Source organism: Prosopis cineraria, unplaced genomic scaffold (assembly GCF_029017545.1).
Source record: "Prosopis cineraria cultivar Desert tree isolate PC_DT_omini unplaced genomic scaffold, ASM2901754v1 PC2, whole genome shotgun sequence".
Lineage (NCBI taxonomy): Eukaryota > Viridiplantae > Streptophyta > Magnoliopsida > Fabales > Fabaceae > Prosopis > Prosopis cineraria.
The window spans coordinates 16182977-16243731 of record NW_026555333.1 but is presented as its reverse complement, the minus strand read 5'-3'; the positions used below and the strand labels follow the sequence as shown (position 1 = coordinate 16243731).

The 60755-nt window shown below is 32.1% G+C and overlaps 4 protein-coding genes across 13 annotated transcripts; all 4 read left to right on the top strand.

Annotated features, from left to right (window-relative positions):
- The first annotated feature begins 6631 nt into the window (after window positions 1-6631).
- Window positions 6632-13175, top strand: LOC129303772 (UTP--glucose-1-phosphate uridylyltransferase-like). Of its 2 annotated transcripts, XM_054943291.1 has the most exons (22): window positions 6633-6890; window positions 7051-7098; window positions 7189-7280; window positions 7380-7470; window positions 8016-8076; window positions 8160-8237; window positions 8323-8373; window positions 8489-8562; window positions 8753-8825; window positions 8941-8998; window positions 9117-9163; window positions 9256-9321; window positions 9658-9690; window positions 10738-10790; window positions 10859-10934; window positions 11078-11134; window positions 11220-11303; window positions 11389-11487; window positions 11562-11666; window position 11946; window positions 12774-12844; window positions 12936-13175. In XM_054943291.1, the coding sequence occupies exons 1-22, from the start codon at window positions 6808-6810 to the stop codon at window positions 12960-12962; spliced, it is 1428 nt and encodes a 475-aa protein (XP_054799266.1). In that variant the 5' UTR covers window positions 6633-6807; the 3' UTR covers window positions 12963-13175. The 2 variants fall into 2 exon arrangements, with proteins under 2 accessions (XP_054799265.1, XP_054799266.1); XM_054943290.1 differs by lacking the exons at window position 11946; window positions 12774-12844; window positions 12936-13175 and having other exon boundaries at window positions 6632-6890; window positions 11562-11927.
- Window positions 13176-14943: 1768 nt separating this feature from the next.
- Window positions 14944-18364, top strand: LOC129303487 (uncharacterized). 7 transcript variants are annotated; one of them, XM_054942835.1, is made up of 7 exons: window positions 14944-15096; window positions 15945-15984; window positions 16321-16506; window positions 16893-16966; window positions 17075-17168; window positions 17258-17340; window positions 18064-18364. In XM_054942835.1, exons 3-7 carry the CDS (start codon window positions 16383-16385, stop codon window positions 18241-18243), a joined length of 555 nt encoding a protein of 184 aa, XP_054798810.1. In that variant the 5' UTR covers window positions 14944-15096; window positions 15945-15984; window positions 16321-16382; the 3' UTR covers window positions 18244-18364. The 7 variants fall into 7 exon arrangements, with proteins under 7 accessions (XP_054798810.1, XP_054798812.1, XP_054798815.1 ...); XM_054942837.1 differs by lacking the exon at window positions 16321-16506 and adding an exon at window positions 15630-15719 and having other exon boundaries at window positions 15945-15981; XM_054942836.1 differs by having other exon boundaries at window positions 14960-15113.
- A 16555-nt stretch (window positions 18365-34919) lies between these two features.
- Window positions 34920-40970, top strand: LOC129302958 (isocitrate dehydrogenase [NADP]-like). The gene is given in 16 exon segments (XM_054941905.1): window positions 34920-35327; window positions 37426-37469; window positions 37758-37867; window positions 38143-38180; window positions 38370-38447; window positions 38605-38658; window positions 38725-38776; window positions 38778-38824; window positions 39145-39236; window positions 39335-39438; window positions 39574-39642; window positions 39719-39834; window positions 39939-39973; window positions 40284-40426; window positions 40537-40659; window positions 40752-40970. Coding segments are annotated over 16 exon segments (1236 nt in total). The 5' UTR covers window positions 34920-35278; the 3' UTR covers window positions 40834-40970.
- A 2630-nt stretch (window positions 40971-43600) lies between these two features.
- On the top strand, window positions 43601-54914 carry LOC129303803 (uncharacterized). 3 transcript variants are annotated; one of them, XR_008591537.1, is made up of 16 exons: window positions 43601-43878; window positions 43967-44050; window positions 44378-44518; window positions 44932-45002; window positions 46403-46496; window positions 47340-47417; window positions 48809-48875; window positions 50251-50336; window positions 50432-50482; window positions 51222-51269; window positions 51493-51613; window positions 51727-51907; window positions 53078-53215; window positions 53298-53410; window positions 54488-54606; window positions 54688-54914. XR_008591537.1 is itself a non-coding variant. In XM_054943329.1 (16 exons), exons 1-16 carry the CDS (start codon window positions 43696-43698, stop codon window positions 54834-54836), a joined length of 1683 nt encoding a protein of 560 aa, XP_054799304.1. In that variant the 5' UTR covers window positions 43601-43695; the 3' UTR covers window positions 54837-54914. The 3 variants fall into 3 exon arrangements, 2 of the variants coding, with proteins under 2 accessions (XP_054799304.1, XP_054799305.1); XM_054943329.1 differs by having other exon boundaries at window positions 54529-54606; XM_054943330.1 differs by lacking the exon at window positions 47340-47417 and having other exon boundaries at window positions 54529-54606.
- The last annotated feature ends 5841 nt before the right edge of the window (window positions 54915-60755 follow it).

Below are 60755 nucleotides of genomic sequence, written 5' to 3'. Positions count from 1 at the left end.
GTTTCTCCATATTTGGAAAGAAAGATTAAAGATAAAAACATCTAGTCCTATGTTTTTTCCTTTCACTTTATTTCCATTGCCAAGCATATTTTTTTTGAGTAAAAGACTGATACCATTGTCCAAAAGAGATTACATAGTAGTCCCTACATTAATCCATCTTTTATCATCATCCACCACCTCCCCATAATAAGGTGGAGTTGATCATAAAAACAAAAAGAACATGTCAAACTAACAGCTTCAGGCTAAATTACGAGCACACACATTGGCTTCTCTAAAAGCCAAATCTAAAGAAACATGTTTTTCTAACTAGCATAGCATTAAGGTTTTCTAAATTATAGTGAAATTTATTAAAAATAATTTATAAATAGAATTAGTTGTAATAACATTTGTAGTCAACTTATTTTCAAAATTATTATCCTTCTTCAAATATACAAATGTACATGATTCTAAAATAGTAATTTTTTTATATACAGATAAGGAGTAATCACTTAAGATGGAGACTATTTAGCGTAGTGAGATTTTTTTTTTAAAAAAAAAACTTTTCTCATTCTCAACTTGATTTATTCTATGTGAAAAAAAATTCTAAAAATTGAACTGTCAAATACCAACTACTTATTTAAGAAATAAAAACATCTACTTCTCATATCAGATTGAGTCACTTAATCACATTGTTTATAGTTTATTAACAGTGTAGCTTAATACAAACTTATATTTTCATTGATGGTTGATGATTATTGATTAGATAACTATAAATAGTTTAATTTAATTTTCGTATGATTACATAAATAAGAATAATATAATTCATACTTCAAATAAATATAAAAAAACACACTTAAATAATGACAATAGAAATATAAACGACATTACGTATTTCACTCTATATGTTAAAATAAATTATATTTTATAATTATTATTTTTAAATTTTTATGACTTGTTTGGTACATAAAATATGCCATGGCGCTAAAATGTGAAAAATAGAATATGAAATAAAAAATTTAAACTTAAAAAAAAATTTTGCATTGAAAAGCGCTTTAAAAGCTTTGAATTTCAAATGTAATGTTTTTTTTTTTTTTTTGGTGGTGAACTTTCAAGTGCAGGTCATTACAGAATGACATCGACGTAACGCGAATAGAATAAAGGTGGGGGAAAAGAATCCTAATTAACATGCTAAGATAACAATGTTATGTCATGTCGACCCATGATGAACGTACGCCCACAGATATGCCACTATATCCGTTGTTTTGTAATATTCTATGTTCTGATTCCAATGTCATTTTTCATCAATTTTTCAAAAGAAATAAGAAAAAGTTTTTTTAGTATAAGGCCATGAAAAATCCATGCAAAGAAACACAATCTGTTCATGTAATGATGTAATTAAGAACATATAAGATTTCTATACCCATGTAGCATATGGTTAAAAATTATAACATCTCATTGTCACAGGATGTCTAGCAGGTAAATAGATTGGCACATTTATTAATTTATCCAAACACTTAAATGGTAGTTATCCAGTCTTTTTTTAAAAAAAAAATCTAATTTTTATGATATAATTTGAGAGGTGATGTCTTACAGAAAAATTGTGCTAGATGAGTGGAGTTTTGTTACTCATCTGAACTATAATCTTTGCTTAATTCAGCAAGAAGGTCTGAAGAAGAGGCTCAAAAAATCAAGATAGAAACTTTGTTTTTTCTTACACCCATGAGATAATCAATAACTCCAGTTAAAAAACAATCAACCACTTGACCAAAGGAGCTATATATAAACTATATGGAGTTCTTTAAAACTAGAATATGTTAGACTTGAGATTGATGATTCAATTAGCATTGATGGGATGATGGGATTATTGTTCGTGGAGGTCTCATTCAAGAAAATAAAGGAAATTGAATTAAAAAATTCTTCAAATAAGTTACTACATCAGTACAATAGAAGATAGTTTGAAGGGCCTTAGGCTGCCATGTATCTTTGATCTTTCCAAATGATCTAACAGAGATGAGCAAAAGGCTTCAACCAAGGTGTTCTTTTTTCTCATTTTTAATGTTTCAAATTAAATTATCCAATCTTGCATACAAAAAGAGGGAAAAAAAATAAACTTAGAAGGTTTAACTATTTTTTTCTGAACATCCTAAGCTTCCTTATTTTGAGGGCAGTTCATTTAAGTTTTTTCTTTCATGAAAAAGAAAATTATTTTTTTAAAAAAATATTTTGTAAATTTTTAAGATGTTTGTTTAATTTTTTTAAAAATAAGCTAAATTAAAAAAAGTAAATTCATGATTATTTTGAGACTTTTGAAAATAACCTAATATGATATATAAAAGAGAGTGCATAGAAATATAAAAATATACGAAGATATCATGAAATTTTAAAATAATTAAATAATAAATTATTTTTATTAATAGAGATCTACAAAAATATCATAAAATTTAAATATGATTAAATTATAATAACTTTTTATTATTATAATCAAGTATAAAATAATTTTTATTTTCTATAAATTATGTATAAAAATAACTCTCTTTCTATAAAAAATTTAAATTATCTAAAAATTATTTATTTTTTAACCCGCTTTTAATTTCATTTCATCAGCATCTCATTCCAGAGTCTTGTGTGTTTTTTTGGGCCGGAGCACTTGCGAATATTTCTATAAAGCACTCTGTAAAGTAATTAAGTGAATCCTGACCAAAAAGAAAAAAGTAATTAAGTGAATCTTTATCCAAAACAAAAGAAAAATTTAAGTGAATCAAGCTATTTGGATTAAGGTGTTATCGATCGGATAGCTAGTAGCTGTTCCCGGATTCCATTTGGATTGGGTTAGATCATGTTAAAATGATCTCTTTAAAAATTATAATTTTTCTTCTATAAATTTCATTTTTTTCACTTTTAAAATGTATATACAATTATATTACTATCTTTTTTATAATTATTTATATTCCTTTTCTACTTTAAAGTAGAGCTTCAAATGAATTTTTTTTTAAAAATAAACCCCACAAAATCTAATCAAATTTGTCTGTCTTAAGGATAAGAACTACAACCTGAATCAAACCAATTGATAAGGTAAAATTTAAAACCAAACTAACTATATGAATTTGGTTTGATTGGCATCGAATGCCTTTAAAAGTAATTAAAGGGTGAAAATATGTTAAACTAGCCTAACCTTTGCCAAATAAGACTGAGCTTGTATCAAAGGCTTTAAATCTGAGTTCAGGTTTAAATTGGTGAGAAAGTTTTTTAAATTCAAGTTGTTTAGTTTTGAAGTTTTTTTAAATGCCTACTTAATATGTGCCTTTAAAAATGCTATCTTAATTAGGCCTTAAAGGTTCTAAATGAATTTGAGCCTATCAAAACTCACATAAACGACGGAAAAAGAAAAATGTATTCTAACCAAAATTGTCTTTTAAAATATAACAGTTACACTAGGAAAATTTAGGAGTCGCACCTCCAAGTTTAGCACTCCATCAATTTATCAACTTATACTATATCTTTCTCCAAAAAAATTAATAGTCACGTAAAGAAAATTTTGAAGTATCATTTCTAAATTTAGCACTCAATTTCAAGCATCAATTCAAAAGTTTAATAGTCACATGAGAAAAATTTAGGACTATCATTTGATGCTTCAATTCTAAACAAAAGACCAAGGTCTTTAGAAATACAGAAATAGGAATTTATGGATAACTAATTTCATTAATTGGTTCCTACTTATACTTCTCCCTAAATAATACAGCTTAATCAAATTCTGCACATGGCATGTCTATTTCCTTTAGGCAAAATCACTTCCATGTCCCATACGAGAAATTTATTTGAAAAAATTTTCATAAAATCACAAAATTACTTTGTCCTTGCTTGATATGATTAAAAAGTTTTTGATAAAATGAAAATTAAAATTGAAATCAAAATTAAAATTGAAAATAAAATAGAATTAGGTTAAAAAAGTTTGTTTGGTATGACGATAAAATTTTGATGTAATTTTAATAATTATATGTATTTCAAATAAAAAAATACCAAAATGCCTTTTGCAAGAAAGAAAGAATGAAAGAAAGAAAGGAGGAAGCTCCAACACTCCCACCACTCATGACTTCGACACTCCCTCCCACTACACACGACTTCCTACAGTTCAGCATGCCTATGTTTTGATATATTTGCAAGAATTTCAGATTTAATCAACACGCACAAGATTTGCGAGATTTTATATTTGCAATATTTCCAAATTCAATCAACATAAACAATATATGCTAGATTCTCCAAATAAATTAGGGTTAAAATATATCTCCCTGCACAGTTGAAGAAAGAAGAGTGAAGCCCATCACTATGCCCCTCCACACCAAAATCCTCCAATCGACCACTACAGGGCAAAATTTCAAGCCAAAAGGGGAATTCCAGGCAAGACACATCGTCAAATGGGTCGCTCAAGGTCTTGAACGACTGCGTGGTCCACTATGATGGCCACACTATCCACTGACGAAGTTCCTTTAACATTACTATCTCCATTGATTTGTTTTTGACAGAGGTAGAGAAACAAGAACTAGGAATAAAGAACTTGGTAAAACTGAGGAATATGAGAGTATAATGGACACACATTTCAATTCTTCGAAAACCAGCGAGATTCCTTGAGGTTCACTAAAGAATCCAATTCTCGTCATTTTTGTTGAACTAGATTCTATGGGAATCACAAATCATACATACCAAACACTGATGTGTGATTTCAGTTTCAATTTCATTTCTCAAGTTTTGATTCCTTATACAAACATAGCCTAAAGTTTTATATTGTTTACTTAAATTGTTAATTTCCTAAATTGAAGTGGTAAATTATTGATAACTAATTATTACTGGAGTTATTCGATTAGCAACTAAGTATCAATAATTAACACACACACAATCACACACTAAGCCCACATACAATCATGTTAGCGTTCGGTATAAACATGAAAGAACATAAAACTTCAAAGTAATTTTGTGATTTCATATGATTTTTTAAGAATTATTTTTTAAATATATCATTAGTAGTATGAATTATTTTTTTAAAAAATATCATTCAAGGACCATGAGGCAATTTAATATTAAATAAGAATCAAAAGAATTTAAATATACCACAACAGGACTGCAGAATTGATTTAAAAATAATTTTAGATAGAACAAGACTATAATACCCCTATTTCTCTTTTTTCTTTTTTAAACTTATCAATTTGTGAATGATTTCTTGTTAAAATGACAATTAGTACTTGTTAATTAATAAATGATTGCTTGTTGTCATATTGAAATATGATATACACATGTCCCTTCCTACAACAAAGCTCTTTTATATTCTTAAACTTGTCAATTAATTATGACTTATTGTTAAATGTAAATAGGTACTTGTTAATTAATGAATAATTACTTGTTAAAATATAATTTACATTCTTTCTTTTTTACAATAAAGTTCTTTCATATTTTTGAACTTGTAAATTAATGAATGACTTTTTATTAAATGTGAACAGGTACTTACTCCTTCGATCCAGTATATAAGTCACTTTCTAGAAACATAATATGGTCCACTTTATAATTCATTTATTGATGGGATTGTTTTGTTTCAAATTAAAATTTCCAAATTACCCTTAAAAAGTAAGAGAGAGAAAGATAAAAAAATAATATTATATGATTGACTTACTTTTTATTTTTTTACTTGAGGATTATGTTTGAAATTTTACTTATTTTTATTCCTTATACTTTTATTGTATTGATATTGATGAGATTATAGAAATGACTTATAATTGGGACTGAAGAGAGTACTTATTAATTGATAAATAACTACTTGTTGTCATATTGAAATATGATCTACACATGTCCCTTCCTACAACAAAGCTCTTTTATATTTTTAAACTTGTTAATTAATGTATGACTTATTGATAAATATAAATAGGTACTTGTTAATTAATGAATAATTATTTGTTAAAATATAATTTACACTCTTTCTTTTCACAATAAAGTTCTTTCATATTTTTGAACTTGTAAATTAATGAATGACTTTTTATTAAATGTCAACAAGTACTTACTCCTTCGATCCAGTATATAAGTCACTTTCTAAAACATAATATGGTTCACTTTATAATTCATTTGTTGATGGAATTGTTTTGTTTCAAATTAAAATTTTTAAATTACTCTTAAAAAATAAGAGAGAGAAAGACAAAAAAATATTATATGATTGACTTATTTTTTATTTTTTACTTGATGGTTATATTTGAAATTTTATTTACTTTTATTTCTTGTATTTTTATTGTATTGATATTAATGAGATTGATAAAAATGACTTATAAATAGGATTAAAGGGAGTACTTGTTAATTAATAAATAATTAATTGTCAATTAAAAAAGAAAAGCAGATGTATTATGGTTTTTTTAATCTAACATTATTTTTAAATCAATTTTCTGATCCTATAATGATATTTCAGAATCTTTTAATTTTATTTAATATTAAATTGTCACAACAATTCTTAAATGATATTTTCTCTTATTTTTATTGATGAGGCTTCTGACATTGACACTTAACAGAAAGCCCATCGAATACGTTGAAAGGCCCAATTATGAAACCCCGTTAGCCCAGATGGGTCGACGCGATGCCGGTGGAACGTTAAATTCGGCGGCATCTTCTGTCCGAAACCGCGCGGGCCTTCTGTTCTAACGTCAACTTCCTATTTCACTACGATCTCTCTCACTCTCTCTTCACATTTCGCAATAATCTTCGTACACATTATTTCTTCGCCACATTTTCAGATTCTCGATCGTCCTGCAGAGGAGCATTGTATCGTTCTTTCCTCTGCAAGTTTCCATTCCCATTGCAATGGCTGCTGCTACTCTCAGTCCAGCCGATACCGAGAAACTGTCCAACCTCAAATCTGCTGTTGCTCAATTGAGCCAAATCAGGTATCGATAACATTTTAGGATTTGAATTAGTTTCCGATCATTCTTTCTATTTTCTTGATATGAATCTATTTGATCGATTTCTTATTGTGCATGGAAGCGCTTGGATCTCAGATCAGGATCTTATTTTCTATTCTGGATTTTGAATGTAAATTGTTTGTAGTGAGAATGAGAAGAACGGATTCATCAACCTTGTAGCCCGCTCTCTCAGGTGAATCTTTCATGAGGGAGCTCAATCTTTATGCTTTCAGTTTGCTGATCTTTACCTGTAGGTGAGTTCTGATGATGAGATTCGTTACAGTGGCGAAGCGCAGCACGTTGAATGGAGTAAAATTGAGACCCCTACTGATGAAGTGGTGGTGCCTTATGACAGTTTGGCACCATCTCCTGAAGGTAATAACTAATAATCATCATGTATTGTTTTTTCCTTTTCAATTCAATACATTTTCGGTAGATCAGTGTTATCATGGACGAGTACCGTAATCTGTGCAGATTCTTCAGAGATAAAGAAGCTCTTGGACAAGCTTGTGGTGCTGAAGCTTAATGGAGGCCTGGGCACAACCATGGGCTGTACTGGTCCAAAGTATCAAGTTTGATAATATTTTTTTTCCATTATGAATGTTTTTGATAGCTGGACGTTTTAGGTTACTATTTGTTGTGTCAGTTTATTGGTCTTTTTCTTTTCTTTTTTTTTTTTGGATCAGGCTTATCCGATTTTAAAATTTTTGATAGTGCTTACTCTCTCACTATATTTGACCAGTGTTGCATACAACTCTGTCATGCATTGTGTTTATTTCTTTAGATTCCTTGTTTATCAAAAATGAAGAGAAAGAAAACCACAGCCGTAAACGCTTTAAATTCACAACCTGGTTATTTGCACTGCCCTATAGCCTGTAGGAAAGCATACAGCCTGCACTCTGCAGGGCTTCAGGAAAAAAAAAATTGTTGAAGTATTTATGAGCATATGTATCACAGAGACTTTGGACAATAGGACATACAATCAATATCTTGGACTTAAGGAGAATTCTTCATGCAAGATATATTAGTTTGGCAGGATATGGTTTCTATCCAGTTGTCATTTGAGATGGTCTGTATATGAGTCATAACTTCCATATAAATGTATTGCAGATCTGTCATTGAAGTTCGGGATGGATTGACATTTCTTGATTTGATTGTCAAACAAATTGAGGTTATCTTGTCCCCTTCTGTGCTCGACGTTTTCTGTGTTTCCCTTATGCCAACTTTCAACTGATAACTCGGGTGATGTTGTAGAATCTGAATTCCAAATACGGAAGCAACGTTCCATTGCTTTTAATGAACTCTTTCAACACTCATGACGATACGCTAAAGGTACATGATTTCATTCTTAATCCTCTTTACGAGGTAGAGTTATAAGCCGAGTTCACTTGTAAACTAACAATTTGCCTATTTGTAGATTGTTGGAAAATATAAAAGCTCAAATATCGAAATCCATACTTTTAACCAGGTCCGTAATAATAATTCCTTTTTTTTTTTTTGGGGTAACTCTCAATTGTAGTATCTTCTGGAGTTTCTGGACTTTGAGCTCTTATTTCTTTGCTGCGTTTCTCAAACTTATGCAGAGCCAATATCCTCGATTGGTTGTTGATGACTACTTGCCATTGCCATCGAAAGGGAAGACTGGCAAGGATGGATGGTATGACTTCATTTGAATATTGCCTCCACGGCAAACTGCATTTAATTTAACTACTACAGCGCTACTAGAAGTTTATCTGTTTCGCCTTTTCTGAAGTACCATAAATCAAAGAACAGATGTGTGATTTAACACATCCATCTGAAAGGAATTCACTTCCTAGTTTTCTTATGAGCAACACCATCGTGCGTAGGTACCCTCCTGGCCATGGGGATGTCTTCCTGTCATTATTGAACAGTGGAAAACTTGATGCATTGTTATCACAGGTAGGCACCAGAACCCTATTTATAATTGGACTATGCCTTTAGCTATTTTATAGTCATCATGGTCACTACCGTTTCATGGATCCTTCATTTCCTCCTTTGCCCCCTCCTGTTATAGGGCAAGGAGTACGTGTTTATTGCCAATTCAGACAACTTGGGTGCTATTGTCGACTTGAGTATCCTCAATTAGGTTTTCATTGATTCCTTATTTTGCTATTATCTGTGGCTATACTTGTTATCTACACATAAAGTGTTTCTGTCATTTCTATTAGTATCTTTGACTGGGTAATTTAGAAATCTTGAGTCATTTGGTCCAGAAAAAGAACGAGTACTGTATGGAGGTAAGAAAAAGTGGTTGTTATCACATAACTACTTGCTTTAAATATTTAGCCTCTTCGTCATTTCTACATTTTTTGTGCTTGTTATTGTACAGGTGACTCCCAAAACATTGGCTGATGTGAAGGGTGGCACTTTAATCTCTTACGAAGGAAGGGTTCAGGCATGAATCTGCTGTTTAGATTTCATATCTCTACATTCTTAGCTGGTCCAAAAAAAAAAAAAAAACTCTACAGTCTTTTTCTGTTTCATTAGTTCACAATTCTTGACTCAGCAAAATTTGTCTTAACCTTTCTATGACCTTATACTCTGATGTACTATACGCCATATACAATTATCACCCAAATATACATATGCCGTCTACAATTTGACAACTGGTCTGTTACTCCTCTATTTGATTTCTGTATCGTGGAAGAAACTACGAGAAAGTTAGGATCAATTAAAATCCTGAGAAGAATGTTGGCATTAAGTGACGGTTATGTTTGAATGTTTAATGCAGCTCCTGGAAATTGCACAAGTCCCAAATGATCATGTAAGCTACTCAATCTCTCTTGTTCTCCCTTGGATCTTTTCTAACGTAGCCTACCCCCTTTATAAGTGTAGCCAGTAGTTCTAATTGAACTATGATAAACTTATGAAGATCATGATAATTACACTGGCTTGATTTAATTAATTATATCCTTTTGCACTGTCATTTACTTTAGCTTTAACTGGTGCTATGGTTTATTCCATAAGTACTTGAAGGGAGGGCATCTTATCCTACATCATTGTATATTTCCTTCTTTTTTGATAAAACGTTTTCATTTAAAATCAAATGCATATTTGAGAGGAAAGATCACATTCATGATTACACTATAATGATTCAAAATAAGAGAATAAAATATTATTAAGCATGATTCCTCACCATTTTAATCAAAAACACAATACTTCTTCATCGACAAATTTTTACTATTGAAAATTTTACATACCATAAAAGGAACTTGTAGGAATTGATTATTTGCTAGACCTATATGCTATGTTAGTTTTTTTGTAACTAATATTTTATCTACCAGCAAAACCCTTTACATATACAAGAGGAATTTCCTCATCTAACTTAAGCATAATCCCTAGCCACATTTCCTTATAAAAGCAGTTGCTAAACATTGGCAATACAAACTGTTAAATTCCTTTAATTAAAACGTGCCTGGTTTCTCATTGATGATATAAAATTTAGCCTATACTGCTAGATTATGATTTTTACAATAGGAATGAGAGTGGAAAATCTGGAAAGTGAACGTATCTTTATTAGAAAAAGAGATTTTGCAATTCTTTGTTTAGTTGTCAGACCTCACCAGCTATTATCATAAAGTTTCATATTAGGAGAATAAGATGAACAAATGGAGAAGCTTTTCTATTTTCCCATTTTCTTCTTTCTATCTAAATTGCCTTGTCCTAGTTGATGCTTCGTATAAGCCTGAAAATATCAATATTTGACAAAAATTATAGTAGCTAGAACACGTCTGTAAATAAAAGACAGACCTTGATGTTGAGATGTAGAGTATGATTATGCCATTGAGTCATTTTGCTGGCTTTTGCACAGGTGAATGAATTCAAGTCGATAGAGAAGTTCAAAATTTTCAACACAAATAATTTGTAAGTTTTACTGGCTATTACCCAAAGTGTTGTTGGTTATAGGTCCCAACTAACGAGGTGTTCTGCAGGTGGGTGAACTTAAATGCAATTAAAAGGCTTGTTGAAGCTAATGCTCTCAAGATGGAAATTATTCCTAACCCAAAGGTGAGGATTGTTCTTCTACAATAGTTGCATTTCTTTTCTTTCTATTCTGTTTTGGGGTTGGGAGGCTGTGCTGTATCTTGGATTGCATGCTAGACTCTTGGAACTCTGTTGGAAAATTGCTGACAAAGTTGTGAGGATTTTAGGAGGTTGATGGAGTAAAAGTTCTTCAGCTGGAAACTGCAGCTGGTGCAGCAATAAGGGTACTCAATGTTTTTTTGACATGTTAAAATGTTCTTGATGATGAAGGTTATCTTCTTGTCTCTTATCTTCATCTCTTTTTACCAGTTCTTTGACAATGCTATAGGGATCAATGTGCCTCGATCCCGGTTCCTTCCAGTGAAGGCAACTTCTGATTTGCTTCTAGTCCAGGTTATAAACTTTTCTGATACGTAGCATAAAATTTGGATATGGGTTTGATGTATTGTCAGGCATAACCAGTTCCCTTGTTTTGCAGTCGGACCTTTACACTTTGCAAGACGGCTCTGTCATCCGTAACCCAGCAAGATCAAATCCTGCAAACCCTGCTATTGAATTGGGGCCAGAATTTAAAAAGGTAGAGACTTACATTATTGATTATTTTGCATCATATGGTGATAATAACACTGATTTACCCACCATCCTTAATAGGTTAGCGACTTCTTGAGTCGTTTCAAGTCAATTCCTGGCATTGCCGAGCTTGACAGTCTTAAAGTGGCCGGTGATGTATGGTTTGGAGCTGGTATTACCCTCAAGGTATGGAATTTAATCCTATTATTAATCTTTGAATCTCTCTTTTATAAGGCAGCGCAGAACATTTTTGACGATAATTCCAATGATTACAGTTTAGGACTCTTTTCTATTTATTTATTGAAAGGTAAAAATTACACTGCCAAAAAGATAACAAATAAGATTGTGCGGGAGGTCAAAAAATTTATGTCATGCCTGATTCTGTTCAAACCCGTGGCACTATTTGCATTCCACTTTCAATTTCAGTTTTAATTGCTTCTCAACAAAACCCAATTGGTACATGAGGGTGGCTATGTGAATGGTAACGTGTGCTAACTGCTAAGGTCTGACAAATACTATTATAGTCATTAACCTGTACTGGAGCAAGTAAATGTGAAAAATGATCATACGAACCCATCATCATTAACCCAAGTACCTTCATTTGTTTTATCGGAGGGACAGTGGTTCTTCTTGTGTTTTTTTCCTTTTTCTTTTTGTTAACTAGACCATGAAAGTAATTACTATGTCCATTTTCATCCACCTGCCAGATTTGACAATTTTTTTTATGCCACATAGCATTTCCTTGTAATCATGTCAAAATTCCAAATCCTTCCTAAGATTTTTCGCCTACCTGGTCCATAGCATTGGTGACCAAGGAAATAGGAACCTCCTGTAATTGCTCCTCAAGGTGTATAATTTTTCCTCCCCTTTTGTCATAAAGATAAAAAGAATTAGCCTCCCACTGATTCCATAGAGTGAAAAAAAAAAAAAAAAGCTTGTCCCTAAGCTGTGTTTGAGGTTCTGGAGACAAGCACTGGCATCAAGGAAGTGGGTTTGATATGACTTTTGTTAGTTTTTGGTGTGAGAAATGCTAGTTATAGTTTCTCCTTGTAATTTGCATTCACTTTTTTAATAATAAAAGCAAGAAACTTTAGCATATCATTATATTTAGGGGCTACAAACAAATTCATAGGGAATCTCACCAACCAAGTGGATTGACTAGGGTGATCATGCGGATTATTATTCTGATTACCGAGATGCTATCTCATATTTTCATGAGATTTTGCATCTTTCTTTTCTTGAATTTGTTTTCTATTTGCTTTCTGATGCTTTTTGTTCGGTTGGTGGTTGAAGGCAAAAGTAGTATTGTTGCAAAAGCTGGCGTGAAGCTGGAATTACCTGATGGAGCCAAAATTGAAAACAAGGTATTCCTTTAATCATGCGGAGCTTGCTTGTTACATGTTTCCATAAGCTTGTCATTTTTAGCACCTCTAAAAGATAACTTATCACGTGCAGGAAATTAATGGCTCTGAGGACCTTTGAAAAATCTTTTATATCAAAGATGAACGGATCATATCAAATGGACAATGTTATGGCCTCGTAATGTTGTATTTTCTTGACTCCTGAGTGTGATAGAAAAAGAAAATAAGAGCCACTTTTTTTTTTTTGGGTCGCGGATATTTAAATACTTGGCTTTGCTCATTGGTTTTGTTATACTAAGCTCACGAGAGAGTTTAAAATGGGTTACATTGTTCATGATTTATGAATAATGCAGCTTCAATTTTACTTTATATATTGACGATAAAATGATTTTGATATGAAAAAAAGTTGTATTTATGCATTACCCCATTTAATTAGCATAATATTTAACACCACGAATATATCATTTTTTCTCATTAAATGAGATCAGTTACATCAATCGCCTTATGTTACTATGCTCCATTAACAACTTAAATTTTCATTTGTCCTTATTTGTAAATAATTAATAATTACAATTCTTTAGGTTGGCAACATTTTCTCTCATTAATTAGTAATTACTATTAATATATAATTTTTTGTGTACTGTTACATGAAGTTTTAAGGAATGAATCACTAACGGTCATTGTTGTTAAATAATGCGAATGTTAAATAATTTATATTTATATTGGCGATATGCATAGGATTGTCAGGGTCTTTTTTATATGCTTTCACCATTGAATTTTCATTGAAAAAATATTGGGAAGTAGTATTATAGATGCTTTATCTTAATTTCAACTAAAAATTATAGTTTTATTTAATCTAATTGAAATTAAATTTGAAGAAATTTAACAATATATACAATGATTTTGATTTATTTACTTATTTATTTTAATTATTTTAATAATGGTTGACCTTTTGCTTAAAATAATATTAATGTTGTTATTTGGTTAAGGAGAAAAGGTGTTTCCAGGTGTTCATTTTGCAATAGCAACCTAATATGTAAATGATGGATTTATCCTCCTGCAAAACATAAATCCTAAATTCAAATTGAAGTTTGTAAATTTGAATTTAAGACATTTACTTTTCTCCAACAAACAATGTGCAGTGTCAATTCATTATAAGCCCCCAGCAATCTTTGAAGATTAACATTATTCCAAAGGGCACATCCAAACTAAGGACCCGTTTACTTTCTAGATTAAAAATTGAAATGTAATAGATTAAAAAAATTAAAGATAAAAAAATATAATAATCAAGATGTGAATAAGTGATAAGTTAATTATATTTATAAGAATAGGTAATTTCATATAGTTGGAATTCATGATTTTTAGAACCTGTGGTGGGTGTAGTGTTTCTCACATTGAAGTACGTGGTATTAATTTTTTTTTTATGTTTATCATGAGAATTAAATAATTTAATTCATTTTTGTTCTCATGTTTTAATCCATTCTATCTCTTTTTTTTTTTAACAAACAAAAGGCTTAGGGTGACTTTTAAAAATCTTAGTAAATAATGTGAATCACCAAGATTTTATACTTACATTGATATTAATGATAACATAGATTGCCAGTTTGCAACATTTCACTGTATTAGTGATAGTAGTTTGTAAATACTATAATTAGATATGAATTTTATTTTATATGAAGATCATGAATATTAATATTTTTAGTAACATATTAATTAATATAACCAACATGCCTTGGTAAGTTATATAAAAATATAATCAGGTGTATCACATTATTTATGATTTATTAATTAAAACATGATATTTAAATAAATTTACATATAAATTAATTTTTTTAATGATAATAAAGAGAGAAAAAATAAAAAATTAAATATACATTTTATTATAAAAATAAAATTAATTAAAAAATATTATATAAAATTTTATTTAAATGATTTAAAATATTTTAATTGAATATATTATAAAATATAATGTCTTGAGTTTATATAAATGGAAGAAACAAATTTAGGACAGCTATTTTTAATTAAAAAAAAAAGATAAAGCTTGAATTTGATGATGCACAGAATCTCATAAAAAAATAATATATTAATATCGACTCTGGTGAAGGGGCTGTCCGTTTGGTGACGGAAGGCCTCCTCCTCGCGCCGGTCAAATTCGTTGAGGCTCAGCTTCTTCCTCTTCCCTCGCTCAACCTGCAAGTACGAGCTTCGACGAGTACCCACTACTCTGCATTTCAGCACATCGTAAACTCTTCAGGGTAACAGGACGCTCTGAGTATTTCCATCTCCCTCTTTCTGGATTTGCATTTCATTATCTTTCACTCTCATGGTTGAAATAGAATAACATTTTCATCAATTGGAAGAAGTGCATGATTTTTCACCTCAAACGATGGAATGTCAGTTTCATATTTTTAGAACTTCCTCACTTGAATGTGTACAACGGTTTTAATTTCTACCATCCCTTTTGACAAGAATCTCCTGTTGGAGCTGGGAAATCTTGTATCAAAACCATGGACGGAGCTTTTCAAACCCTTGGCAAGAAAATTCTTGATCGCGTGTTAACGTTGTTTCAACTTTGGGTCCTTGAGTTATAGGTGCTGATACTTGAGACTATTTTTCATTTAATCGAGAAGAAATGTGGCTTTTCAATTGGGAAAAAATCTAGTTTATATTTATCTCCTTCCCTGTGTCACATGTTGTAAAGAGCAAGCTTCTTTAATTTTCTTCTCTTGTGTTTAAGGTTTTTTCTACATATTTTGCCAAAGTAAAATAAGATTCCATTGTTTCTTAGACTAGAAGAAAAGCGAACATGTTCACCAATGACCAGAGGCAAGAAGAGCGAACGGGAAAATATGGAACCCCAAGACTGCAATACCTTCAGGCACTTGCCCTTCTTTCTTTCCAGTTAATCATAAAACATTTCTTTTCATCCAATATACCGTGATTTTTTATTTTATATATATATATATATATATATGGATATTGAATCATCGACTCCTTCATTTCTTAAACATACGCTCTATGTTCTATCTCCTTCAGGAATGACCAACTATTTAAATTTATTGCTCTGATGTTTGGAACCTGAGAGTGGTAAACTTTGTTTCAGGAATTGGTGACCCAGTTTCAGAGCGCAACTGAAGATGGTACAGAGTACTCTATAATTTTATTTTGTTTAAATTATATAGTCTGAATCCAAGATATAATTTGACCAGATATATTTTTGAAATTTCAAGCTTCTCATGCCCAGAATGCTTTATCCTCTTAGATATTTTGGCATAGGGCAGGAATGAAGTACCCTCTTTATAGTTTGACACGATTGTGAGTGAAACGGTTGTCTTTACACCGTAACAAAGAAATAGGAAATAATGCAGAAAGATAGAAAACTTCTCTGGACCATTTGATGCACTAGAATTCTCTGAGAGCCATTCCATAATTAAATTCCTTGACAATTGGTCTCTCAGATCTTCTTTATGCCCCAAGTATCTCTAATCAAGTCTCATTAGCCTCCTCTGTCAGTCCTCCATGTGTCCAAGCCTAGCTTTTCATGTTACTGACACAACCATCCTCTCTGTCTTTCCGTTTGACATATGCCCAAGTCATTTATAATATACAGGAGGACTATCACGGTGATTCACTGAAATCTGATGAGTGCGCTTGCCCTATTTCCAGTAATTTCTTTTGTCTTCATCTTTTTATACAGTTCGTTACATGCATTTGAAATATTCTCACTTTGCGCTGAAAAGATTACACTTAAAATGTTATTCTTACAAATTTTATTCTTGCTTTTTAATAGGAATCGTACCTGTTAATGTCTCATTTTAAGCTAAGCAGCTTGCAAGAGTCCAACAAGGCTATAGTGTGTAATATTAATTTATTCAATTCTAATCCTAAAATTGAGGTGTAGAACCACTAGTGAACTAGTGGGGAGAGAAATTCTCTCTTCCTCTATTATCTGAATTGATAAATTCTTCATGTTTTTGTAAATTGTAGTATTCTTCTTAACGAGGTTCATGACACACTACTCCCAGCATATCAATGTTTCTTGTATTTGCAGAGACTAGAGAGAAAATAGTGGCAAATTTGGCGAACTTTGCCTATGATCCTTACAATTATAACTTCTTGCGTCAGGTTTGGCACAACCCTATTTTCTTGCTAGAAATCTTCATGTTATAAGCTAAAACATTATTTCACACTATGGCTGGTTTTGTAACATTCTTTTATGTGATATGTAAGCAGCTCAATGTTTTGGAACTTTTTCTGGACTGCATAACTGAAACCAATGAGAAGCTTGTGGAATTTGGAATTGGAGGGATATGCAATGCTTGTGCAGGTAAGCCCGTTTCACCCTTTGTGATGTCAACATCTACACCTGATAATTTGTTTATTTAGTTGACTAAATGTAATGGCAATTTTCTGCAGATCCGACCAATTCTAATATTGTAACTCAATGTGGTGGGATTCCTCTTGTCATCCAGTGTTTATCAAGCCCAGTTAGGAACACCGTAAGGGTGATAACTTAGTTGTTGACTATGTTTCAAGATGTTGGCTCATGGTTATAAACTATTCACCCTGCAGCAGAGATGAAATAATAAGCTAGGCTTGGTTAGATTGCTTAATTGCTGTGTGATGCAATTTCCTCTTACATTTAAATTACATTCAAGCGTGTTGCATATAATTTACTGTGTCATAACTTAAAATTCATTTTTTAAAAAAGAATTAATCTATATGCAGAATATTATTTTAATTTATTTTTCATTCTTCTGAGATATTAGGAAACAGATGACGAACCTGTTTGTTTACTGTTTTTAAAGAACTCTCAAAGACTTAAAACAAAAGAATCTTTCTGTTACCTCTTTTTCTCATTCAGAGTTTTTAGTGACTCCTCTACTATCTGCATCTTACAGTAGAATGTACAGATAGCAACTTTGAAAACTGTTTCATAAAATTGAAACTCAAAATAAAAATGAATTAAAAGAGCACGACCAAAAAGATCCAATTGTTCATTTTCTTTTTCTTTTTTTTAAAATGTTAGAAGATGCTCGTTATGTAAATTTGTAGCCACCAAAATGTCACCACTTTATTATATTAGTTTTTCATTCTTAAAATTGGTTGTGGGAATTACCAGTAAGTTCTTTGGTGGTGCTGAAAAATCACAATTTAATTTTATACAATTTCCAAATATTACCTGTGATGGTTAACCAAAAGTATTTACCACCTGATACCAGGTAAATTATGCACTTGGGGCTCTTTACTATCTATGTAATGAATCTAACAAGGAAGAGGTTTTGAAGCCAGAAGTTATCGATGTTATCCAGAGATATGCTGCTGCTGAAACTGTCAGTGTGAGCTTCAGTAATCTAGCTAAAGCTTTTCTTGACAAACATCTATCAAACAACTTGCACTAGTTCAGGGCTTACAATACTCGTTCCTGTGATGAAACGAGAGTATTCAGAGTTTGTGAATAGTATATTTTGTTATAGACATCATATTCATTTTCATATTGATGAGACTACTTTACAAGGCTGCTCTTGACTCCTGATTACTTTCTCCTCCCTTATTTCAGCAACTAATTTCTTTTATTTAAATTTGAAAAATTAATAGATCACATATTTCCACTTAGGCCATATGTTCCTCAAGAGTGCATTTGTTTGTACTCCTTTAAGAGTATCTAAATAGTTCTTGTGAATTATGGAAGTCTCAAAGCAGTTCTTGACCCAAATTCACTGCATCTGCATTTTGTTAGTATAGTTTTCTCCCATGGTTAGAGAATCATGGAGAACAGTATATAAGTTCGATGCATAACCTTCTTTTAGCTAATGGCATCAATGATTTTATTCTTTAATTTCTTGAGTGCACTACGAGGTTTGGACCTTTCAAATATCGACTGTGTCCATGGCAGTAGTCTGCTTATTGGCATATGCATGGTGAACAATTCAGGACGTTGTAGTGGAAGGCACTTTATTTAAAGCAGATGCGCCCATTTTAGAATTTGGCATGTTGTGACCATGTCATGGCAATGACCTTTACCGACCTGAAAGCCGAAAGGGAATTAATTATAATCAAAGATGGTGAAATTTTAGAAATTTGGAAGAAGGACCGAGAATTTTGGTTGACATAAATAAAAAAAAATTATGGGGAAACAAAAATATTCTTTGCCTGGCCGATGGCAGGAAAGCTGCCACCAATGGTCATCCAACTACTAGAGGGCCATCGTCAGCTACATATCCAGATTTGGTGAGCGTTTCAATTCTTTTCATTGAGGAAGTGTCTCACGCGGCATTATTGAAAATCCTTGATTCAACCAAACATTTATGGGTAGGAGATGTTAGCAAAAGATGTAGAGAGCAGTATATCACAGGCCTGCCTTTTTCTTTGCTCTAGAAATGATTTAAATGCATCAGTATAAAACTGTCTTTTTAACTCACTTTATTTCCAGTCAAACACGAATTTTCAAGTGTCCATAAAATTTTACAATTAATAGTGTGAATACATTGGATGAGAGGATTTGTGATATTTACAGAATCCAAATTCGTGATGGAAAAACTTATTGATGGTAGGGGTATTCACGGAGCCCAGTTACCTGACACGCCTGCTCGAACCATGTGAAATTTTGCCCAACCCAACTAAAAAAAATAGCCCAACATGATTTGGGCATGTTTGGGTTGGGCTGTCTTTTCGGGCACAGTTGGGCAATGAGCAAGGTATACTATCCTGCCTGTTTGGCCCAACCCAAAATATGTGTTTATTTTTTTTATATTTTTAAGGTGCCCTACATTTGCCCAGTAAGGAGAACCGAAAGAGAGCCGAAATATATCTCTTGTTCTCTATTGTCTTAAACTCTAACCTTAGCCGTCGCCCGTCAACATCTCAACGTCCCACAAGCACAGACCCATACATCTCAATCTCCATTCTCCATTCTCCACTCTCGTCTCTCGTTGTGTTCGTGCGCTTGTGCCTCTCGCTTTCCCATCTTCACTCTACTCTCCAATCTCCAGTAGCAATTCTGGCTTTAGCCTTTGCTTGCCGTCATTCTCCTCTCACACAATCTCCATGGTCGCCGTCATTCTCCTCTCTCCCCTGTCCTTGTACGAGTGTTTCTCACAGTCATTCTCTTTGCTCGTTCGCTATCAGTCTCTGTTAGCTCTCTTTGCCCATTTGTTGACTCTACTTGTGCGTGTTGCTCAATTGTGCGTTCTTTGACTCTACGCGTGCTGTTCGTGTTTACCTATTCACTTATCTCTATCTCTACTCTTAAATTGTGTTTAATTCGCGTCTACCCAGGTTTTTCAATTTGTTCTTCTTTATTCTTTTAGTGCATTTCCATATTTTTCTATTTGATTTGATTTGTTTATGTTTGAAAAAAATGCTCTGTTTGTTGAAAATTCTGATACGAGATTGTTATAGATTATTTAGGGAAATTCAATTTGATGCATGCTTGTGAGGGCAATTATGAGTTCTGACTTTATTGTTATAGATTATATTATAATGTATTAATGTTACATGCATAGTGCATTATGCACACTTTATCTGATTGGTTATTGCAAAATAAGGGGGTTATTTATCTGATTGCTACATGATTTGATAAACGAACTTTATCCCAATTACTATATAGAAAGAAAGCAGTTGCAAATGGAAAATCTCTCATTTCCTAACCCACAATCATTGCTTTTACATGACTGTTCTACATCTCTACAACAACAACAACAACAACAACAAGCCTTTATCCCACTAGGTGGGGTCGGCTATATGGATTGCAAGACGCCATTGTGCTCTATCATTTATTAAGCTTTTAGAAATATTATTAATTAAGAGATCACGTTCAATAACTTCCAAGAGTGTTCTCTTAGGCCTTCCTCTACCTCTCTTAGTCGGACTCAAAGTTATATGTTCCACTCTTCTCACTGGTGCCTCCCTTGGTCTTCTTTGTACATGCCCAAACCATCTCAACCGATTTTCTACCATTTTTTCCTCAATAGGTGCCACCCTCACTTTTTCACATATGTGCTCATTTCGAATTTTATCTTTACGTGTATGTCCGCACATCCATCGTAACATTCTCATCTCTGCTACTCCAACTTTATGCTCTTGCTGTCCTGTTAGAGCCCAGCATTCACTACTATATAACATTGCCAGTCTGATAGCAGTACGATAAAACTTTCCTTTAAGTTTATTAGGCACCTTACGGTCACAAATAACTCCTTTAGCTTTTCTCCAATTAAACCACCCAGCTTGAATTCTATGTGAAATATCTCCACTGATTTCGCCATCATTTTGAATAATGGCTCCCAAATATCTAAACTTTTCCACTTGAGGTATAATTTGATCTCTCAATTTTACTTCCAAATTATTTTTGAATAGTCCTTTACCAAATTTACAATATAAATATTCCGTCTTACTTCTACTCAGACGAAAACCTTTCGACCCCAATGTCCTCCTCCATAACTCAAGTTTGCAATTAACCTCTTCTCTTGTCTCTGCTATAAGAACTATATCATCCGCGAAGAGCATACATTTTGGGATTTCCTCTTGAATATGTTCCGTCAAAACATTTAAAATCAAGTTGAACAAATAAGGACTCAGAGATGATCCCTGATGTAGTCCAATCTTTATAGGAAAATCCTTTGTTTGACCACTAGGCGTTCTTATACTAGTTTTTACCCCCTCATACATATCTTGTATGGCTTTAATATAAGCAATCCGTACTCCCTTTTTTTCCAACGCTTTCCAAAGCACTTCTCTTGGTATGCGGTCATAAGCTTTTTCCAAATCAATAAAAACCATGTGTAGATCTTTATCTTTACAACGATACTTTTCCATTAATCCCCTTAGTAGATAAATCGCCTCTGTAGTTGATCTACCTGGCATAAAACCAAATTGATTCTCAGAAATACTTGTCTCCAATCTCAACCTGTGCTCAATTACTTTCTCCCACAATTTCATTGTGTGGCTCATGAGTTTAATCCCTCTATAGTTAGTACAATTCTGAATATCTCCTTTATTTTTATAAATAGGAATTAATGTACTTCTCCTCCACTCATCAAGCATTTTCTTGGACCGTAAAATTACATTAAATAACTTAGTTAACCATCTCACCCCTTCTTCACCTAAACATTTCCACGCTTCGATAGATATACAATCAGGTCCGTTAGCTCTACCATTTGCCATTTTCTTAAGAGCTTCCTTTACCTCCTTATCACATATTTTTCGATAGAATGACAAATTTTTTTCTCCTTCACCAGTTACTAAATCCTCCAAGTTACTAGATGAATCCTCTCCATCATTGAAAAGTTTAGAAAAATAAGTCTCCCATCTATTTTTAATTTCATCATCTGTAACTAAAATTCTTCCCTCTTCATCCTTAATACACCTTACCTGTTCTAGATCTCTTGATTTTCTTTCCCTACTCTTGGCAATCTTATAAATATTTTGCTCTCCTTCCTTCGTCTCAAGGTTCTTATAAAATTCTTCAAAAGCTTTGGAACGAGCTTCACCCACAGCTCTCTTAGTTTCCTTCTTAGCCATACGGTACCTCTCCCAATTTTCCTCATTGTTACACAAATGTATGGCTTTAAAACAGTTCTTCTTATACTTGATTTTGTCCTGTACACTATTATTCCACCACCAAGACTCTTTATCTCTCGGACCAGAACCTTTCGATTCTCCCAAAACTACTTTTGCAACCTCCCGTATCTTTTTAGCCATATCCTCCCATATGATGTTAGCACTTCCCTGAGAATCCCAAATTCCTTTATCCAAAAGATTTCGCTTGAAAATATCTTGCTTCTCACCTTTTAATTGCCACCACCTAATCCTTGGTGTTACTACTTGTCGACGTTTTTGGATTTTACTCATAATACACACATCAAGGACTAGGACCCTATGTTGTATCGTTACAGCATCTTCAGGGATCACCTTACAATTTTTACAAAGTTTTCTATCTGTGTTCCTAACCAAAATAAAATCAATCTGCGACCTTGAGGCTCCACTTTTGTAAGTGATGAGATGCTCATCTCTCTTCTTGAAACAAGTGTTGGCAATCTTAAAATCATACGCCAATGAGAAATCAAGAAGAGTTTGCCCTTCATTGTTTATCTCTCCAAAACCAAAACCACCATGCACCCTTGCATACTGACCAGCTTCCCTCCCGACATGCCCATTAAAGTCTCCTCCAATAAAAATCTTTTCACTCTGTGGTATGTGTCGAATCAACCCTTCCAGATCCTCCCAAAATAATTCCTTAAGACTGGCTTCTGTCCCGACTTGCGGCGTATAAGCGCTAACAATATTAACAATCTCACGTTCAATTATCATTTTTAAAGAAATAATTCTGTCTCCAATTCTGCTAACTTCTACAACGTTTTTCTTCCACTCCTTATCTATAATGATGCCTACTCCATTGTGTGCACTTACTTTTCCTGTATACCAAAGTTTGAAACCTTGAATATCCTTAGCTCCTTCTCCATGCCATTTTGTTTCTTGCAAGCAAAGGATATTGATTTTTCTTTGAATCATAACCCCTACAACCTCTACAGATTTACAATTTAATGTCCCAACATTCCAAGTACCAAATCTAATTTTGCTATGTGTATTTATATGTGACTGTTATATGATTGCATAACTAGCTTGATTTTGTCTTTTTATGAAATTTGTGGTTCTATAATTTTATTATGCTAGCATGGAGGATCAAGTTTTAGTTGTATCGCCCTTTGAAACATCTCAAACACTAATCTCTACTGGGCCTTCCTATTCACTAACCCTTTTTAGACCTACACAAACCCCAACCCATACTCCTCCTACACAAATAGCAACCTCTCCCCCTCCCCCTCCCCCCCCCCCGCACCTCCTTCTCTCCTCGGTGCTCCTCCTACCCAAACACTCACAGAACATGTCACACAAGTGACAGAGGTTGAGAGAAGGGGTCAAAAAAGAAAAGAAAAGGAACCCTACATGATTAAAGTCATGAGAGTAATAGCCTTATAACTTGTTATTGTTTTATGTTTTTCTTTTTTTTGAGGAAAAAAAATAAGGATACCCGAAAAATGAAATGACTGTTAACCTATAAGAGATCAAAATCCCTATATGATTAAAGTCATAAGAGTAATAGCCTTATAATTTGTTTTTTTTTTAAAAAATAAGGATAGTAAGTTTTCAGACATTTATGTACAAAAGCCAACTAATTCTTATTAAATAAAGCTTAATTTATCATTTGGGAATGAGAAGTTTCCAATTTCTTCCAGGTGCTTATTGCATTATAGGGAGAAAGGATTAACAATTAGCCTATGAATAGTCAAAACTTATACATGGCTAATGTTTTACTTTCAAAATAAAATGTGTTATTTTACCCTACAACAAGAGAAGTTGTTTAATGAGAATTAGCTAACAAAATGCATCAATTCTTCAATGTTATGAATTTATAGTCACTGGGGTCAAAGACCCATGGGCAAAGCTTAGTTATTTAATGTTAGTGCCATCCTTGTAACACATTAACATTGACTAGTGTAATGACATTTAATATCCGCTCTAGCATAAGGTACCCAACAGCTGTTTTCCTTAAGGTAGTATGCATAAATGATATGTCATGATGATGAACATGCTCTCATTTTATATCCTATTTAAGGAAGCTTAAGTCTGTTTATCTTCGTAATCATCAGGTATGAGCTAAAATGATTGGCTACTAGCTTTCATCTAAAACGTGTAGCTCCAGGGTACATTTATAGTCCTAATAGATAGAAGGTTCCCAAGATGCCCTCACCGTATGGTGAAGACCTTAGTTAGTAATTTTGACCCTTCGAGAACATAATCTCTATAGGACCGAATTTACTGAGTAAGTAACAGCTTGGGTGAGGTATTCATGGTAACCTCCGAGAGTTCAAAAACTCCACAGGGAAACCACTACTAACCTCTACTAACCTATGGTACTCACAGACCTGGGTATAAGGTCCAAAATATGTGTGTGTCAAATTGTGTAAGTGCATAGTGTGTGATAAGAGCAAGCAAGCATGTTATCTTATTCCCATATGCTACCCAACCTTCAACTGTTAATCAGGTCAAACACAGAGACAGATATATGTACAAATAAAAGTCTTCTATCCTAGGATTTGTTTCCCATGTTATCTATCCTAAGACATGTTATAAAAAAATGAAAAGAGAGAGAGAAGAGAAAAAAAGGGAAAAAGCACACACAAATTAAAAGGAATAATAATAACAAAAAGAAAAACCATATCATATTTTTAAGCACAACAAACTTATATAGGCTTGACTCTCTAACCTATCCCCAGTGGAGTCGCCAACTATCGCACCTGAAAAAATGTGACGCGGACGTCGTACCAGCAAAGGTCCCGGCCTTCTCAACGGGAACCAGATTGAACGAGGAGTCGCCACTAAGATTTTGAGGTAAATATCAGAAAACCGATAAAAGGGAGGATAAGGGTGATCTGCAAAATTAGAGAATAAGTTTGGGAGTTAGTTGAGTGTGGGGAAGATGTTAGGCACCCCACAACACCCGTTCATCAGAACGGTTACCTGAAGTTTATTGTGCTCTATTAATATGGTTTTATAATTATTTTAATTGTCCCTTTTATATTTATGTGTTTGGTAAAAATGATAAGAACTAGGTGAGAAATATTTATTTATTTATGAGGAAAGACGGACTTGACTCAGAATCTGACTCTGAGGCCTACATATCCTGTGATAAGGATCAAAGTTCACGTAGTTCGGGTTTAAAAGTTTGTTGGTGAAAATATTTTTTGAATAGAAATTAATTAGAAATAATTCACCATTTTGCAAATAAAATAATTTCTAAAATTTTGATAGTGTGTTTTAAATTACAAAAGGTAATTTAATTTTAATTATTTTCTCCATTTTTGAAATTTTAGAATAAAGAAAGAAAAGGGCTTAAAATTATTATTATTTTTTTATGTTTTATGATTGAGAATTTTAACTGCTATACCTGCAGAGCCTTATTGGTTTATACGTAATGCAATTATTCTAAGTATCTATAGAGATTTCGAAACCTCACACGATAAAAGAATTTAGCAATTTAATTTATTTATTTTTAAGTGTTAATAATAGTTTGCTTAAGTATGTATATATGTTTTTAAAAAATTTTAATCATCATACCTGCAAAGCTTTATTAGCTTATACGGTAATATGATTTATCCTAAATATCTGTGGAGATTTCAAAATCTCCATGATAAAGAAATTAAATTTAATTAATTAATTTAATATATAACTTATATATATATATATATTTTAAAACTTAATCGTTATATCTGCAGAGTCTTATTGACTCATACGATAATACGATTATCTTATAAGTCTATGGAGATTTAAAAATCTCACATGACTAAAAGATATAATTAGTGAATATGATTACAATTTAAATATGTTAATTTGATTAATTAATTTTTCTAAATTATGTATTATATCATTATTTATAAAAATTATTTATTTATTATAAAAATTGATAATCAATACATCTATGAGGACTTATTATCTCCACGAGGATGTGATTAATTTAAGTCTCTATGAAGATTCTTGAAATCTCTCATAAAACTTAAATAAATTATTAATTTAGATTATAAAAGGACAGTTAATTTTAATATATAAGTTTTGTTCTCATATCTGCGAAATCTTATTGATTTACACGACATGAGCTTATCCTAAATATCTGCAGAGATTTAAAGTCGCACACGATAAAAGGATTAAATAATATTTACTTTGAGTATATTTTAATGTGTAATTATATAACACATATTTTTTTAATATAGAAATCTTAATCGTTATACCTGTGAAACCTTATTGACTCACGCAGTAGTACGATTATCCTAAAGGTCCACGGAGTTTTTAAAAAATCTCACATGACCAAAAGATATAATGGGTAAATATAATTATAATTTAAATTCATTAATTTAATTAGTTAATAGTATAAAAATGTTTATTATTTTATTTACAAAATTCATTCATTTATTTACCATATAAATTGTGAATCATGATATCTGTGAGGATTTATTATCTTACACGATAATGTGATTAATTTAAGTCTCTACAAAGATTCTTGAAATCTCACATGAGATTTAAATATTTAGTATAAAGAGAGAATTAACTTTAATAATAGGCCTTTGAAACTCATATAAATACCTACAAAATTGATCCTCATACTTATAAAATCTTATTGACTTACACGGTATGAAATAATTCTAAATGCCTATTGAGATTCTTAAAATCTCATATGACAAATAGGTAATTAAGATATTTGCACTTGTAGTCAGTGCATGATATGAGTTTAGCATTCGAAGGAATAGAGAAAGAAATCATTTTGACACTTCACTCCTCTTTTGACTTGAAGATATGTTCCTCAAGATTTTTTAAATTGGTTTAATGCTCAGATATGACTCTTGAAAGAAAATAATGATAATCATGGTTATAGCATCTGACAATTAGAATAAACATGATTCACATATCATCACCATCATTAATCACCCAATTTATTTCCCATCAAAATTAAGTTTGTGTCTTAAAATTATTTGTGGATAAACAATAATCCCATATTAGTCATATGCATATTCTTCCAAAATAATATGATCATTTGAATGAATGAAACAAGCATGCAAAATTTTTGAAAGAACTATAAAATTTTAAACAAGAAAGAGCTAAATCAAAGCCATGACCAAGTTGTGCGTGTAAAAGATGACTATAAAGAATGGAATAAAATTATACCTGACATTGTACATGATCCCACTCTTCTTGTACTCAACATATAGATATTTTAAAAACTGATTGATGCACGTTTTTGTACCTTAATCAGATTCTTCAAGAGCTCGTCGGATGACAAGTCATTGTTTTTCTTTGGTGAGAGATCCCTTCTCGATGCCAGGCTTGAGGTAGTTTTTCTACTGTTTGACATAAGCACAAAATAATGTGTCCTTCTCAGCTCTTCAACATTTCCTCTCCTTCATTTCTAGGTGTGAATCCTATTGCCCATTTTCTCTAACAACTTGATAACAACTAAGCTCGTCTCCGATGCAACTCCTGCTCTGTTTTTCTTTCCATTATCTCGTCTGGTTTCTCTCTTCTCTTCCTTGGTCTCTCCCTTCTTGTGTGTTGCTTCCTCTCTCTCCTCGTGTTCTTTCCTTCCTCTCACGATCTGTCTCTTTTTTCAGTTTTTGGATCAGTGCTCTGTTTTTTTTTTCATTTTTTCATCCAGCTGTGTTGTGCTCCTCTCAGTTTTTCTCTTCCTTTTCTTCTACACCTCTCCTCTCTTGTTTTCCTCATCTATTCTCAGTCTCTCCAACCCATTTACATGATAATCACGATCACGAGAACTTCTTTCATGTCTATCATAGTCCGACCGTGACCGACAGAGAGATGGGAGATGTGTGCACGCATGCTCTGTTTCTGCGTTCTCTTCTTTTCTATGAGTGTGCTCTTTTTTCTTCTGTTTTTCTCTCCTCCTCCCAGCAAAAATCTGGTCTCTCTCTCGTTCAGTTTTTTTTCTCCGTTTCCTCCTCCTTTGTGTTTCTACTGTCCATGCTCTATCTTTTTCTCATTTTTCTGTCTCCTCTCGGACTGCTTCTTGTCTCTAGTGTTTCTTCTCCATATTCTCCAGTTTTTTTCTTCTCTTTCTCTGTGCCTCAGTTTTCCTCTCAGCTTTGTTTTTCTTGGTTTTTCGGATCTGTCTCTCTTCTGTGTTCTTGGTTTTCTTTTTAAAGCAGAAAAGGTTTTTTTTTCAGAGTTTGCGTGTAGCTCTTCAAGTGTGTCACCTTTCTGCTATGTTTTTCTCACTTTTTCTCTGCTGTTTTGTCTACTTTCTTTGCTGTTTTGTCTGCTGTCTTCGTGCACGTCTGGCTCTGTTTCTTTTGTTCTGCATTTGCTGTGCTTGCATCTGTTCTCTGCACTTTTTTTGCTCATGCATCTCTAGCTCTGTTTCTTTTCTTTTCTTCTGCTACTTGCATGCGTTTCTGCTCTGCTTCCTTTGCTTTTTTGCAACGTGCATGCATCTTTACTCTCCTTTCTATTTTTTGTTTTTTTTTTCACTCGTGGGTTTGAGTTTTCAGCTCTCCTCTGTCCCTCTTCTTTCTTTTTTTTGTTTCTCTCCCTTCAAAATTGTTGGTGGTGGCAACAAATGGTGACTTTAGCAGTGATAGCATCGGACGAACAAGCTAGACGTTAACGAGGTTGAGCAGTCTGTGACGTGAAACAAGGGAGAGGAAGCACTCACGAGCTGGATTCTTAAAAGGATGGAAGAAGCTCCAACACTGCCCATATCGTTGACAATAAACAGGATGAATGCCGGAAAAATGAGGAGAGAGAAGTTTGATCTCCTTGGCTCTTTGAACATTTGAATTTCAGAAGGAAGAGAAGAAAAGAATGGGGTGCATGTGTTTTCTCTGTTAGCCGCAATCTTGGGTTGAATGCCCCATTTCTATTTTCTTGATTTTAATTCTCCTTTTTTTTGTTAATCAAAAATTATGGGAGAGGAAAAAAAATATAATTTTAAAAAATATATATATATATTAAATAAAAAACATTAGATTTAAAGAGAGAAATTTAAAAATATTTAATCTTTAAAAATTGATTCCCAATATTTTTTGAATGGTGAGATGATTTAGGAGAGATTTTAAAAGACTTAAACAAGATTTTTTAATTTTATTAAAATTTAATCTTAAAAAGGATTAAATTTTATTTTTGTATTTTTATATTTTTTAATTATTTTAATGAACTAAAAGAAATAAAATCCTAACCAAAAAAGATAAAATTAAGCCCTATCAATTAAATTAAATTTTTTTGTTTTGAAAATATAATCCTAAAAGGATTAAATTTTATTTTTGCATTTTTATTTTTTTTTGGTTACTTATTTTTGTTTTTGTTAAATTTAGAAAATGCTTGGACAAAATACGGTGTTTACAAAACTAATAGGGAGTATAGAGCAGCATGCAAATATTGCCACTATGCTTCTGATCCATCATGCCATGGGACACATTCTTTATTAAGGCACATTCCAAAGTGTTCAAATAATCCTCACAAGGCCACCAAAGATAAGAAATAAGCAATGATAAATATGTTACGTGGTAGGATATGTGGGCAAGGAAAATCTTTGATCACTCACTTATATGATGAGAAAAGGTGTAGAAGAGCTCTTGTTGAATTTATTATTTGTGATGAGCAGCCGCTCAAACTTGTTGAGAAGCTTGCATTTAAGAAATTGTTAAATGAGTTTAAACCTCACTTTCCAATTCTTTCAAGAACAACAATTGCGAGTGATATGTGGCAGCTATATCTTGGTGAAGTAAAAGTGTTAAAGAAGTTCTTAAAGTAATGTTCTAAAAGTGTTTGTCTCATGCCAGATTGTTGGATGTCAAACTAAAATTTCAATTACTTGTGTTTGACGACACATTTTATTGACAATGAATGGAAGCTTCACAAGAGGATCCTAAGTTTTGTTATGATTGAAAATCATAAAGGTGAGACTATAGGAAAGACTATTGAGCAATGCTTGTTAGATTGGGGTATTGGTAAGGTGTTTAGCATAACTATGGATAATGCTTCATCTAATGACACATCTTTGGAATATCTTAAAAGGAGGTTGAAAAGTTAGAAGGGCTTAATTTGTATAAGGGAATATTTACAATTAAGATGTTATGCACATGTTCTTAATTTGGTGGTTAATGAAGGTATCAAATGCATGAAAGATAGTTTTGAAGCCATTCGAAATGCTGTGAGATATGTTCACTCTTCTCCTTCACGATTTCTAAAGTTTAAAAATTAGGTTGAGTCTGAAAAAATAGAAACCAAAAGCCTTGTCTGCCTTGATGTTAGTGCTCGATAGAATTTAACATATTTGATGTTTGAAGCTCTAATGAAGTTTCAAAAGGTGTTTGAGCGGATGCGTGATAAAGATGATGATTATATTGCATTCTTCAACTATAGGCAAGAAGGAAGTGTTTTCTTTAGTCCAATTCTTGATGATTGGAAAAATGCTAGAGTCTTTATCAAATTCTTGAAAGTCTTTTATGACATAACTTTAAAATTTTCAAGCTCCCTTGTTATAACATCAAATGATTGTTTCCACCAAATTGCTCATGTTTAGCAAATGTTGCAAAAGTATATTGCAAACAATAATAATACTTTTTTGGGAGAGATGAGCTTTAAGATGCAGTTGAAGTTTGAGAGTACAGGGGTCAGGACGATAATATGAATCTATTGTTGACTGTGGCTGTAATTTTGGATCCTCAATATAAATTAGTTTATGTCAATCACATGTTTGAACTCCTTTTTAGTAATATTGAAGAATGTGTAATTATGATGGAAAGGGTCAAAACTTGTTTATATTGATTGTTTGAAGAGTATTCTATTGGGATTTCTACTGAATTAGGGCCTACCCATGCAAGTTCTGCATCTACTAGTTCATTGCCATCTCTTGATAATGATAATGATGACATTGAGGATCCAGGTGTGATGTGGTTAGAGTCTTTGAAACAAAGAATTTCAATGGATCCACAAAGCGAGCTAGATAGATATCTTGCAACTGATTCTAGAGTTGAAATCTTATCATCTAATTTTGAATTTGTCATACTATCATGGTGAAAAGAAAATTTTGAAAAATATAAAATTCTCTCCCATATGGCACGAGATGTATTGGCTATGCCAGTCTCTACAGTGGCTTCTGAGTCTGCATTTAGTACTGGTGGACGTGTAATTGATTATTATAGGAGTTCTCTTTTTCCTAAAATGATAGAAGCATCGATTTGTGATCAAAATTGGTTGCAAAGTGGGCAATCTCTCTATGAGTTTGTTGAGAAGCTTCAAGAGCTTCATAACTTTAATGAAACAAAACATATCATTTAGCTTGCAAGTAATATTTTTTTTAAAGTTTAATAATTCATACATGCACACACACACCCCTTACTTTGTTTCTTATACAAATATAATTGTTTTGTTGTCTTCAGATGCAACACTTGGAAGGGAGAATGTAGCTATTAGTACTAATTGAAGGATTTTCTTTACAAGTATATTTTTTGCTTTGTTAATTTTTTGCCAATTTTTTTTGGCAAACTTATATATTTCATTTTATTTAATTTCTTCCTGATTTTTTTGCAATCTTATATATTATTATTGTTAATTCTATCATATTTTGGTTTCCATTTTTTCTTCAAATTTTCATGTATGTTCTTACAATTTTTCTATTCAACTATGACATATTTTTCCTCTTTCATTCTTGCAGGTTGAAAATTGGGAAGAAGCTTTTTGTGAATTGGAGTATGCTATGTGAAATTGTTGTTTTTTATGATGTTCCAAGATTTTGTGAAATTTATTTCTAATGGATTGTAACTGTTATGGATAACTTCATGTTATGGTAGTTTTATATTTCAAATTAGATGTTGACTTATGGATAATTAGATATTGTAGATGTTATTATGGCTTTATGGTTTATACCTTTATGGATGTTATTTTGAGTTGATTTGTAAGGTTATTGTTGATTATTTTCGGTAGTTTTATTTTGAGTTGATAGGCAGGGCGGCCCAAAGGTGCCTAGCATACCCTGTCCAAACTAATAGGGCATTTTTCAGGCAGGATTAAAATGTAGCCCACGCATCCTTCAGGCTGGGCATTAGGCAGGGTCCTGCCCTATCCAACTGTGAACACCCCATTTTGTCCAAACCCCCACAAAAAATAAATGAATAAAATAAAAAAATTGAAAAGCCTAGTTTTTAGTAAAATAATAAAAAACGAAATTAATAAATAAGAATTAATTAAAAATCTCCAAATTTGTACCTTAATATGAGTTTTCAATTAGGGAAATGAGATGAAGATCCAATCCCTAAAATTGTGTCTTAATTTAAAATAGTAAAAGTCAAATAAAATTTATAAAATTGTAATTTGATAAGATTCAACCATTAAAGATGGAAGCCCTAATTCTCATCTATAAAAAGGTAGAGATCGAAATGAAAAAGGGAGAGAAAAAAAGGAGGAGGCACCAAAAAAAGGAGCTTAAGAGAGTTTATCAAAAATATAGAGAATGACCATTTATTCTCTTATATCATCTCCACTCATCATAATATGATGTTAGGAATGACTAGAGGTACCCTAAATAGGGTAATATCAATAGCTCAGTGTCCTATAATATCCTTAAAAAACCCAACCTTCTCATTTGGGGATCACATGTGTGATCTTTAAAAAAGTTAAAGGCTAAATGATATAGGATGAGTAACGATTTAGATGCTCTTTTTTATTTTCATTTTTTTCCTTCAAAATTTTCTGTGTGCGTGTGTTTATATATATTTAGTGCCTTGAGTCATATTTTTCTCTTCTTATTGAATCATTCATTTTTTTTTCTTTCTTTCCCCCCCATGTTTTGAATTTGATTTCTCAAAGAATGTTTTTTTTTTTTCCTTTCATTTTATGGTGCTGGACGTGCATGTCTCCCTTCTATATGTATATATTTGTGTGTGCTTTTCATTTCTCTCTCCTTTTGATTTTAATTCAATATTGCCTTCTTAATTTTTAATTTCTTTACTTATTTATTTATTTTCCTCTCTTGTTTCCTTTTCTTTGTTTTCTTTCTTTCTTCATCATGTTTGAATCTAATTTCCTAAGGTACATGTTTTTTTTTTCCTTTCATTTTGTAGTGCTGGACGTGCGTGTCTCCCTTCTATATGTATATATTTGTGTATGCTTTCCATTTCTCTCTCCTTTTGATTTTAATTCAATATTGCTTTCTTAAATTTTATTTATTTATTATTTATTTATTTATTTTCCTCTCTTGTTTCCTTTTCTTTGTTTTCTTTTTCTTTTGCTTCTTAATCATTTCAACCACCAATATCAGTTTTTTTCCTTTTTTCTATCCCAAGTTTGGCTTTTCATTCATGTAGGTAAAAAAAAAAAAACCATGTGTGTGTGTGATTTTGTTCTACCAAGCATACATACATTCAAGCATATGTGTTGGTTGGTTATTTCATTTGTTATAAAATGCCGATAATCGGAATAATCATCTAAGTTGTAACAAGTGATAAAGCCCCAAAGGTTTGATCTCTTGTTTTTTTAAATAAGCTATTTATATTATTATACCCTTTTTCTAGCACACACTGCACCATATGACTTGAGACTTTTATGTGAATTAATTTTAATTATATCGTGTGAGATTTTTAGAGTCTCCACATGTAATTAGTTTATTGGTGTGCCTTGTACGGCAATGGGCCATCGCAGACATACTAGTCATAATGCTTAATTGATTTGTTTTAACATTTTTTTAAAGGAGCCTTTTTTTCTATAAATATAAATAGGTCTAAAAATAATTTTTATGCCGTGTGAGATTTTAAAATCTCCACAGGAATTTCAATCTATTGATTTTTTTAAAAAAATCCTATCTCAAATAAGGGAATAAGATTTTTTTTTCTAATTAAAAGATACCAACCCAATTTAAAAACCTTCTTTGAAAAAATAAAAAATTTCTTTTCTAAAAAATACTAACAAACTGACACGCATTTTTATCCTCGAATTATGTAGGCTTTGATCCTTTTAAAAGGTATGTAGGTCCTAGAGTTTTATCTTAGGTTAAGTGTAACTTGTGAATGAATAATTTTTTTAATTATAATTTTCTTCTTTTTTTTCTTTTTTTATTAATTAAGGATAATTAAATTTTATTTAAGGTCATATTAATTTTATGTAGTCAATTTAGGGTAGTCGTTTTTACGAACAGGTGATGTGAACACCTTCTTCACACATAATCGACTTCCAAACTTTATTTTAATTATGATAAATTATTTTATTTTAAAAAAATTTAAAATTATTCTTTTAAAATTGTAGTGATAATTTCCAGAACATCATAGTTTGGGTGCAACACCAACCATGCCCATGTACACCCTTAGTCGATGGTGGGCCCACTTTTTAACTTCTGGGCGCGGTGGAGGGGAAAAGGATGGGAAGAGAAGACAAAGACAAAGACAAAGATGGGAAGAGAAGACAAAGACAAAGATGAAACAGGTTGCAGGGAGGAGACGGAGGCTTTGTTCTCATTCTCAAGTTCACAGGGAGAGAGAGAGAGAGAGGAACAAGTGATAAAAGGAAGAGGCTCTCTTCATTTTTTTTTCTCTCCATTTCTCTCCACTTTTTCTATCCCACCGTTCAAATTATTTTATTAGATAAAGTGAAAGATGCAGCTGCGCATTTCAAATTCTTTGAATAGCCTTGGAAGAGAAATAATGACGAGGCATTATTGAACGGTACGAATGGCCAAAACACTCGCAGCCGTGCACTCGCCGTAACCATGGCCCGCCCCGGATACTGTTCATCACATTGAACTTTTATGAAGATAAAGATGGAGATAATGGATGGGTGAATAATGGATGTTCATCAATACAAAGTTTCTCAGTTTCGTCCTACTTTTCGGCACCTAAACTTCTACATCTGCCTTCACAGCGATTCAACTCAGAAGCTTTGAAAATGAGATTCGACAAGATCAAGGTCGCTAATCCCATCGTCGAAATGGACGGTAACATTGAACACGACACTACTACTCTATTATTCTCTCACTAATCCGTCTGCTTCCGCTCCGATTCTGTAGAATTTTTTAAATGTCCGTTAATTCATCTGAATTTCTCTTCGACATTTTTCTGCGTGATTGACATTTTGCGGACCAGCCTCGCTTTTTAGTATATTGTATGTTGATGGGCCTGGAGCCTGGAGGCCATGGGATAGTGATTCTTAATATTTTTATTTTATTTCTACGTTTTATATATCCTTGTTTCGCGGAGCATATTAACTTGCTGCCAGTCTATTACTACTTACAGCTCCGTCATTGATTTAAAATTCAAATAAAGTAAGAGAGAAGTTTAAAATTCAATATGATGAATGTCAAACATTAATTAAGAGTGAGTTTAGAAGAAATAATTATGTTTTGTTACTTCTAAAACACTTTTAATAATTTCATACATGTTAAAAAAAATTAATTTTTTTCATGATATTATAAAAAAATAAAATCTACTTTTATTTTTTGCCATTGGCTTTAAATAATGATAAAAGAGTAAATGTACATTTTTGCTCTTAAAGTATTTTTCGAGGAGTACACAATACTTTAAATTATTGAATGAAGTAATTTTTACTTTAAAGTAATTAAAATGAAATATTTTTGCCAATTCTATTAAATTTTTTAACGATTAACATTGAAATCCTAATTAATATTTTTAACAATTAACTTTGGAAATTTGACGGTAAGGGAAAAAATGCACTTTTACCTATGATACAATTACATTAAATATTTTTATACTAATTAATAAAGGATAAAATTGAAAAAAAAGTAGTTTAATTATTATAATATGCCTTATATTTTGAATTAAAAATTATTTTCAGAGAGTGTCCTGTATAAATAGAAGTAGGGGGAGTATAAATTTAATTGGCTTAATGACATAATAACAGTAGTAAGAAACTACTTTTAATGAAATTGATGGTTTAGGAGCTTTTCACTCTACTCCTCTGCTAACTAAACTCAGAAGGGAAAAATAGAGAATGGCAAAAGATTTTAGAAAGAGCCACTAGTATTATTTAACCATACATTCATGTTCCTATGCCCATCATACTTCCTCGTTTGCACTTTCATCTTCAATTTTCTCCCGTTCTGAGGGAAAAATAGGTTGTTCTCGAGAAAAGCAACATTCTAAGGGAGTCTCTAAGATGAGTTTTGGCAATGTATCATTCATAGAACTTGCAACTTAGGAGCCTAACTTAATGAGATGCCAGGGTCCTTCTTGTCCTCATCAGATTGAAAAAGTATGCTTATAGATGGTTTTCCTAGTGCAAAATATTAATTTCATGTATAATTATCCAGTAAGAATTGGCGTTGGAAGGGTATATGATGTGCCCAAATTACAGGATTCTTATGAAATTCTTGGTTTAAATTCATATTCATTGCCTCAAACATAGTGACTATTATAGTTGTCAAACTCTCGAGTCAACTCTATGAATTTAATGTTTTTACGTTTCTAGCTTACAAAATCGTGTCAATTCACTCATAAATTTAGATTAAATACAAACTTAGTTAAACTTATGAGTTTACCTCCAAATTTGCTGTTTTTACATTTCTAACTTACAAAATTGTCTCAACTAATTCATAAACTCGAAGTAGATCCAAGTTTGGTTAAACTTGTTAAGCTCATCATTTTTTTTTTTAGTTGAATGAGTTAAGTATATATTATGAAGAATTCAGTTTATAAAAATTATAAGACTTGATTCAAAGGACAAAACTTGAAATGCAAAAACTAATATTAATAAAAAAAGAAAACAAAAATACCAAAAATAAGCTCCCTTATTTTAAAATTTTTATGTCTTGTATATGATAATTTATCAATGTATATGAGTTTAATTTCAATAATTTATATTTTTAATATATTTAAATTAAATTACAATCATATTTTAATAATTATTTGTTAATAGAAGTAAACTCTTATGAGTTTACAATTCGAATTTGCAATACAAGTTTACATTCTTGTTATGAGTTTATTTAAACTCGCGAGTTTAATAACTTTGGTGACTATGCATACTTGTGTGAACAAACTTCACAATCCTTGGTAACATGTTTTCTAACTGCTTTTCAGGTGATGAAATGGCGCGAGTTATTTGGAAATCAATCAAGGATAAGGTTTAATTTATTTTTTTTTTATGGGAAGAATCATATTCAAATATCACTCAAGCAAATTATTCACAGATAAGAACTAATACGGAGTGCAATGTTGTTAAAATGGGAAGTGACTTGTTTTTTTTTTTAAATAAGACTTGTTATTAGTTCTTGTCTATGAATAATTTACTTTAGTGGTTATTGATATGATTCTCCCCTTTTTTTTTTAACACCTTTATTCTTCTCGCATCATTAGGGAACATTTTATTTCATTTGAAGTGCTTAAAATACAAATTTAATCCTTTTTTACAGCTCATTCTACCCTTTCTGGAGCTAGACATCAAGTATTTTGACCTAGGCCTTTCTCATCGTGATGCTACTGATGATAAAGTGACAGTTGAGAGTGCAGAAGCAACTCTCAAGTATGTTCACGTTTCTTCGATTTTTGCTCACTTGGAACAATTTTTGCTTGCCAGATCTTTGGTTTATGTAAATTATGTTATTCAACAAATTGGAGTTGAAAACTTGAAACCACTATCTTTATTTCTTCTTCTTTTCTTGCCTCCCCCTCTGTACCTATATATAGTTTTAAATTTTCAATTTTTTGGCAGACTCTAATTTGGAATTTGGTGAAGCTAATTTATTATTTTCTTCGTTGTTCTTATACTTGTTTCTTTAACGTTGCACTGTTTTATAGGTATAATGTTGCAATTAAGTGTGCAACTATCTGTCCAGGTATTGTGGTTGGATCTTTATAAAAGGTTACATTCGTATGACTCCTTGTACATGCATATACACTGATAAATAGGTAAAAGAAATGATCCTGCTGAGATTGGGATAACTCATTTTGATTGGCACGTGTTTAAGAATTTTGTTCGATAGCAGATGTTGGAAGAATATATCTTATGCTATTATGACTTACAGATGAAGCTCGTCTGAAGGAGTTTGGTCTGAAGCAAACGTGGAAGAGTCCTAATTTGACAATTAGGAACATCTTAAAAGGTAACTCCATAACTGAGCTTTGCTTCTTGAACTATTTCCAGTCAAGTGTTCAATTATTGATTAACTTGTTCTTGTCCGGGCACTGATTTGATAAATTATAGATGGGTTATGATGTATGCTGGTTTCTTATTAATTATATCTTTGGAAAATCTTTTAGGAACTTTGTTCAGAGAGCCAATACTTTGCAAAAATGTCCCACGCCTTGTTCCAGGTATATTGTATTTGTGTTGAATTTAATTATTTCTTTAATGAAGTCTAGTTGTTTAAACTTTGGCAGGTTGGACAAAGCCAATATGTATTGGAAGGCATGCTTTTGGTGACCTAAATCAGGTCAGAGACAGTAATTAAAGGGGCTGGAAAACTGAAGCTGGTTTTTGGTATAATTTCTACTTACTATGAGATAGTTTTTTTCAATGAAAAATTTGCCATACTAAATATAAAGCAGATAGCAACATACTCCTTTCATCAAGTTCCCACCTCTTGTATCCAAGGTGGGATTTAATCAAAGGGACAAAAAGGAATTGACAAGTTATGAGCTGCATTAGCTAACCTATCAGCTCTACAAATATTTTCTCTATATTGCCAATCCAAATAAACATCCCAATCTCTGGTGTTTTTGGATATCTATTACCATTACTTCACACTTTTCTGTTTTATCATTTATCAATTCACACATGTTATGATATTATTCTTGCAGTACCAGAAGGGCAAGATCAACAGGCTGAATTTGAAGTTTTTAACTTCACTGGTGAAGGAGGCGTTTCATTAGCCATGTATAACACTGATGAGGTTGATTCTGTGGTTTTCTTTAGTGGTTTGATGCGAGAGAGTTAGTAGATTTCTGCTACTGAATGATGTTGAATCTTTTATATTTGCATGGCATTCAGTCTATCCGTGCTTTTGCAGAGGCTTCCATGTCAACTGCTTATCAGAAAAAGTGGCCTATCTATCTTAGCACAAAAAATACAATTCTGAAAAATTATGATGGAAGGTATGTGGATAATTATTAGCTTGTTATTTATTTTCACTATTCTGGCAACAAGATGGTCCTGCATTCTCCTGTTCGAGGCATTTTATTGGTTTCTTGTTGCTTTGGCATTTTCAATTATATTAATTTATTTTAAAGATTCAAGGACATATTTCGTGAAGTTTATGAGGCCAACTGGAAGTCAAAGTTTGAGGCTGCTGGTATATGGTGAGTGAAATCGCACTTGACTATGAATTCTTTTGGTGCATTCTATACTGCTGAGTCTAAACTAATGGATTGGAAGGTATGAGCACCGGCTCATTGATGATATGGTAGCTTACGCTCTCAAGAGTGAAGGAGGATACGTGTGGGCTTGCAAAAACTATGATGGTGATGTTGAGAGCGATTTCTTAGCTAAAGGTTTCTTTGCTAAATATTTTATTCGACTTTTTCACTAGTTTAGATGCTTAATTCTTCTCTTCCTTTATTACTAATACTTAATACATTTCTGTTTTGTTCTCAAGGTTTTGGTTCTCTGGGTTTGATGACGTCTGTTCTTGTAAGTTCTTGTACATACTGTCATGTCAAATGTTATTCTCATCTTCCATTGTTAACCATTGAAAAGTTGTTTGCCTTTACTGTAGTGGTACCTTAGGATCAAGAGTCGATTCAACCATTTTATGTGATAAATAGAGGGAGCAGTCTTCTTATTCTCACCATCTCAACTTTAATACTCTCTTTTGTAATATACAGTGAAGTTCCACTATGGAAATTCTGTTTTTACTTCGCACTCAAGTTCATGACATTGTATATCTGATAGAGATCTTGAAGCTGCTTCCTGATGCTAACTGAATTATTGGTGGGTTCAGGTGTGCCATGACGGCAAGACTATAGAAGCCGAAGCCGCCCATGGAACAGTTACTCGACATTTTAGGGTTCATCAGAAAGGTGGGGAAACCAGCACAAACAGCATAGCATCCATCTTCGCTTGGACAAGAGGGCTAGCCCACAGGTATTTAATAGTGCGATCTGCGGAGTGTGAATATTTTTACACTCTTTGAAGCTCGACAAACAACATCTGATAATCGAGAAAGAAACTGTGGTGCATCTCTTTGTTGACAGGGCAAAGTTGGACAACAATGTTAGACTGTTGGATTTCACTGAAAAACTGGAGGCAGCTTGCGTTGGAGCTGTAGAATCAGGGAAGATCACCAAGGATTTGGCCTTAATCATTTATGGATCCAAGTGAGTTGCTTGTTATGATGTGACAAATGTGCTATGCATATTCTCATTTTTACTTGACATTATTGACTCATTATATATTGCTGTGCAAGCAGGGTTTCTAGGGAAAAATATCTGAACACGGGGGAATTCATTGATGCCGTAGCAAACGAGCTGAGAGCAAGACTTTCTGCTTAGGCCAGATGGTCATGAGACTGCTGTTTGGTTCCTCTCAAATATGATCATGAAACATAGATTATATGACCTCTTGCTTTGGAATTCGCAGATTTATGTGACATTGATGGGGAAGACAATATATTACACTATATTTACTATTTCTCTCGTCTTTGCATTTTTTGGACAAACTCTATTTTATCAACCAGATCTTGTTTATCAAGATGCATTTGGGTGGGGGTTTGGCTTCGAGATAGTTTTTGAAGTGTTTGAAACAGTTTTCAAATTGTGATTTGGGATTTTTTTTTTTTGTGTCAAGAATCTGTTGATAGATGATCTATAAATATCTTTATGAATATTTTTTAAATTTAAAGGCATGTTATGGTTCTAATAAGTGATTGAAATCTAACTCACCTAAATTTTTACTTTGTAAAAAAAAATATTTGATGAAATATGGCAATGAGAGCTGCTTTGTTTTCTTTTTAAAAATAAGGATATTTTAGTAAATAGTTATTAACACCTACAATTTAATTACAATTGATGATTATCTTGAGCCTTTAATCAGTTTTTAGATTATTTTGAGCCTTTTATGCTACAATGTCTATTAATTGGTATCTGATTGATATTCTCCCATAATTTTTGAATTTGCTTGTTTTGCAAATTTTTTCTCATTTTATTTGATTTGGTCACTAATAAAAAAAATTAAGTTGGTTGGTGCCAAATCAGATGGAATGTCGATGTTGGGCTGGGGAGCACATGCGGTGTTCTGAAATAATTTGGATCATCCATATTTAATTTTGTGATATCAATTTAAATATTTTTTTTATTTTTTAAATAAAAATTTATAAAATTTTGAATAAATATGTTAATTAATAATGTGTACTGTTCATATTTAATCAAGTTGGTTCAAATTTAATATTAGTTTTTTTTATAATTTTTATCAATTGACCATATAGGTATGCTTTGTATTATTTAGATTCAATTTTAAATTTATTATATTGTTAGATTTAAAACAGTTCAGACTTTAAAGTAAATCTATATCAAGTGACGAACCTAGAAAAATTTATTGATAATGGCCAAATTTATACCAAATGAAAAATTAATATTTAAAAATATAATTCTAGATATTTGTTAAATTTATTTAAAAATAAAAAAATTAAAATTAAATACATAAAAAAACTATAAAATAATATTAACTTAAAAAATTAAATTATCTTAATACAAACAAAATTTATATAAAAAAAATTATAGAATAAGCATTAGCTATTAGTATCGTACACTTTTTTTTTAAGATGAGTTGTAGAATAAATATTTTCAATATAAACACTAAAAAATTATTTTTTATAATTAAGAATACTTTATAAGAGAGATCGGATGTAGTAAAATATTTTATCATATCCTTATATTTTATTTTATACTTTCTTTATTTAAAAATTTAAGACATTTTTATTAAATTTCACTTTAACAAAGTATTTATTTATTTTTGAACTAACATCATTTTTATATTTATCTTTAATAGGATGTTTCACTTTAAAATAAATATAAAATAATTTATTTATTAGGGATAGTTAAAAAAATGTAATGATTATATCTTGAAGTATTAAAAATGTCTTATATTTTTTAATATTTTATTTTAAAAAATACTTTATATTTTTTAATTGAGAGGTTAGTGGAAACCAACATTTTTATTAGTTACTCAAAACATTAATATTTCTACCTCCTAGAAAATTAACAATACAAATAGCATTGTTTTTTTTTTTTGTTGGATGATTGAGAAATCGTCAAAATGTAAAGATTGGGATTTTAAAAAACTTGAGTGGAGCCAGGGCAATTGTTTGGGACAGGGGAGGCAGATATGGTTGGGAATAGGCCGGCCCTATAAAGGGCCTATACTCTGATCTATTTTAAATTTAGCCTAGCTTATTTATTAAATAAATTTAGATTAAATTTATATTTTTAATTAAGTTTATTTAGTTAAATAAGTCAGGCTTAGTTTTTCAAATACTAGTCATGATCCTAGCAGGTCGGTCTATTTATACATACACGTATTATATAATATATTACACATACATCAATTTCGCAATTTGATTTTTAATCAAACTTATTTTTTAGTTATGTTTTCAATCAAATTGAACTTATATATTAATTTTAATGTTATTACTTTATTATTGTATTGTGTTGTAGTTGATAAGTCCTTTTAATAATTATATATTGTAATTGATAAATCATATTATATACTTATGCTGATAGTTCTAACATATATTTGAAACATTTTAAACTAAAATGTTAGTTTATATAAAAAAACTCACTTTTGAGTAGATTTTTAAATAAATTTTTAGGTCAGATTGTAGAGAGGTTTAGGTTTGAATGATGAAAAAAACTTTATATAAATTTCAGGTTAGGTTCAAATTTTTGATTTATCATATAAACTCAAGCATATTTAATTAAAATTTAATTCAATCTAACTTATTTTTACTTGTTCGCAGATGACAATTTTTTTGGAGGAGCAAGTGAGAATTTTTCCTTTGAGGAGCTCTTAGTTTCAGTGGGCGCTGCTGCCCCCATTAAGCCGAACGTAGGTCCGTCGTATAATTAATTTATAAAAAATGTCAAAAAAGAATATTAAATTTAAACCAATTTAATTAAATGCTAATTATATTAATAATTAATAGATTTGTTTTTTTTTTGACCAAAATAATTAATAGATTTGTTGAGTTTTATAAATGTTTTCATTAAAAAGAGAAAGAAAAAGGATTTAAATATGGCTCCCGATGGGGTGTTGGCTAAGCTCGACCGAGCGCAGCTTCTTGCATTTTCCTGTGCACTGGTTCTTCTTTGACTACCGTCGAACATGCAAAATATTATTCCCAAGAAACTTCCAAATTAATGACGGCAAAAACTTTCAAGTTTCCCGCCAAAGCCAAGTCCGCCGCGTTTCTCGCTGCCGCCGCTGCCATTTCCTTGCCAGCCACCAACTACGTTCTCACTCTTCCCTCCTCCGATTCTTTTCCCGGCAAAATCAGCACAGTGATCCATGGCATCTTACGCTCCTCTCGCGCCATCACCACCGTCCGATTATTTGCCTTCAGTTTCTGATTACGTGATAGTTTCCCCTACTTTACGGCCTCAATTGTTCTTTCGGTTATCTGAATTTCAGGTTGCTTGCACGGTTACTGACTACAAGTACTCTTTGCGCGGGCTTCAAAAGGACTCCAACGAGTATCGTCACGAGATGTCCGAGGTTGGTGCCAGTTTAGATTCTTTCTCAGCAATTCATTGTGACAAGATGTGTTGCCATTCTGTTGAGTGAGTCTGCTCACTCTTCCACTGTTGGGGGGCTTTTAACTTTATAAATAAGCCTAGAAGGCTCTAACCCTGATAGGCCGATCTTGGGTGGTTCTCTCCAAGGTTCGTAACACAAGAAGAGGGGATAAAAAAAAAAAATCCCCGAATATCTTTCAAAATCATTTGGTATTGATACCTTGTCGGTAGTATTAAAGTTTTTTAATCCTTGATGACTGGCCAGAATACAGTTTATTCCTGCTGAGAATGTGTTTTTGGTATCTAGGTTCATCTACGCTCAGCCAAGAGGATTTTGAAGTTATGCGAAGCCAATAAAGGATTTTATGTGAAAGCTGGACAGTTTGTTTCTGCCCAGGGTGTGATTCCCAGGGAATACTCGTCAACTTTGTCAGCATTACAGGATCAGGTTCATTAAATGTACTCTCCGGTGCTAAATTTAGGAGCTTTTTACTTTATTTAAAGAGATTAAGAAAAGAAGTTAAGTTAGTTTCTTTGCAATTAATGTGTCAACAATTTGTGATAGTTTTCCTGAAATATTCTCTCATTTAATTGTGGACTTTAAGGTTTTAATTATTTAAATTTGAAAAAATGGCGCATTAAATATGGGTATTTTGGGAAAAAATAATTAATTTGGTGGACAAAATGGACGAGTTCTTATATTATGGATCAAATCAAAATCCTCAACAGGCTTCTTTATATAGGACCAGAGGGAGTATCTTATTCGAGTTCAAACTTCCTTTTGTTTGTTTGTTTATTTGGGTTTTGGGCAGGGACATCTTGTTGGTTCTTGTGCTGATGTTTTCATTCTTTAACATCTAGGTTGCTCCTTGTTCTTTTAAAGCAATAAAAGAAGTATTAATGCATAACCTGGGACCGGAGTTCTCTGAGATGTAAGTTATCCTTACTGATTAAGTTTTGACTTTCAAGACATGTGTCTATAGCTAAGCAGAAGTTGATTTATTTCTTGGGCAGCATCTATTTTAATGGATGAGATGGTATTAATCTAGGGTTTTGAATGAATAGTGTTTGAGATTGTTGAAAATCAAGAAAGAGTCTGGTGGACTATTATGGGCTGTCAGTAGTTTTGTGTATCAGTGATAGATGAGAAGTAAACAAGCATTTAGGTGGAGCAACTTTGGGTGCATGCCTTCAAGCATTCAAGTTATCACTGTCTCGATTCTGATTTTCATTTTAACCTTATATACTGGCATATAAGCAGATATATATAATTTATGTGTGCCGCTTACCAGTCAATTAGTCATACTCAAGATAAAATTTATGTAGGCCATTGATATGGTGCAAAAATAAAGTACCAAAATCAGAAATATCCTTTGACTGTAAAACTGATATCATATAGTGGTCTCTTGACTGCCAAGGACTACCTTTGAAGGAAACTGTCTTCTTTTGCATGTAGCCTGGAGTTCTGTCCAGCCAGCTAATGAATGATGTAACATAATTTTTAATGAAAACTATTGATTTAGCCGCGTGGCACCAGCTATTGCTGCTATGATTCCTTGTTCCATTGAATGTTAATGCTTTAAAAATTAATGTACAGCTCATGTCTTTATCACCATTTAAGCCTTTGTCTTGCAATTTTTTCACGTTTCATGATAAGAAAATATGTCAGCAAGATAAAAGCAGAAAGGTTGAATGTCGCATGGGATAATATTAAAAGGAGAAGGGAGTATATGTGCATAGTTAAAAACTCATCCTAGAAAAATTGACAAAATTTGTGGAGTTGATGGGGCATGATGCAATAGACCATTATCACTATCACTATCACTATTGCGACACAATTGAGAAGCATCCCACCTTCTCTTTCAATATTTATGACTTCTAAATTATTACATTTCGGATTGTTTTGTCTGGTTGCTGGTTCTTGGGATAGCTTATAAATAGGTGTTCTGGGGCTTTGTTTCTATGTTGAATAAGGTCTATTTTAGTTGCATTTTTTCTTCATTGGATTTGGATTACTTGGGCCATCTATATATGTAGCCTAGTATTTCTCTTGTTATTTCAGTCATATTGAAATTTGAATGTCAGTAATTTGAGTGTTTACAATATTGTTCTTGGTTACCATCTTTGGTTACAATATTGTCATTACACCGATGGTGATCTTATATTTTTTATGTATCATACATGGTGTAGGTCAGAATGATTATATAGCATGAGTTGGCCTTGCCATCTTGACTAGTGATACACCCTTAAACAAATCTATGTTTACTTATTCTCTTTTCCCAATAGTTAATCCAACAAGCTTCCCCCCAACCTCTATTTATTTGAATTTCAGGTTTTTGTCAGTCAGTGAACAACCAATAGCTGCTGCATCTATTTCTCAAGTTCACCGTGCAGTGTTGAAAAGCGGTCATGAAGTTGCAATTAAGGTTTGCTCATGAGTTAATTTTGTGAATATCTATTTGATGGCTGCAAATTGAGGAACACTGTTCTAAAATCTTACAAGTCCATGGCCAGGCTGTTGAGTTTATATTCTTACATCTTGTGTCCATAAACAGCTGCATTAAGAATATCGTTACAAGATTTGTCTGTGCTAACAGTTTACTTCGAAATTTGGTGGTATTCATTTTGTTTGAAAACATGCCATTTGATTCCTCCTCTGAATATTTTTATATATATGCTGCAGAATTTTGTGACCTATATTTTGTTGCCTTATTATTGGCTTTTATTTGCATGTGAAATTGTCAAAATTTGTTTTTGATGAATAATTGGTGACCAATATTGTGTTTAGGTGACTTTCGTTTGACTATGAATGAAACTTAGACCATCTTTCTAGAATAATATGTTATGCTAAAATTACATTAAACCTTGAGTACAATTCCTAATTCAATTCAAAGTTTTTGTGAGAAGGTTTGTGGGCCAGGCTTTTGAAATAGGTCTGTCTGTCCTTTACAGTGTACTAGTGAGTACTGTAGGATAGGGGAGTTATCTATTTATACATATGCCATAGAGATCAGAATATTGTACTGGGGCAAAAATGAGTCACCTCTTACTTTTACTAGTAGTTAATAGCAATGATAGAAATCTCTGCTTAAAAACCATACGCTGATTACTCTATGTTACTCAATGCATTAAAGTAAAGCAGTCTGTCTTTTTTTGCTTCTTTAAACTCTTAAGTGTGATATTTCTTGGCATCTATACTTTGAATTAATGTGGGCTGTGATGGGAGAAAGATGTGTAATTGTAAAATTGTTATCTTTGATTGGAAACAGGTACAATATCCTGATTTAGAGCAGCAGATGGATTTTGACACAAGAACCATGTCTTTCCTATCCAAAACTATTGCACATGTATGTTCTGTTCTGTCTGTTAATAGCAATTGTTTGTCATAAAAGATTGAAGATTTTATGCTGTTTAAAGTGAATCACACTTTTCATGAGTCAATTAATGGTACTGATAGCAAAAAGGATGGGAAGATATACAAATTGACCACCAAAATGATATTGGAATTGGAATTGAAATCAAATTGAAGTGAATCAATTTTTTTCCTTAAAAAATACAAAAACTATATAAGTATTTTCTTCCACTCTAAGATTAGAGAGACTTTCAACTCTGGATTCTTCAAAATTCATTGGAGAAAAAGAGCTAGACATGAGAATACAAAAAAAATGAAGTCATGCAGCCAATATTTTCCATGGTTTGAAAAACCGGACCGGACCGGAGAATCGGCCACATGTCCGGTCCGGTTTGCTGCATAGATTGGATGGAACTCAACCTGGATTAACCCGGAAAAAACCTGGAGCAACCCGTTCAACCCCATGAGTTGGGCGGGTTGAACGGGTCACTTTTTCCTCCTTCCAATGGCTCCAAAACGATGCTGGAAAAGAGTAACGGTGAAGAAGAAGCTAGCAGCGGAGATATGCTGCTCTGTTCCAAATATAAACGACGAGCAAATCTGAGCAACAAGATATTGAGTAGATCTAGAACAAATATAAAGGACTAACAACTACAAGTCGACGAACCAAGGATAGAAAAATAGCAAGAACCAGATCTGAAAACATAAATATAGAATGCCGAACAGTTAGAAGAAGAAAGAGTGAAATGCTGAAACCTGAAAACTCAAGTGGGTGTGGCTTCGACTGGTGTTTTAGGAATGGGAGAGGAAGAGATTTTTTTTAATTTTCATTTAAAATAAATGATGGTACATATCTTGTCATTTCTTGGCTGACATTGTTTACTGTTACACATCTGCTTCACACCTTTCTAAACAATGTTAAAATTCAATTGTTGAAAGAGGTGCTCCTGGCTATTTTATTTTATTTTTATAATTTGAAACTTTATATATGTTAACGGCTTTACTCGCTCTATTATTTTACATTAGATATTTGTTTTTTTATTATCACTATTATTTTATATTATATAAGATATCAAGTCTTGGGTATGGCTAAATGTATCAAGAATTAAGGTATTTTTTTAAATTATATTATTTTATCATGACCAGTCTGATTCCGGTTTAACTCTCGGTTCAACCACGGTTGAACCACTGACCCTTAACCTAGTGTCTCAACCGGTTCAATGACTGATTCGGTTTTTAATACCTTGATATTTTCACAAGTTCAATGTCTAATTGCTTGTTCAACCTGCATGTCCTCTCTCTCTCTCTCTATATTTATAATTTATTGTTCTAGTACTGTAGCCATTGTTGTTTTTTTTACTTCAAGACTGTTCCTTTTGGCCACAGTTTTTTCCTGAATACAGATTTGAATGGTTGACATTGGGGTTTACGAAGGCCATAGCATTAGAACTGGGTAAGTCAGAATGTCTAGTTTATTACCTGAGTATTCCTTTACTATTTGTATGTTATCTTTAGTTGTCAAGTTGTACATATTAGGTTAATGTCGTGATATCTTGTAAATTGTCATTTCGAAGTAGGACAGAACAGGTAGTTTGGCAGTTCATAATTACAGGTGTGGAAATACCATCAACCTGCTTTGGATAATATAATGACTTTATGATTAATGATTTAGGGGATACTTGTGATATGCCCTTCTGGAGCATATCAACTGGTGGATTGTTTATTTGATTTCATTTAATATGAGGGGTCTCTTGTGGTCTTGTGGTCATTTTATTTTATTTTTATTTATTTTTCCTAGGGTATTACCTGTCCTCAATTTTATCATTCCTGTCTTGTTGAATTGTTTCTCTATCTCAGAAAAGGAAGAATTTGTTATAACCATGGGGTACTCTATCTTTGTTAAAAACTATGGCTATGAATAAGGGAAAATTTTTATTTCTTTTGAGTGAGAGCGTCGTTTGTTATGCAGAATTGTAGAACAATGACACCAAACTGGCTAGACTATTGTTCCAAATGCAATGAACCGAATGAATGTTCAAATATATACTATGGAAAGCATTATTTTCAATGTCTTGCACTGTAAGCTGGATAAATTTCTGCCTAGTAGTTCTTGTTGCATCAATTAAATAATAATAATAATATATATATTATAATATATTATTATTATTATTATTAGGGGAAATATACCTTTTGGTCCCTATACTTTTAGCATGTTTTAGCATTAGTCCTTATCCTTTTATTTTGTTATTTCAAGTCCCTTAAGTTTCATCTGGCTACAATGCTAGTCCCTATATTTTCTTGTACTTGTTAAAATTATGATGAGTTGTATAAAAAATGAGTAGTAAGACCCAAAAAAAAAAAAAAACAGGACATTAAATTAGAATCCTTAAACGTGCAATGGATGTAGTTTTAGAAGCAAGAAAACACATAGTTAGGGTAGACAAGCAGAAAGAGTAGTAGTCATTTTGCTCTTACAATGTCCAACTCATTATAATTTTATCAACTCGCCTACAAAAGTAATAGATTTATGTACACATCAGTAGATTTAACTCTGCAAGTGATGATGAGAACTAACATTACAGATATATGAAACTTAAGGGGCTTGGAGCAACAAAATAAAAGTATAGAGACCAATACGTAAACATGTTAAAAGTATAGGGACTCATAATTGTATTTTCCATCATTATTATTTTAAATAAAACTTAGGTTGCAATTGATAATGGATACTGTTGAATCTTATTTTTGTGTATTGAGCTTTGGTTTAATTGTCTACGAGTTTGTTTTGATTACTTAGGACTGAGATATGTTCCCTGATCACTTTCCTGTAGATTTTGTTCAGGAGGCAAGAAATTCTGAGAGAGCTGCTAGAAACTTCAGAAACAACAAATTCATCAGGGTTCCACATGTATTCTGGGTATGATGATTATGTTCTTTGCTATTGCTATTAACTTTCTATCATGTAGTTATAGTACAACTTACAAGGTTACCATTATATTTATATGCATTCAGGAGTTGACTACCAGACAAGTACTGACCATGCAGTTTTGTACAGGACAGAAGGTATGATCTGTCTTGCATGTTCCTACATGATTGATTATTGAAGGACTAAACTTTTGTTGGATTCAGGTTTTTTAGATAGTTTTTATGTTATTTCTTCAACTGCTCAGCTATTCCTAGATCCCGTCATAATTTGATAAGCATGAAACAATGAGGACAAATTTATCTCCCTTTGGTACTGTTATTTCAATTCATTACCTGTCCTTTCCTTTGTCATTATTTTTATCAGAAGCTTGATAATTCTCTCAAAAAATTCAAGGTCTTAATACTAATCTTCTGTCTCCAATATAAGCAAGCAAAACGCTATATGGGATCTGTCCAAATTTTGGGTTCATATTCTGCTGATATATATTCTGTTTGCAATGTCATATTTCGTGTGAGAACAGCTGTTTCTGATGACCCAAGAAGCTACTTGAATGGTCTTAATTAAATGGTCCAACATGCTTGAGCGCAACTTTTCTGCAGTTGGCTCTTCAAGTAGTAGAAACTAAATAGCGTTCTCTCATCCCTTTGATTTGAGACAAATCGGGTTACATCTTCATAAGAAAGGTGTTTTCTCCTCTTTTTTTTTTTAATGAAAATGAAAAAAAGGACAAACTAGAAAAGAAATATGGAAATTTTAACAGTGACATCTATGGTGGGGATTTTACTTTCACTTGTTATTTCAGTGATTCCATGTTTATTTTGATATGGTTCATATTCTGAATATGGCATTATGCTAATGATTTTTTTTTTTTGGCAGATTGATGATCTAGACTTTCTGAAGCAGATTGGGGCTGATCCTGAGAAGGTTTATTTGAAAAAGAATAATAGTGAACTTAATAAATTGTGGTTTCATTTTCTTTATGGTGGATATCTGTCCTTGATTGTGGTGTAACATTGGCAATTATTTGATGTTGATGACCACTGCTTGTTTCCTTCTAAACTCTGAAGATTTGTTTAGTTTGTACCTTCTGTAGTACTGTAAGTAATATTTCTTTTTTAGTTGAATCATGTTAAAAGTGTTATTGTAGGTTGCAAGTGCATTGGTAAAACTTTTCGCTGAAATGATATTTGTGCATGGTTACATACATGGTGATCCACACCCTGGAAATATCCTAGTTTCCCCTGATAGTTGTAATGGCTTCTCTTTGGGTACGTTCTTGTTGTAGATTTAATATCAATTTTTCTGGAGCTAGATTTAAAAACTTTGTAGATTTTTAGAGTTGAACTGTGAGGTTATTCCTTACCTGGGAACTATTATGCAGTTCTTCTCGACCATGGAATCTACTGGGAATTGAATGAAGAATTTAGGAAGGACTTTTGTCATTTATGGGAGGCTTTGCTTCTGCAAGACTCGAAGAAAATAATGTGTCTTGGTGAGAGATTTGGCATCGGGAAGTATTCTAAATACCTGCCTATCATTTTCACCGGAAGAAACATTGAAAGGTCTTCATTGTTCTCCTCTTTGTTGTTGCATTTAGATAATTTTAGTCAATTCATTTTAACGATAGTGATCCTTCACTGTCGTTTGCTTTTAGTAGTGGATTATACTTGTAAATCTCTTGCCACTGAAACTAGTATTCATCGGTCTGAATGTTGATTGCGTGGCTGTTACGTCCTTAACATAAGGTCTCTGTGCTTAGTATCTTTGAGTGATATGCATTGATGATCTTTATCGCTTATTCCTGAATTAAGTTCTCCAACCCAGTTCCGTCTAAATATATAAAAATTTTACCTGGTAGACATTAGAATATGTGCTATAAAACATTAAAAAAAAAATTTGAGCATTTTATACCATGTTCAGTGACTGTTGAGATATTGCAATTTCTCTCTTTATGCCATTCAATTTATTTTTGAATTACTTCCTTTGTTAGATTTTGAAATGACCTCCAAATTAATATACGTAAAATTGACAGCTTAATATTCTGTACTTTGAATCATACGGCTGTGGAAGAACCTCACATTGGAGCCCATTATGGTAATATATGTTGACAATGCTATGATGTGTTAATCGTTCATTAGAAGCCTTAGGTACGATAGCTGTCCGCCAAAATACCACCAAGGAAGAAAGGAAGAAGGAATACAAATCAGAGTGAAAAATAAAAACATGGCAATGTGCTATCTATGGGCCTTTTGGTTGGAGCAGAATGAATGGCTGCACTTTGAAGGAGCAAGCTCTATCTACATATTTGTCAATGGATGAGAGTGTTCTTGGCTAGTCTGGTTTCTCTTTAGATCAACCTCTACACATTATTTGCAGATCAAATTAAAAAGCCTAGTACTTAGGTTTATATTTGAAACTAAAATTTCACTTTCCTATTTATATGGAGATAGATAGACATAGGCAAATTAGTAGATGATCTTTCCTGTAGTAAAGCCAAAGTCGTTTTGGGTCTCTTTTTGTTGCTCGTCATATGCTCTACTTCATGAAGTCTACTTGACGGATATGCTGAGAGAGGAAAAAGTGTCAATGAGCTTGTTTATTCCTAGTGTCTTGATTGTTATGCCTTTGTTGTGAGAGGATTTCTCATCCTCTCCTTTTATGTAGTATCTTTCCAATAGAATTCTCTGTTGTGGGGCAAAAAAAGTGATCAAACTTCATCATATGAGCTGCAGTAAATCTGGTCTTGCCAGCGGAATGTCAATTGAGGAGAAAGAAAGTATGAAAAAGGAGCTGAAGTCTCTTTTATTTGAGGACTTATCTCCATTCATGGAGTCTCTGCCACCTGAGTTTCTCTCTATTATGCGTGTAGAGTAAGAAAGAAACAATTCCCTCATTTGATGCTGATAAATTTTTAACTGATGTGCTTAATTTCTTCTTTCTTTCTTTTTCCAGCGGGCTTTTAAGGTCTATTGTCAGAAAGTTAGGCGCCTCGCGATGGATCAGGTGGCTAGCTTATGCCAAATATGGGATGTACGGTATCTATAAAGAGTCGGATGCTGAATCAGGTAAATACTTTGACTTCTGTATGTTGATCCTGTCATTTCTGAAGGTCTGTATGGAAGTATGTCTCGTTTGCCAACCACATAGTAAGCGTCTGAATACATTTATCTCACATTTCAGAGTATCTTGAATGCCATGGTATAAAATATTAAGTACTGTTTGAATTAGTGGATTTGAATTTTAGATTTAAAATTTACGTATTTAAAATTCTCTGCCTGGGATGTATAAAAAATTTTAAATTCAAAGACAATGAAAAATGGGAGATGAGAAATGAAAATGGAAAAAAATGAGAGGGTTAGAGTAGTTAACATTTCAGATAATTAGGGTGTATGAGGGATTTGAAATTACTAAAGAATTATAATAAAATATTAATTTGGATCAAATTTAAATTCCTAAATTTTTATGAATTTAAATGATAAATTTGACTCAAATCTAACTCTTCCTTTGTTCGAACGCAACATTATGGTATATGACTTGTCCGTGTTCAGCATCACAGGAGAAAATTGTCATAAAATTCATCCATGCTGTATTTTTTACAGAGATCTAGATTTAAGTATCAAACACTGGCATTTTACATCCAAAATACGATGGTCAAGATAATGATGTACCTAGAGTTCATTAGTACAAGTGAAAGAACAAGATCTTTGCCCTTGCTGAAAAGTGCTAGGCGAGTATTTGCTCACTTGGCCCTGGTAGGTCGGACACAAATACACGCACATGACGATCAGAGAAGAATTAATGCTCCATCATGAACATCAAAGTCAGTGCACTTAGGCCATGTTTGGTTGGTTGAAATTGTGAAGATGGAAATGGAATTGGAATAAGAATTTGAATAAAGTGATGTTTGGTAAATATGAATTACAATTCCTAAAAATCCTGATTCCAAAAATAGGCTGATTTGAATTCTTTATTTAAAGTTATAGAATCAGGAGCAATTCTATAGAATTGACAACATTTAGTATAATCCAAATTTTCAAATCATGGCACCAATAAGCACATTGACAACATTTGTGATAATCAACTTATGTTCTCGGGGGGAAACTCAATCCCATCTCTCGGACTGTCATTTTTATTGATGTCAGAATTGGCATGTGTTTTTTCCTCGTTTTTTTCATGCTTCCAGATTTTGCCGTGAAAGCTGTGTTCTTCAGATTCATATCAGAGTTAAAATATTATGAGATCTTAATAAAGCTCGCCGTTGGTAAGAATGTTGTTCACTAGCTAATATTCTAATATATATTATCATCACCTCAAGATTGAATTGACTCTAGTTTTTCTTCAGGGGAGATTGAGGCTAGGTTTGTAGTGCCTCTGTTGCAGAAGGTGAAGAACGCACTAATTTACTTGTATGGCGAAGTCGGTAGTGACTTTTGGGCCTTCCTGATGCACTGTTTTTTTCTCTTTTCGATACGTCATGGTGCAATTTGTTAAACTGAGTTTTATACCATAAAGTTTAGGAGTCTGGGCTAGGGCCCAAAAAGAATAAGGCCAATCCAACCCTTTTTCTTACGAGGGAATGATTGTAAAATTCTAAAAGATTAAATTGATAATAATTAAATTTTCAAAAATTTTTAAAAAAAAATTAAGTTGTAAATATCTATTGAGAAAAGTGCGAACAGAAATTTCAGATGCAAACATAGAATTATATTTAAAAAAAAGTATATTTTTGATCTTTTAATTTTTTATAAGATTATAATTTGTTTTTTTTAATTTTATAAAGTATTTTTTTAATTCTCTAACATTAACATTGTTAGTTTTAAGTGTTTTTTTTATACCAATCATTGTTATTAAAAAAACTTGATATACTAATATTTAATTATATTTTGTTGATATTTAAAAAGAAAAATTACATATATGTCTTGTGGAGCAAATTTATTTATTAATAAATTTTGTGAAATTTAAAAACTACAATCATGTCCTTTGAAATTTGAATGTAATTTGATATTAGGTTGTAAAAATAATAACAATCTTATTAAACATAAATTATATTAATTAAATAATTTATAATTATTTTATTAGTAATTTACAGCTATAATTTTAATTTTTTACAATTATAAGTTTACTTATTCAATAGTTTAATATTAATGTTCACAACTCTTTTATTAATAATTTACAATTATAATTTTAAATTTTTATAATTATAATTTTATATATTTAATAGTTAAATTAATTAGTTTAATATTAGATATGTGAAGTTGCAATTGTAAAAAATTGAAGTTATAGTTATAAATTAATGATGAAGTAATTGTAAATTAGTTGATTGATATAATGTATATATGTTTTATAGGAATATTATTGTTTTTTATTTCAATTTCAAATTATATTTAGATTTTAAGGAACTTAGTTATGATTTTTGAATTTTGTAGAACTTATTTTTAAATAAGTGTAATTTATGAGACTTATATGTAAATTTTTTATTTAAAAGTTTAATATAGGAACTTTTTGTTATCAAATTAATGGCGTCAACGTTAACTAATTGAAGAAAAATATTTTATTAAATAGAGATATTAAAATAAAATTTTATATAAGTTAAAATATATTTTATTTTTTAAAAAAACTTTTGTTAAGGACTTGTCATCGGTTGGTTATCATGAGACTCTTAAATGCCATTTGCCTTTTTCTTTCAGGGATAGAATCTTCGTCCCACTTGTCATCTTAAATTAAGGGTTTTCAAGATCAAACAAAGCCAACTGAACTGAACTAAATAAAAACAAAAAAGTCATTCAAAATGTACCAAAAACAATTTGTTGCACTTTCATGACGTCAAAATTAACTGATTTGGTTCGGCTTTTGATTTGTTTCAATATGAACCGAGTCAAATCCCTTCTCTTTATCTTTCTAATATTTAGTCCATGCCTATAATTTTCAAGGGACTAAGGGACAAAATGATTCTAGATTACAAAATTACACTACTCTTTATATTGTGGACTATGTTAAAGCTTTATAAAACATCTTATATATATATATATATATATATATAAAAAGGATTGAGGGGGTATGTGTTTAATTTTAGGAATGAAAATTTTTTATTATAAAAAGTGAACATGAATTTGAATTTAATATAGCATTACAATTTACAATATCTTTTTGTCAAACAAAAAAGATTTATTTGGAATCATTCAAAACTCATCTTAACTGTATATTTCAAAATCAGCTCAGACTAACTACATTTTTAATTTAAGAGGTGCAGAATTTTGCCAAATTTGATTAGTTTGTCTCGGTTTTATTTTCACCTAAAAGATAAAAATTAAAGCAGACATGTAGACACCCTATTTTGACATAATCCTCAAGACACTTGGCGAAAATATCGTCATCATAAAATGTCCGACGCTAAAAAATGTTTGAAACCCTTCTATAAAGCGTCATGCGCCCCAAATGTGTCCGAAACACTTATAATCCAATGCTCTGGAAACCAATTTTCAGAAGAATGGGATGCCTAATACCATGGGCAAACCCAACAAGAGTTAAAAATGAGCAGTCAACATCTAAGAAGCTCGTAAAACTTGATTCCCAAGGATTGAAGTTTCTTAAGAAATCTCAGGACTCCTTTATCCAATAATAAAGATACAAGTAGCACTATTTTTTCATGACTATTTAACTAATCAGATTCAATTGAGCTCAATTGATGTAATTCTCTTAAAAGGGTTTTTTTTTTTAATTTATATGCTTAAACTCGAGACCTTATACTTAAATGGACATTACATAACTCCATCCATTACGATCAATACTTGTTGATTTATATGTAGTATTGTTTTTCATTGGATGATATTTGGTAAGACTGTTCACATTGCTTGAAAGCCTGGTCTTGGTTGAGCCATTTAGGCCCATTGGGCTAGGCATCAGCTAGGTGTCAAATGTTGCCTGGCCCAAGTTGAACATACGTCATTTTTTTAATATTTTTTGTGAATAATATTTATTTTATATTATTATTTTTTGTTAAGAGTTACCCTAAACTATATTATTGTGATGATTTTTTTGGACATTTCTTATGATTAAATTTTTTTAATCTCTTTCAAAATTTATCTTTTTTAACTTAATATCATGTAAAATAATTGACAATTATTGATCATGTATATTTTTAAAAATTTTAATTTTGATTCTAATATTAGTTTTGCAAAGAATATATTTTTAATTATAATAATTATTTTTAAGGAAAATTTTTTATACATTTTTTTAAATAATATTTGTAAAATCTTTTTCAGGACAAACATAGCCCAAACACTCAGTCATTAGGTTAGCTCAAATTGCACATTGGGTAGGGGTTGCAACATTTCAAAAAATTTAATTGAGATTAAAATAAGAGTAAAGTGATAAATTGTATTTTAGCCTAGACAAATTGTGGTGGAAAAGGCTTTTGGGCCTACAAGGCCCTAATTGAATCTAGAATCAAGATATGAGTGATCATTAGGCTAGTTGGCCCTGCTTGAATGGATAAAACATGGGCTTCGCCCCCAGTCCGTAACATATAGGGTCATATTTCTTTTAAAAATGTTACAATGTAACAATGTGTGTGAGAGGAGTAGAGCAAGAGAAGCGAAAACCAAGAATTGTTCTCTGCTAAGGTTGGTGGTTTTTAGCCCTTAGAGGTTCTTGAGAGCTAGACAACTTATGGGTAAGTTCCAATACTCTCTTCCTTACCTCTCTTAGGTTTTCTCTTTAGTCTTTTGGGTTTTGATGGAGCAAGGATTCAAAATGGTAAATGCCTTACTGTGCTTCTATTATTAATGAGGCTAATGGAAGCTTGTTAAATGCTTTATAGCTTGATTAAGCTACTTATCATACTATGGCATGTCTAAAGTTGGATTTGTGGCAAACCAGAGGATGCATTAGAGTAATAAATGGTGATTTGCGAGTTTAATGCTCTTACCTAACAGGGGCTTAAATAAGTCATTAGAACTTATAAGCTAGGGGATATTGACTATGGCCCTAATGGAGGTTTTGGGATTAAATCTTGATTAAAAAATTGACCATGGTTGGTCATAATTAGTCTTTAATGGCAATTTATGTGCTTGGTTATAGCTTACTAGTTTGTTGGATTGCTTGCATTTGTCGAAGACTCCTTTGGTTGTTAAAGTATATACTTTGTTTTGTAAGCCAAAGGTTGAGGTAATCGAGAATGAATTTTTCATATATGTGTGTTGTTCATAAATTTAAAATGGGTTTAAGTGTGGCATGATAATGAATGAAATTAATGAATAGCTATGCAGAAAGTTAAAGGTTTGAGTTGTGGCACTTGATGATGAGACTAAGGTCTACAAGAGCTATTTGTTGATAATATGGCATGAGGAGTTAAACAAGTATGTCAATGCATAAATATATGTGCACACTTTGGAAGAATATGGTAAGTCGAGAATAAAGTTGCTTGCATGAATCATAGGGGTAATGCCCTCTTTCTAATGCATTGAACTTGATGTGATGATTTTGTTGTCTTGAACATGATTATGTATATTGGCATGTCATGAATGCTTGGATTGAATTTTTATGGAGCATGATGAGGTGAATTTTGAGAATAGACAAGTGTATTATGCTATGTTAAGCATACACAAGTGTACACATACATGAGAATGTCATGAGAGCATTACTTCTTTTACATGATCATTGATGGGGAGGGAGTTCACTCAAGAGAGAGTATAGGGCGATATGATAAAATTCCACGTGATGTGGCCCCACTAAGAGTTGCACATAGTGGTTGGCATGTGATTTACTAAAAGTGTTTAGTATTGTTAATATCCTTCAGGAACATGGGCTAAGCACGATACTTAGCGTCACCAGGTCTTATGGGGATGGTATAGGTTGAGTAATTAGAGACATCCTTTAGATTTAGAGAAGGGAGAATCTATGATCCTAGAGTGAGTGTGGAAACTTTGGCCGGGTAAATCCTTATAACTAGAGAGCATGGTTAATTTGTCACACAGGTTAACCCTATATCTATAATAACTCATGAATTCTATCAAGAGGTATAAGAAGAGTAATAAAATGGGATACATGATCATACTCATTACATATTGCTCACATACATGTTTTAGTAATTAATGATATGAGAATTGAAAGCATGTGATATTGTATGCTATACTTGTTACTCATGTATGTGTTTGAACCCATGTATCCTTGTTACTAAGATATCATATTTTATTCTTTGCTATATATTGAATTCTTTTAGGGAACCATCGCAGGTGAGGCCGACAGAGAAGATGATAAAGCTAAAGACAACTTGTAATGTATTTACCTTTTCCTTTGTATAAGTTGAGTATAATATTGACAACTTAGGGTATTTTGCTTATTAAGTCATTGGTATATTTGAGCTAATGCCTCTAGCATGTTAGGTTGGTTGCATTCAAAATTGGATTTGTATCACTTAATTGTTTGAGAATTTGGAAAAAAAAACTTGTTTATCATCCTAGGTGTCTAAATTTCCCTTATGATGTCAAATGATGGTGGATTTGAAGTCTTTAGCTAGCTTATTCAATCAACTTCATATGAATGTTAAGATCACCTTACTTAGAAGTCCAACTGGGAGCTAAGCTCTTCAAAAGTTTTGTCTAAAAGCTGTCATACCTATGATGATATTAACTATATGTTGCGGCGGAATGTTCATTTGGCTGTGACGGACATGGTTGAGTGTGCTAGTTGCAATAGGATGTGTATTTGACCACAACGAGTGGCCTTCGTGCTACAAGCTGTGGTGGACACACTTTGGTTGTGGTAAATTAGCCTAATGTTGCAAAAATAAACTTTTTGACCCTATTTAACTTGGTTTAATACTCAAATTGATTTCCATATATGCTTCAATAACCATTGCACTTGGATTTTAAGTGTTTTTAAAGGACCTTAATTACTTGTTTCTGAATTTAAGTTATTCTAGGATCCCAATTGCTTAAAGTGGTTTAAGATTAATCTTTGAAATTTTCAAATAGCCAAGTTTCATTTTATCATCATTTGATATCTTTCTTAATTCTATTTATTGGTCCTAAGCTTGTATTGTTAGTTCTTGATTAATGTCTTGGACATTACAGGGGTTATGCCCAGCCTTACCTTGCCCCCGTGCATCCTTAATATTTGGTAAAATATAAATGTAAGAAAAATGAAAATAATTAAATGTCAAATGCATTAAATACCCTTAAGTCAAATAGGGTCCAAATAATTAAATCTACTCCCCCTTGCCCTTTTTTTCTGGATCCATCCCTGTTATTTAACAGAAAAACAGAAATAGTGCTTACACAGTTTTAAATTTTTAATATACTGAATTACAATATATTCCCTAGGATGTAGGTTGATCCATTTTATATTTGAGATTTTTTTAGATTGGTTCTTTTTGGTTAGGGCTTGTTAGACGCATAACTATTTGTCCAA

What these genes read in the sequence shown, in the direction of transcription:
- LOC129303487 (XM_054942835.1), top strand. Translation starts at nt 16,383, where the DNA reads ATGTTACTGACACAACCATCCTCTCTGTCTTTCCGTTTGACATATGCC. An exon ending in GTGCGCTTGCCCTATTTCCA is followed by an intron (nt 16,507 to 16,892) that starts GTAATTTCTTTT and finishes TTGTATTTGCAG; the next exon opens with AGACTAGAGAGAAAATAGTG. An exon ending in CAAGCCCAGTTAGGAACACC is followed by an intron (nt 17,341 to 18,063) that starts GTAAGGGTGATA and finishes ACCTGATACCAG; the next exon opens with GTAAATTATGCACTTGGGGC.
- LOC129303803 (XM_054943329.1), top strand. Translation starts at nt 43,696, where the DNA reads ATGACGGCAAAAACTTTCAAGTTTCCCGCCAAAGCCAAGTCCGCCGCG. An exon ending in TATCCAAAACTATTGCACAT is followed by an intron (nt 47,418 to 48,808) that starts GTATGTTCTGTT and finishes TTTTGGCCACAG; the next exon opens with TTTTTTCCTGAATACAGATT. An exon ending in ACCGGAAGAAACATTGAAAG is followed by an intron (nt 51,908 to 53,077) that starts GTCTTCATTGTT and finishes TATGAGCTGCAG; the next exon opens with TAAATCTGGTCTTGCCAGCG.
- LOC129303772 (XM_054943290.1), top strand. Translation starts at nt 6,808, where the DNA reads ATGGCTGCTGCTACTCTCAGTCCAGCCGATACCGAGAAACTGTCCAAC. An exon ending in AAGACTGGCAAGGATGGATG is followed by an intron (nt 8,563 to 8,752) that starts GTATGACTTCAT and finishes CATCGTGCGTAG; the next exon opens with GTACCCTCCTGGCCATGGGG. An exon ending in CTGATTTGCTTCTAGTCCAG is followed by an intron (nt 11,304 to 11,388) that starts GTTATAAACTTT and finishes CTTGTTTTGCAG; the next exon opens with TCGGACCTTTACACTTTGCA.